A 72,089-nucleotide genomic window follows, 5' to 3' on the forward strand; every position below is an offset into this window, starting at 1 on the left:
AGCAACGATTCAGCTCCATTTTATTTTTACATCGTCATCTTCTTCCGCACCTTGCCGGAAAGTTTCCCGGCATGGATGAAGATCAACCGTCTCCCACTCGTAGGAAGGTATAAATTCGTAGTATAATTCGAATAATTAGTCCAATTTCTTGTTCTTTCAACAATTTTAATCAGATCTTGAATTTTCTTAACACTTAATTTGCAGGCAAAGTTCACCCCAAAAGCCCCTCCTCAAAGGAGGCTCAGACCTACTCTTCCCAAAACGTACCTTAACTCTCCCTCCTAATTTCTTCTTAAGTTTTTATTTTATTGATTTTTTTAATTAAGTTTTGAAAATTTCAGGTAATTTATTGACCTTTCCTTTGCTGTAAATGCAGTGAAGTTGCTAATAAAATTGAGGATGAAGAAGCTGAAGCACAGAAGCTCACACTCCTAATTCAATGTAAAATATTTTTCTTACGTTGTAAATTTCTCACAGTAAATTATTGAGATCAGAGAAGCCAGTTCGATAGGTAATTTATCGCTTTCTTCATCGGAATGTTAAATTAAATTGCATTTATTTTATGTTTCATTTCATCAGTAGTTGAAGACTGCTTTAATGTATATGAGGTATCCTCATCTAAATCTCTTGGTTGAAAGCCTTTCGCTTTCTCACTGAAATATTTAGTTTATTCATGGCTTTCTCATAATGAAAGCAATGAAGTAAGTCAAGTGAGGCTTATGCCTGTTCTCTTTCGTTTACTTGTGAGTCTGTACTCGGTTATTGCTTAACTTAAGACAATCTCATTCTTCTTTCTGGAACTTATTTTTGTATTCCAAGTGCAGTGGTTGGTAAATGCATAACTGGTTGCAGTGTGTAGTGGATAATTGCATTGTTTTATATCTGTGTCTTTAAGCAGATGCAGTGTAGTATAACAAAGGCTTTGTAAAAGCGGTGTCACTTTTTGAGATGCTTTGCTATGGTATATTTCATTCTATTTGCAGATGCTTTATTATGAGGCGGTGAAACCGATTTTAGTTTTTTTCTATAACAAAACTTAGTTTAGTGTTTTATAGTCTTAATTCTTTCCCGACAATATATATGTTTATGTGGAACATATCTAAGGTGGGCTTCTCCGCATTGATATTTGGAATTGCCTTATTGGCTTATCCGATGTCTAGATCAGATTAGATTGCAAAACACATGTTGATCTTTCAAATCAACAATGCAAGGAAAAGTAGGAATCTGTTCTTTTTCTGTCTGTCCTAAAATTATGGCTTTTTCACTGTGAATTTGAATTAGTAAACTTTTTAAAAGAGTCAGTTTAGAAACATAAGATAAGAGCATGTAGACATGTTACTATGTTATGGACAGACGAGAGTTTATTTTTCATTCATGAATATATGATATCTATTACTTCTTAAAGTTAATGATATAATTTCAGGAGACACCCGTGGAGTTTAATCCAATAAAGACTACTGCTAATATACCTGCAAGCAGAAATAGCATGCGCAATTCAACTTTGTTAAACTTAGTCAAAGTGAAGGCTGAACCATTGGATAGTAGTGAATTGCACAAGCCAGGCATGAGTGCTGCTGCTAACCTCTCATTGAACATAAAATCAGTGAAGAGTGAAGTGAATATCTCTGCTGAACTGAATATAGATGAGGTAGATGACATGCAATTGCAACAGCGGATGAAGCTACGGATACCAGAAAAAGATTCCAAATCAAATACTTCAGACAATTTTCAGTGCTCGGGGAAAGGTTTCCCTTCTGTTGAGAAAGGCCCTGCTGTTATGCAAGCTACAAACCCAATACGTATTAGTTGCCCACGGAAAAGGAAGAAGACTGCCACGTAATTATTTTTGTTGCCTTTTCTTTTTTATTTGCTCTTTTACATTCTTGCATACTTATTCTTGTTGAAATAAATCACAGGGATTCAATTGAAACAGCTCTAGAAGAAGATGCTCCCGGACTTCTGCAGGTGAAGGATGCCTGCTTTACCATTTCTCATGACATCCAGTTTTTTGAGGACGATCATTTTATTTGGCAGGTGTTGATTGAACAAGGGGTGTCAATTGATGAAATGAAGCTTTATGGAGAGACAGAAAATGATGAACCCATTGATGAATCATTCATTGAAGATGGCTTTGCAGATCTTGAAGCTGTTATATCAAAGGTTAATCAAACACATGTTCCTAACGTTATGATTTCTATCAAGTGATAGATTTTATCTATGAACCTCTTGCTGTGCTCTCTTCGTATGCTCATTTCCGTATGTTGTATACGTTCTCAAATATCGACTTGTTTTCCCTGACACAATTGCAGGATTACAACCACACATACTATCCGGCAACTCTTCCTTTGAGACGGCCTAACTCTGGTGACCTGGGTATGCTTCTGAATGAATAAGAACACTTGTATGTTTGTATTTGGAACATGCTTGAATTGCATCTATGATCTGAACTGTTAAATTATGTCTGGAAAGAAATATACAGTTTAGAATCTCCTCGGATTTGGTAGACATATATGTTCGGAGGCAGCATGAGACTGCTCTTTTGTTATTATTTATTAGTTTCTACATTTCTCTAATTGCTGAATGAAATTTGTTTGTTTTGGTTTAAGAACTTCTTGATGAGGCTGAGTTTGGGAAGGCTGCAAGGAAATGGAGTATGATGAGAACACTATCAATGCTGCTTCAGATCTTGGACTGTTGGTTGGTGTTGGATCAGTTATTCTTGAAACAATTTTGAAACTCGATTGATTTGAAATATACGACTGGTTGTAGTATGTAATTAATTACGCGATCTTTGACAGGAGGAATGTGACAAAGAAAGATTGATTTTCTTTCAACTTCCTGCCAAGCTACCCTTTGTCAAGCACCCAGCTAGTGCAAAGGGAAAAGAGAAAGCTAAAGGCTCAATTCCGTCACAGGACCAGAGTGCTACAAGGAAGGAAAGCGGTTTAGAAGAGTTATCAGGGGGATACATGGGCAAAATGCTGGTTTACAGGAGCGGAGTGGTGAAGCTGAAGCACGCCGGTCTGAATCGCTCAGATATTTACGGTTCTAATTTTACAAAATTTTGATAATGCAGATCTATTTTAAAAGTTATGCTTAATTCAGTTTCTTGTCTTTTTAGTAAATATTTTACAAGTTTACATGTAATCGGTTATTTTAGTATATTAAAGACTTATTCATTTATTATTTTATGTAATTTTTAATTTGATTTAGTTTTTTATTCATTAATTTTAGCAACAATTTACCGTATTCAATTGTTTTAGTATAGATACAAATGGAAATAATAAAATATAATAATATTTTTTGTGATAAAATTTATTAAAGAATTTTATCACCATACAAATTAAATTTGTCACCGTTGAAAAATTATAATGACAATTAATTTCGTCACATTATCATTAAATTACGTGTTGTGATAAATTAAATTTATCACAACTAACTAATTATAATGACAGTTAATTTCGTCACGTTATGTTAAATTACTTCTTGTGATAAATTAAATTTATCACAAATAACTAATTATAATGACAATTAATCTCGTCACATTATCTTAAATTACTTGTTGTGATAAATTAAATTTATCACAGCTAATTAATTATTATGGCAATTAATTTCGTCACTTTATGATAGATTACTTGTGATAAATTTTTTTTGTCACTTCACAATCTTTTTGTCACTAATAACTCGGCGTATGTAGTGACAAATGTATATTAATTGTGATAAATATGGTTTTGTCACCATATAATCTTTTTGTCACTAATAACTCGGTGTATGTAGTGACAAATTTATATGAATTGTGATAAACATTTCTTTGTCACGTTATTAGCGTTTTGTCACTAGAAGGCGATGTATATTACGACAAATTTTGACAACATTTGATTACTTGTGATATACATTTTCGTCACAATAAATATCAATGTGACAAAATATTTTTATCACAATAGAAAATTAATGGTGACAAACTATAAAATGGACTTATTGTGACTTGTTTGTTTTGACCAACGAAATTTGTCACAAAGTAGTCACAATAACGTTGTAGTGACAAATTTTGGGCTTAACGTGATAAATTTCATTCGTCCCAACAAGCCAAATTTTTTGTAGTGTGAGATGGAAACTAAATTATGGTTCATTAATAAAATAACGACTAAATTATGGAAAACAGTTTTTAAAATTTCTTTAATTATCCTTATACTATGTTTTATTACTTTTTATCATTTTACAGGGTCTAACACTATTACTATTAGTTCTGAAAAAAATTGTTCTTATTATTATTATTTTATTTTTGTTTATATATTTTCTAAAGAACACTCTATTATATCAAAAATATTAAAATATGAGTTAAATGCAAAGTATACACCATTCTGACAGCTACATCAGTGTTTTTTCAAGAGAGTAGACCGGCGTTACAATTTACCAAAAGTTTAATAGTTGACAAAATTGAGAAAAAAAATTACAATTGACCCTATCGATTCATTAGCAGTGAAAGAAGTGGAGTTTTGTTAATTTTGTTAGTCTTACTTAACTGTGTCATGCTCGAGCGATTGAAAGCGCGAGATTTGCTGTTCTTTGATGAATTCGAGCAATTGGATGCGTTCTTTGATTACCGCGTTGAGAAAATCTTCCTCTTTAGTATGAGAAGCCTTGGCTGTGGCATTCTTAGCGGCGGACATTGTGGCGGTAGGAAATGACAAGAGAAATCTTCGGCGAGCGCGAGAGAGATTAGAAATGAGGAGAGTTGGAAAAGAGAATTGTGAATAGCAGAGGAGTATACAGCATAACAAAAAGTTAACATTGAAAAAGAGGGTTCAAGGCTTTTTGACTCGTTACATGGAATGCTATGATTTTCTTCGTCTTCTTTAATTTGAGTCTATAATTTTAGGCTACTGCGACCCAAAATTTTTTTATTTGAGGAAAAGAAACAAATTACGTCCTAAATTTTAGTTATATTTTTACATATTCCGATCGGATACAACTACGATTTCAGTTAATAAACTTATTGCGACGAATCAAACTTCTTCCGCAAATATTCCGTACTTATAGCATCAATTTCTTACAGTGTTATTTACTGTTTTTAAAATTTATTTATTAAATAATTTATTGTTTATTAGAACTTAAATAAAGTTAAAAATATAATTTGGTATGAAGTGATAAAAGACAACAGTTTAAAAGTGTTGCTAAATTCAGTCAAACTGTTGCGTTTTCTTAAGCTAATGCAGCAATTTTCTATATCTGTTGCTTTATGTCATAAATTTCAAAAAAATATTAATTTCCTTGCAACGGTTTTTAACCGTAACCTTTCCGTTGCCTTATATGTACTATTGCAGCAGTATTGATAGTGTTGCTATGTTAGTGTTGCTGAAAATAACTAATGTGGTAGTGCGAAAACAAATTGAGGTTCATAAACGACTCCTAACGACCAAAAAGAGCCCTCGATCACCCTATCTCTAGCGAAAGACAACTTTGTTTTGAAGTCCAAGTCTATCCACCATCTAAAATCAATCATTCCAAATAAAATTATAATATCTTTCAATCTTACAAAACTAGTAAAACTATTTGATTCTAGCAGCGAAAAATCTATCTCAGATTTAAAATCAGTGCGATAAATATAAGATAACAATATTAGCATATTCATCAACTGTTTGCCAAGGTTGCTATAAGTAATTTATGCAGTGGCAAAAACATATATTGATTACCAAATTTTATTTTATTTACCTAAAAACTTGTCATGTATGCATAATTTAACCTAAATTTTTTGTATATTCAAAATGAAATTCCGCGACAAATTTTCATAAAAAAAAAAACAAACAAAAACTGACTGCCACTTGAAAAAATCCGGTTATCACATATATATTTTGACTCAAAAACTTGCTGAAATTGAATTACTTTTATGTACTCTTAAAACTAATTATCCGCATATTAAAACAAATTTGTTGAATTTACAAGTGTATTGATCTATAAATTTTTAGGTTTTAGTAGTATCCATAATTTTTTAGGTTTTAGAAGTGTATTCATCTGTAATCTGAATTTTGATTAATAATGGAATTGATTAATGATATTTGTGGTTTCGTTTTGTGCTAAAAATTTATTTGAGTGTACAATTTTATCCTTATCGTCACTGTTTTAATTAGATACTGATTTCACTGTCGGCAGTTCAAACAACTACAATTACTTGCTTCGATTCATAGTTCCTGCTCTTTATTTCAGGTATGTATTTATAATATCTGCTAATCATTGATTTGTTAATCTATATTTATTTATCATTTGCTTTGAGCTTTATCTATTAATTTTGAATGGATGTGTTCAAATTGGATTTTTCCTTTTTACTTCTACAGCAGTATTGGTGTGGCATAAATGCATATAAATAATGATGTCGGCTATACTTGTAATGCAGGGCCCAAAGAGTTTGCTGATTTATGTAGTTGTCTTGGTCAATGGTGTGTAAGTAGTCCCTTATATCGTTTTTGTTATATTGCCTTCAAGTAGAAATGATAGAGTTTCAGAGTTTTTGAAAAAAAGTAGAACAGAATAATTAATATGTAGAAATGGAAAATCCGCAGGCCGGTGCTTGATCGGAATATGTACTATGTGGGTATGCAGTATACATCAGCAACATTTGCATCTGCCTCACTCAATGTTCTTCCTGCCATAACCTTTATCATGGCAATAATTTCCAGGTAAAATTATACATAATCATTTAGTAAGCTGAAACAACTATGTTTGGCAAGTCATCCGTTATAAATTGAATTGAACTATATCACATCATTAATTGATATTGTTTAAATTTTTTATTATTATATGATAACATGGTGAAATTTAATTGAATTATGTATAGCTATAGTTGACGTGTTGAATTGATGGAGTCTATCCACAAATGAAAACTTATATCTAGTGCGACTTAGCAAGGGTCAGCATCTTTATATAACTTTAAAGAAGATGATCAGATTAAGGCCACTAAAACCCATAGCTCCGATCGCAGTCACCAACCTCGTAATAAAAGATTGAAGATCAAAGAATGATACATGGTAAATTACAGGAGCAATGGTGATGACAATGTACAAGGGTCCAGTCCTTGACATTATAAGGTCCCATGGAGCTACTCACAACCATGCCACTGAACCCGCTAATCAGCATTGGATTATGGGAATTCTTCTTCTTCTTGGCAGTTGCTGTGGCTGGGCTGGCTATTTTTATTTTGCAGGTAAGTCATATTCTATAGCTCACCCTCCGTTTTAAACTCCAAACTTTTTAGTTTTGCAGACTATCAAAAATTTATTAAAGATTTCGCATATCTGAGTCATATTTTTTTGCAACGAATATGTATCTATCTCTAAGTAATCCCAACGGATTAAATACGTCCTATATTTCGAAAAATTCTGATATCCAACTATCCAAGTATGATGATGGAAGTGGAAGAAAGATTGAACTCAACTTTGACAGCTTTGTTGAGTAAGTTATCTGATGCTATTTTTTGTTTCACATTGACTTCTATTAAAGGCATCTTAAATCTGATTATTTTTCTGTTTTTTTTCCTTCCGTTCGACATTCAGATGTGGCTTGATTTTAAAGATGAGACCATAATTACTCTCTTTTAGACTTGATTCACTTGATAAAATTTGGCACTAGGAGGAAATGGTGCCATATGATTTTGTATGCAGATACACTCTTCAGTCTTGGTACGTAGTCTTGAATCATTGTGTTATGCAAGAAAACACAAGGTGATGTTAAATTAATGTCAAAACTTCAATTTCTTGAGGAGAAACATTTTTTATATAGAATAATGAAGCTAAAATTGCTTTACTCTTTATCGTGAGAAATCAGTTTCCCCTTGATATGGGTTGGGGCTCTTCTCTTAAGGTAACTGTTTTATTCTCAATGTATTCACTTCAGTTCAGTTCCTGAGAAATCATGATTTCAGCTTAATAAAATAACAACAAGACTAAAGTACTTTTTTAAACCGCGGAATTACTTTATTTACTGTGTTAAATTCACAGAGTCATGGTTATGTCTTGCTGATATTCTTTATAAGCTTAAACTGAGAAGACTTTTGTTGTTCCAGGCATTTCCAGGATTCAAGTCTGACATCAATGACATGATACAAAGCGCTGAATTTCGAAGGGGATTCGAGTTACTGGATTTAGACGGAGGGATAGAACGGGACCTCTACATCAATGGCATGATACAAAGCGCGACAAAGAAAGTGCAAAAACAACATTGGCTCATCCTTATTTCGGTAGGGAAGGTCTGCTAGCTTTATCTTTCATGCAGAAGCCGAGGATGCAATACTTTCGAGCGACACAACAAGATCGAATTTTTAATTTTAGCGAACATTTTTTGTTTCTAATTTTAGCGAATATTTTCTGTTTTTTATTTTCTGTTTCTAATTTTAGCAAATATTAAATTGTTGTCTAGAAGGAATATTTAAATTATGTATAAGATATATTTGAATTTTTATACAAAATAAATTATATTGTTGCTTTTTCTATATAAATTGTTGTTGAAAGTTTCAGTCAAGTTATTGTATAATAGTATATATAGTGTTGCATAGAGAACAACACAAATTGTTGCTTCATAAAAAAAAACTGTTGCCTAAAGTGCAATATAAAACTGCTACAAAAGATGTTTGAAACTGTTGTTTAAAGTTTTAATCAAACCATTGCAAATAGTATATATAAGTGTTGCATAAAGTACTATATAAACCGTTGCTTTATAAAAAAAATTATTGCCTAAACTACGTTATTCAACTGTTGCAGAAGATGTTTAAAACCGCTGCCTTTAATATTAATTGCAACGGTTTTATTTCTATTACTATAGATTTAAAAACCTGTTGCAATAGTTATCAAAACCTATTGCAGCGGCCGCAAATGTAGCTGATTTAAAACCGTTGCAATAGACTTACGGCAACGGTTTTTGTACATTAAGCAATAGTTATCCACTGTTCCCAAAAGTGACTTATGTGGTAGTGAAAGGAAATATCATAATTAAAAATGATGAATTAATTACTGTGTGACGATGCCTATATCTTTGTGATGCAATTTTTGCATTATATTGAATTCCAACTTAGCCAGCTTTAATAAAGGTTCAATATGTGAGTGTTCTTGCTGGTAGAAAGAGATGTAATGCCACGACTCTTTTCTCGGCAATCCTTTCCGAACCGGCCACCGTAAAGCATGGCTAACTTGGTCAGCAAGAGGTTCACTCAACTGGGTTGCTTTAAGATGTGTTGTAGTAAATTCAAGAGCCTCATCTAGAATTTAACTAAAAAATTAAAATTTCAATTTTTAAAATTTATTTTTGACACAAGTATAAATTAAAATTATATTTTTATGAGATTCACAGACTTATTAAATCCTGTTTAAATGTTTTACTCCTTACATTTAATTGTTTTTAAATTTTTTCATTTTAAAACTATAAAATGAAAAACAAATGTTGAAAAACTAAATTGAAGTGATTAAGGCATTAAATTTTATAATAATATAATTTTTATTTATATTAAAAATATAAATTGATATATTAAATTAAACTTTAATTTTTTAAATAAATCTTTTGACTTATGGAAGGGCCATAACGTTAATGGAAATAAAAACAAACGATCATATCGTTTGATTTTTATATAAGAAAGTGAATTGTGAACTGAAGGTTGCTGAAAACAATTTTATTGGTAAGAAATTTTGTATGGTAATAAGATAAAATACAATTACCAACTGAAACGTTATAGCCTTGTTGCCTCAGTAACCGAAAACGAAGTGCGACGGTATGAAGTTCAAGTTCATTATCATCATTACAGTTATCACAAGTACGATGAACTCCATCTAACACTTGCTCGATTTCATCTTCGAAATTGTAGGCGAGCGGATGAAATTTTTTTAGTTACAGATATTAATGGGAACAGTTATTCCATATATTTGGATATTGAAAATCAAGTCGTTGGATTGCATCTATCAACTTCAGTTTTCCTGAAGGTTTTTCAGCATCACAAGTAAACATTCTTGCAACTTCTTCTTTTAGAACTTTTGCTTGTTCCGACCAAAGGCTCACGGCCTATGTAGATCCCATAAATAAAGTTATGTATATGCAAAAATATAACTTCTATTATACATATCAAATAGAAATGGAAATGACAAATACCTTATCATCCATTACAGTTTTGATGAAGTAGTCACCCCAAACAGATGGATGGAATTGCGCCGTTCGCCGGACTTGAGCTCTCTGTGGTGTAGCTTCAACATTAGCGGCCATGCTTTTGTTTGGAAGAAGGAGAAAATGAAGACGAAGAGCGAAGAATAAGTACAACAAGAGCTCTATTTTAGAGTTATTTATGGAGGTAATTACTTGAAATCCTTAAACATATTACACTAGCTGATTGCAGCTGTTTTAAAAATATATTTAAAATATTTTTAATTCAATAGTATAATTCTATACATTAAATTATTCTTCCATTAGATTATATATTCACGTTAGGTAGGAAAAACATTATTGTCATATGTCATAGTAATTGTTCTTTTTATTTGATCATAATTTACTACCACCTGTACTGTTTTTTCTTTTCAGCATCATCTAGATTTCTAAATTTGACATAATAAAAGAATCATAAATAGCAATGAGTATATCTTAATGATGTGTATTTGATATCTACTACTAACATATCATATAGCCAAAATAGTACATATCAACGTAGCGGATATTTTGTCCTAATTTATAAGAATAAATATAAATATAACCCTATTAATTAATAAATGTATTCTAAATTGATTTATAAAGTCATTTATTAAAAAGGGATATCTTTTAAAAAATAATACTAAAGTCATATTGAAATTTTAAATGGACAACTAACTAAAAACAAATATATTTTGTTAAATGGACAACCAAATAAAAACAGAGGGAGTAGAAAACAACCTTTCAGCGACAAATTTATTTATTGCTAAAAGGATGAAACTTGTCGCTAAACCAGTCTAGCGACGGATTGCCAACATATTGCATCCATCACTAAATGCCTTGTCGTTAAACGGTTAGCGACCGAAAAAATATATGTCGTTAAATTACCGATTACTGACATATTTATATCTGTCGCTAATTTAGCGACATGCAATATATTCATTTTTAGAAAGAATTCGATTATTTTGCAACGGATTACAAACGGATTACCGACGGAAGAAAGCGATGGATTAGCGACGAAATTTTTTTTTAACTTTAAAAAAAAAATATGAAAACTATTCATTTTAAATATTATTTAGTATCATTTTCAATGATTTCGTTTAACATTTTTGAGATTTTCGAAAACTTCTCAATAGGACACCCATTCTATCATTGCTTCCACTCAAGATTTTTTGACCATGAAGTTACCCCACAACTGAACTCCCATCTTAATTAACTAACTCAGATTCTTGTTATGTATTTACACTATTAGAAATCCTAAGTTTATCGATGGATTTTAGTGCTATTTTACCGACAAATTTACCGACGGATGGAGAATGCGTCGATCCGCCAACTCCCGCCAAATATTTGGCGGGACAAAATCCATGGAATTAGCTACGGATTTGCAATTCTCGTGGAGGCCGACAATGTAAAGGTCTCGATGATGAGGGAGACAAAGGCCGCAAGGTGGGCGACTGATAAGTTAATTCTATAAAGAAATAGGGTTAATTCCATATAAAATTACCACTTTTACAAAAAAAAATGACACCAAATATTATTTGGTGTCAATTTATTTTATTAAGTTCTTCATTAAATCATTAATTAAAGACTCAAATTATAAATTGACACCAACTATTTTTATTGATAACTTGTGGAATGGTGGCGACGTTCTGATCCGGTGGGAGCTCCACGATCGTACTTGAAAGACACAACACAACCGTAAGAAGGATGTCGGAAGGGGATTCCGGCAAACCATTCCGACGGTCTAGTCAGTCGATGTTCTAGTGAGAGAAAGAATAAGAAGTGAAAGAGAGTTAAGAGTTGAGAGAAAAAGAGAATTAACCTTTTCACCTACTTTTCTTTAGTCTTTTATACTATGCCTTTGTTTCTCTTTGTTTAGGCCGACAGGTCTTACCTCATTCTCTTTTTGTCTGTGCAGAAGTTGTCTAGAATGTCAGGGTACGTTCTGACAGATTTTTTCAGGGTGTTCAGAGTGGTTGTGCTCGGTGCATCCGAGATGTGACTAATTCGGTGAGTCCGATATAGTCCTTCACCCTGATCTTTATGTGATTTGGCTTACTTCGGATTTACCTTGACTGCTCGATTAGATGTGTCTCGTGAGTCCGATTTAGGCCTTCGTCCTGATCTTTATGTGATTTGGCTTGCTTCAGATTTACCTTGACTGCTCGATTAGATGTGTCTCGGTTTGGTATTTCTGTCGTGGTTCGGTTTTATTTGTGGACTGTCTCTTGTTGAGACTGGTCTATTTGTCTTGTTATCAATTATCTTTCAGTTTGAGTATGTAGGATTAGTAATTTTTAGACAGAAAAAATACACCAAATTTTTTTTTGATGATAGATTTGAAACAAAATAAAAGGTCGTTCTTTTAATGCCAACTTTTAAAAGTCGTGATTTTTTTTATAAAATTAACCCTAATCAATTAGTCTATAATTTAGCTACTAATTAATAGATTAATTGATTCTAATATATCCACATTCATAAATGTTTTAACAACAAGTAAGTAGTATAGGTTTTTTGTTTTTATTTAGTAGTTAAATTAGGATTTCATAAAAATTTAAACAATAAATTAACCTCGATTTTATTCCCACCGAATAAAATCATAAATTAGTTAGAAAGTTTCCATCCCGTGTGTTCAATCGCTTGAATGACATGGGATTGTACAATTTGTACAGTTCGTAAAACTGGTGCTTCCGTAATTCGATCACGAAAAACATATATGCGTAGTTGCGGTAGAAAAATATTTGGTTATTTTCTAATGTTTGTTCTCCGGGTGGCTATTTAGTATATGCTTTGTAACGCCTGTTCCTTATAAAATATATAATTAGCGTTACTCGGCATATATTATAAAGCACACTTAAGAAAAACGACGCTGGAAGACTACCAAATATTTTTCTCCAATCATACGCATATATCGTGGTCGAGTTACTGGGCGCCAGCTTTGCAAATGGGATAGGACCCTACCTTTAAAGAAATCAATTATATTGTATTTTCTATCGTCGAGTGAAAAAAATCCCCCTCCTTTAAACATATTTCTTATTCGGACTTATATGCTAAGTAATAATACGTTTTCTATTTGGACTCTATAAGGCATTTTTCCATACTTATTATTAAAGGACTTGAGGTATGCCTATGCACAAATTGAATTACAATTAATACTCTTAACCTCAATACTGACTTAAGCATTAAAATGCGCATCGAACAACTACCGTCTGATCATCAATCTAACATTATTTTGCATATCTGCATTCTTTGAGAAGACATACTCCATCATTTTGCATTATACAAGAAGCTTGGTTACAAAATATTCCTATCAATACTCTACACAACAACAATCGCATGTTTTTAAAACATCAGACCAAAAAAATTATGCGTCCCCACTGCCCACCACTAGTAAAGTAAACAATATCGCCAGTAAGTTAAACTTTATCATGATATTGCAGCTTACTACTAGGAGTTTAGTCTTAACATTGCCAATTTTTTATTATAAATGTAGAGAGTTTATTGATATCGAGAAAAGAAAACGGCGTAGACAATCTCGCCTAAATCCAAATGACTTGGAAATGTTGATGAATGAAAAGTTTCACGTTTGGTTTCAAAGCAAGGTTAGTACAATAATCTGATTGTGTTTGTAGTTTTAACATTTAGAGTTTACCCTTATTGTATTTTTATAATTTTATAGGTTATAGGTCTGGAACGTGACTCGACTATCTCTGCTGACATTGTGGCCCTAGGTAGGGGTCCTAACAAGGTAGCAAGAAGATTTTCTAGTTTCATTATCAATGGAATTAGATTTCATACCAAGACCCGTGAAGAGCAAAGATTGACCCAAAATAGCGGTGTAGTTAACAAATCTGAAGGAGGGGGTGTGGAATACTTTGGAAAACTAAGAGATATTGTTGAACTAAATTACTATGGGAGTTTCAAGGTTGTATTATTTAAATGTGATTGGATTGATGTGCACCATAGTGCTGGAATGAAAAAAGATGAATTTGGGTATACATTAGTTAACTTCTCTCGGTTAATTCATACGGGTGACAATGTAGCTGATGATCCATATATTTTCTCCTCTCAAGCTGATCAAGTGTTCTATGTGGAAGATCCAAGTGATCAAAATTGGCATGTGGCTATTAAAATTAAACCTAGAGATGCATTTGATATGGGTCACACGGAAGGAGATGATGATTCTTTTACTTCCTTTAGTAGGCAGATACTATGTGAACAAATGCAACCTGCTTGGGCTAGGGTTAATGTAAACAATGACGACGCTTAGCATTTTCTATGCTTTTATATTTTTATAGCTACCATTCTGTTTTTATGAGGTTAATTTGAAAATGGATGTCTGTTACTGAAAGCATTTTCTATGCTTTCATATTTTTATAGCTACTGCTGCTCTGTTTTTATGAGGTTATTTTCATGAGTTGTAATCTGTTTTTATGAGGTTATTTTCATGAGTTGTAATATGTTTTTATGAGGTTATTTTCATGAGTTGTAATCTGTTTTTTGCACATCGCAACAGGTAATTAGTCATTTTTGCACATTGTTCACTTTATTCTTAGTTAAAAGAAGCTTAATTATTTGTATGATTATAGTATTGCACTCAATTGATTGATGATCAGTATTTCTTGTAAAATGTAGGGTTACAAATGGCGTCAAAGTCTCGTAGCTTGCATAACTTAAGGATTGTAACAGATAGTTCATATTCTGAAGCCTCGATTCAACAAGTGAATAATTAAAATGGAAGCAATGCATCTTCGCAATCACAACCAGTTGAACCAGAGAGTTGTCAACCTATTGTTGATACTTGCACAGAAATGATAGGTAGTATGTAAATTCTTACGTACTTTTCAACTATATTTTATTACGTAGTACAAAGTAAGTTAATTAAATTACTTGCAGACAATGATGGAAGGAGATTTAAAAAGAGAGGGAGAACAACAATGTCTTCAGTATGGAATATGGAAAAGGATGAAAAGATATATGTAGAAGTAGATGAATTTGGAGTTCCATGTTCGAGAGAAGGTGCAACACTTGGATCCTTCTTAGGGACTATTGCAGTGAATGGGAAATACGCACCATTAGATATGCCTAGATGGGATAGCAAAGATTACAAATCATTTCGTGACGATATTTTAACTTTGGTGCAGGTATAGAAACTTTTACATTTTTAATTTGTATAATTATTTAACTTTAAACTACGTTCTAACTGAATATTATTTGATGTGATAGGAGAAATTTTTGATTCCTCCCGAGACAAAAAGATGGGTTCTTGAATCAGTGGGTAAAAAATGGAGGGATTACAAATCTGACCTAAAATTGCAACATTTCAGTCGCAATAAACCTAAAGATCAAGTCCTAACGAATGTTCCGAAAGGAGTTGAAGCAGCTCAATGGCGTATTTTGGTGAATGGATGGTACACTGAACAAAGTCAGGTTTGTATTTAGTTTATGTGATTGTTTATTCGACATGATAAATTGTATGATTAATTTTTGTTTTGTTTTTAGAAAGTAAGCCAAATAAATACTGCCAATGCCAACAAGAAGAAAAACAAACAAACTACTGGAAGGAAAAGTTATGTGAGGCTGAGGAAAGAAATGGTAATTATGTGATTAAACTGATTTTGTTTTAATTTAAACCTCTAACAAAATTTCATATTTTTAGGAAATACAAAATGGAAAGGTTCCTGATCGACTTACATTTTACGAAAAGACTCATAAGAAGAAGGACGGCACATATGTTGATGATAATAGTAAAGAGCTAATGGTACTTTTATCTCTTCTTTTAAAATTGTAACTGTTTAACAATTAGATGTTGAAGCATGATGGTAGGTCTTTTTATTTTCTATTTGGCTTTAGTTGAGAACTGGATTAGTGTATCGGCACTTTTGAAACATGCAAGTGTTGAAGTCATGTAGTAGGCTTCCATTGTTAAGCTTAAGATTAGGATCAACCTCTAATTAGCCGTTTGTGCATCCATAGTCGAAATCATCCTTTTACATGCATAGTCAAATTTTGAGTTGCAAAATTATGTTTAATCCAGTTTTGAAGTAAAAGATGTCACTCTTGTTTTATAGCTTTTCTTACAAAGAGGGCAGGCCGTGAATTAGTTAACTAAATGACCATCTTTTTGCAATTAACTTGTTAAGGTAAGCAATCAAGCTTAATTGCCGCTATTAGCTTCTAATTAATACTTTATCACCAAATAGTTGCGAATAAGTTCTGCTAGATTGTAATATCTTGTACATGTCCAATAGTGTTATTTTTCTAGTATAATTTGTTAATTGATAATACTAGCTAGTAACAGAATCACTAAATCAAACATCTAACTATGACTTGGTCAATTTTCATAATTGGATGCTTTTGCAATAGACATTTAATGAGATTTGAAAGAGAACCGGTAGAATGGTGACATTTGAATATTGTGCAGCCTGGAATATGACAGGTATGGGTAAGTATGAACGTTGTGAGAGACACATGAAGAGTAGCAGTTCAAAACCATTGACTATTAGTTGTTATTTTTGTTTCTAAGCAGCCACTGTATGATATTGATTGAATTGATACAAATTTGGTAATGCAATGACATTGGAATGGTCCAGATAATGAGTTTGTTAATTAGCAATTCATTGTCCTATATTACATGTTTTAGTTAGATTATGAAATTCTGTTTTGAATATTTTAGGATAAAGCTAAGCAGCTGCAGGCAGAACGCAGTGAAGGTTCTAGTACGAATTTAGCTAAAGTGAATGAAGAGATCTTTCAAGAGCTAATGGGTCCAGAGCATAATGGGAGAGTACGTGGTTTGGGTTCTGGAGTCACTCCTACAAGGTATTTTGGATCGACTAGGTATGATATTGGAGGAAGATGCCATAACACTACAAATGTATGTCAGTCAGAAGAGGTTAAAGATCTTAAGGAACAACTACATAGTATGTCTAAAACCGTGGATGCTTTAAAAGCGTTTATCAACAAGCAATTTCCAGGACAATGGACATCTACAGGAGTTGATAATCATCAGGTATTTTTTATATATTAATTGATTACATGTTAATGTTTGAGAGATTTAATGGATTCTGATTAGTATATTATTTTGTTTTAATATCTGTAGGATGGTCATTCTTCAAGTTAATCAGTTTGGAATTCAACTCAGTTTAGCAACATTCAGCAGGCACACCATTGTTTGCAGTGCGATTATCTAGGACAATTTTTGTTGATTATCTTAATACTTTGTTATTAGTTGTGTTATTCAGATATTGATTATAAACACTTTTATTAGAATCAATTTTGGGTCTAAATAGAAATATTTGCAAATGGTTATGATCAGTAAAGAAATTGTTTTGGTACTGCATTTTTATCAGGTTTTATTTCAATTACAATGCATTTAGTTTGTTTAGGGAAGCAAATGAGTAATCAGGTTCTTTATATATAAAAAATGTAACAGATAAGCAGATAAACTGTGGAGGCGGTTATGTAGGGGCGGTTATAACCCCCCCTACATAAATACATACACATATATGTAGGGGTGGTTGTAACCCCCCTTACAAAAGCACATATACATAGGGGCGGTTATAACCGCCCCTATACTTCGCCCCAAGTGTTCAACGTTACCCCGGCAGTCGTTAAAACCGGCCCTACACTGTAGTGGCGCCCGGGAAAACGGCGGTTTAAGGGCGGAATGGAAAACGCTGCTATTACCTATAGGGGCGGTTATAACCGCCCCTAGAAGAGCAAAAAACTGCCCCTAAAAGTCAGACTTCTTGTAGTGAAATGGTACAACTGAACCTCAAGGCAAAACAACTTTATTTAAAGCATGATAAACATTACAATATAAATATAATAAGAATCTTAATAAGTTTACAATCAAACTCATTTTCTTCAGAAAGAAGATGCCAATTTCTTCATGATATCACGAGCCTTGCACATAGCCTGCAAAGGCTCAGCTTTAGGCATGGAGAGACCAACTTTTTCAGACATGTCAATTTTTTCATCACCAACCTTTTTCCAATCAAAGCAGTGAATCATAGACCCCAAAGAAAACCCTAGAACACGGTTAGCAAGACCCATTCCAGGACAAGACCTTCGTCCCATTCCGAAAGGCATCAGCTTGTAAATTTGATCATTGCTTCCCGTAATCTCAAACCTCTCAGGTTTAAATTTAAGTGCATCTTCCCATATCTCCGGGTCTCTATGTATAGCCCATGCATTAACCATAAGCATTGTATTGGCTTCTACATGGTATCCTCCGACGTTACACGCTTGAGACGATACGTGCGGAAGAAGAAGTGGACCGGCGGGATATAATCTTAATGTCTCTGTTATGATATTCTGAAGATATGGTAATTTAGAGAGATCTGATTCATCCAGCAAGTTTTCTTGGCCAATCTGGTTGTTCAATTCTTGTTTAGCTTTGTCAAGTACTTCTGGATGATTAAGAAGACAAGACATTGCCCATTCTAATGTTATTGCTGTTGTCTCTGTACCGGCAAATATTATGTCCTGTGTTGTAAGAAAATGAGTTAGTTTTAATAATTATTTAAAAAAAAAACATTTTTTTCATATGAGGTTGCCTCTGCTAAGTACTATCACAAATATTCGTGAGAATTAAAGGCAAAAAGTATTTTATGTATTTTTATCTTTGATTAAAAATAATAAATAATATTCTTAAAAAAATTACGACAAGTTTACATGTCAATTTTATAATTTGGGATATATATATTTAATCCTCATTTTATACCATTTGAGATTTTTTTATAGTTAATGATTTTATTTTGATTTTATGAATAATTATTTTATACAATTGATAATTTATTTCAATTTGAAAAGGGTTTAGTGGCTCTAAAAGATGGTTATGTGTCTGAAAACAGATTTAAATAGAAAAATTGATATACTTATAGAAAAATTCAAAATTTGATGGACTACATTATCACAAAATACTTTTAAGGATATGTTAGTCATTTTGATAAAAGATAAGAATATAAAAAACTATTTTTCCTTATGAATACAAGAAAATGGTTAGTCATTAGATTTTCCTATGTTTGTCATTATTATTGCTCAACTCGACTACATGCAATGCAACGAAATAAACTATAGGGGCCGCAAATTGGCTGAAAAAAAAATTTAATGACTAAAGATTAAAAAAATAAAAGTATCACTAACCAGAATAAGACTTTTAATATTTTCATCTGAAAAACTTTGTGTTTCTGATTGTTGCAGAGAAAGAAGATGACTGATCATTGTGTTCCTTCTTCCAGAACTACCCTCATCATCATCTCGATGATCATCGATAAGACCTTGCAGTAACTTATCAGTTTGTTTTCCAATCCTTTCTATTCTCTTCAAAAATCCTCCGTAGTCAATCCACTGTAAAAAGGGCAAGAAATCTCCCAAATATGAGGCTCCACCATATTCAAAAAGCTCAGTCACCAGATCCCTAACTTCCTTTGCGTCTGTCTCATCCTTGCCCGTCAAATTTCTTTCGCCGTAGTACCTCTTCCCCGTGATCATCCTCATAACTATATTCAAATTCAGCTCCATCAGCATTTCTTTTAACTCCACCTTACCAAAACCCTCTCCTGAAGCTTGATAAATGGTCTTAAGGAAGCTCTTTATTTCGTCTCGTCAGATTCCTATGAACGTGTTTAGGCGATGCGATGAGAAAATTTCGACAGCGCTTATTCGGCGAAGGTTACGCCAATGGTCCCCGTATGGAGATGTTCCGAGAGTGGTGGAATTGTAACTGACGTAGGTGTTCATCGTGAAAGCAGGGCGGTTCGCGAAAATGACGTCGTTTTTTGTGAAGCATTCTTCGACTGCTGACGGTGATGATACGATGAGCACTGGGCGAGAACCGAATCGGGGGTAATTGATTCTAGGGGTCACTGTACTTTTCAAAAATTGCAAAATGGTGACCGAACTTCAAAACGTAACAAATTGGTTACTAAACTTTCAAATATGTGATTTTGGAAGGTTTTTTAGTGTTTTACGGTCAAATTATACATACGTAGTAATCAAATTTTGATTATTTATAACAAATAATATCTTATATTTCATATATACACACAATCAACAAAAAATCGACTTGAAATAATTTTCTTCGGTAACCAAAAATCCTTCTATCTTAACATAACCAAATAGTATAGTAACTAAAATGTTACGTTTTGAAGTTCGGTCACCATTTTGAAACTTTTTAAAAGTACAGTGACCTCCAAAATCAATTACCCCCGAATCGGAGAGAAACTATTGGGCCGTATTTTTTGGAAAGACTAAGGAAAGATCGATGGAGGGGCGGTTTGACGAGATGGAGATGACCTAGGATCGGAATTGCTCGTGGGCTTGGTGGAAGGTTTTTGATGTGTTGTGATCTTTTTCGTGCCCATGATTTTAAGAAAAGAAAGAGAATGGGAAGAGTTAAAGCCAAACAGTAGTATAGAAGTGTAAACTCCATTGATCTTGAATTGATCACTAATTATTTTGCTCAAATCTACGTAAAAGCTCTGTGTTATATACTAATTTAGGAATTGAAAAGTTTCTAAAAGTACCAATAATAAACACGTTTTAATTTTACTAGATGACATTAGCCACCAAGCAAGACTATATATTACTTGGCCTACACACAAAAGTCAAGAAAAAATTAGTTTCTTTAAGCTTCCCTTAAAACGGTCTTAATCAAACAGGTATATACTGATATTTCATTTAACTTTTTTGAATGAAAATATGTTAAAACAAAAAACAATCATATACAACTAAAGTTCTTGCTCAAAGCATAAAGCAAGATTAAACGTTAAAGAATAACAGAATTATGAATAGGATATTAAACTTCATCTTGTTACAAAAATGTCATTAAATTATACCTTTTATTATAAGAGAGTTCACTCATATAAAAATGAATAGTTTTCATGCTAAAACGCAGTGTTTTTGCTTATGTAGCAAGCCAAAATTAAAAAAAAAGTATATAGCACCAATGAGTTTTAGCTCAAATGGTATAAGCGCTAAGCAGAGAACTGCTAGGTTGTGGGTTCGGTTCCTGCCACAAGCGCTCTCCCCTTCTCAAATTATCAAAAAAAAAATATAGCTTATTAATTTTTTTATAATAGAAGGTATAATTCAATGGCCTTTTAATAATTTGAGAAGTTCTGTATCCTTTATATAACAATATAAAAGTTTTTATTATAACTCATTGACTTTTTACAGCAAATTTAATAGTCTTTCTGTAATAATAAATAAGTTAAGTGACTCATGATGTTTAATATCTGAAAATAACCAAATAAAGTCTATTTTGATAAATGATGACTATAATTAGCTCATCCAGGAAATAGTAGAAGGCAGAAAAAAAAACCTTTTTTTTATTAAGATTTACATAAAAACTTTTAAAGATGTCATTTTCAGAAAAAGAAAAACTCGGATTAATGGACTTGCAAATGCAATGATAAACCAAATAATCAATCTCCATGAATTCATACTGGAAACTTGTTCATTGTTTCATGATATAGCGAATAAAAGAGTTAAGTAGTTTATTTTTTTATCATTACCATAAGGAAAAAAAATAATACATAGGCCAAATGATTAAAAAAGGCCAAACCTTTTATAAAAGTGTAACAAAAGTTCAAATCTTTTAAGTTTATCCAATTTGTCCTTATTGGGTCCAACAGTAGCTCAAGAGGGGATGAATTTAGACTTAAAACTTTTTTGCTAAAAATATGATGAGCTATTGATTTAGCTTCAGCAGATAAAGTTCTAGTCTAGACAAGCTAATTAAATATGAAGGATTTGAGAGTTGTATAATATCAACTAATAAGAAATTGACTTAGCTTAACAAGTCAAGACAAGCTAATCAAATATTGAGGATTTGATAGCTGTATAATATCAATTGATAAGCTATCGACTTAGCTTCAGCTGATAAAGTTTAAGTCATGTCAAACTAATCAAATATGAGAGATTTGATAGCTTCCAAGAGATCAACTAAGGAGCTATAAAATAAGTTTAAGTTAATAAGTTTAAGCAGAGATAAGCTGTTCAAATATTGAGGATTTGACAGATAAGTAAGATCAACTTCTAAGCTATTAACTCAGCAAGAGCTGATGCAGATTAGTAAGGATAAGCTAATCAAATATGAATGATTTGCGAGTTTATCAATACAAGAGACAAAGCTAAGTAAAATGAAATCAGATTAGTTTGAGAAGTGCTATAAGAAAGTTCTTTAGAAGATCTCTTTTTGAAATCAATTTATTTACAAGATAGTCCTTCAATACTCTACATAATAGCAGCTTAAAATCGACCCAGCACTTGTGAAGTGAACAAATGTTACAACTGAATCTCAAGGCAAAACAACTTTATATCAAGCATGATAAACATTGCAATCGAAATATAATAAGTCTCTTAATAAGTTTACAATCAAATTCATTTTCTTCAAAAAGAAGATGCCAATTTCTTCATGATAGCACGAGCCTTGCACATAGCCTGTAAAGGCTCAGCTTTGGGCATGGAGAGACCAACTTTTTCAGACATGTCAATTTCTTTATCACCAACCTTTTTCCAATCATAGCAGTGAATCATAGACCCCAAAGCAAACCCTAAAACACGGTTAGCAAGACCCATTCCAGGACAAGACCTTCGTCCCATTCCGAAAGGCATCAGCTTGTAAATCTGATCATTGCTTCCCGTAATCTCGAATCTCTCAGGTTTAAATTCAAGTGCATCTTCCCATATCTCTGGGTCTCTATGTATAGCCCATGCATTAACCATAAGCATTGTGTTGGCTTCTACATGGTATCCTCCAACGTTACACGCTTGAGACGATACGTGCGGAAGAAGAAGTGGACCGGCTGGATATAATCTTAATGTCTCTGTTATGATATTCTGAAGATATGGTAATTTAGAGAGATCTGCTTCATCTAGCAAGTTTTCTTGCCCAATCTGACTGTCCAATTCTTGTTTAGCTTTGTCAAGAACTTCTGGATGATTAAGAAGACAAGACATTGCCCATTCTAATGTAACGGCTGTTGTCTCTGTACCAGCAAATATTATGTCCTGTGTTGTAAGAAAATGAGTTTTAGTCTTAGGTGATTTTTTTTAAAAGACAACTTTTTCATATGAAGTTGCCTCTACTAAGTACTATCACAAATATTTGTGAGAATTAAAAATAGGCAAAAAGTATTTTATATATTTTTATCTTTGATGAAAAATAATAAATAATATTCTTAAAAAATTTACGACAATTTTACACGTCAATTTTATAATTTAGTATATATATATATTTAATCCTCATTTTAACCTGTTTTTCAGATTTTTTGTAGTTAATGATTTAATTTTGATTTTATGAATAATTATTTTATACAATTGATCATTTATTTCAATTTAAAAAGGGTTCCGTGGCTCTAAAAGATGGTTATGTGTCTTAAAATAGATATAAATACTCCCTCCGTTCCAATAGAGTTATCCACTTTGCCTTTATCACACAGTTTAAGTAAAGCAATTATTGCTTATGGGTTTTCTAAAATTTTCCTTACTTTTCTTATCATATCCCTATTTAATATAGGGTTCACTTGCACACTTTATTTTCAATTTACTCATTAGTGGAATAAAGGAAAATTAAGTGTTAAAGTTAGTTACTTTTTGAAAGTGGACAAGAGTTTTGCGATAAAAATATTTTTCAAAGTGGACAATTTTATTGGGACGGAAGGAGTAGAAAATTTGATATACTTATTGAAAAAATTTAAAATTTTACGGACTAAATTATCACAAAATACTTTTAAGGATATGTTTGTCGTTTTGATAAAAGATAAGGATATAAAAAACTATTTTTCCTCATGAATACAAGAAAATGGTTAGTCATTAGATTTTCCTATGTTTGTCATTATTATTGCTCAACTCGACTACATGCAATGCAACTAAATAAACTATACGGGCGGCAAATTAAATTAATGAAAAGATTAATGAGCAAAGATTAAAAAAATAAAAGTATCACTAACCAGAATAAGACTTTTAATATTTTCATCTGAAAAACTTTGTGTTTCTGATTGTTGCAGAGAAAGAAGATGGCTGATCATTGTGTTCCTTCTCACAGAACTACCCTCATCATCATCTCGATGATCATCGATAAGACCTTGCAATAACTTGTCAGTTTGTTTTCCAATCCTTTCGAGTCGTTTCAAAAATCCTCCATAGTCAATCCACTGTAAAAAGGGCAAGAAATCTCCCATATATGAGGCTCCACCATATTCAAAAAGCTCAGTCACCAGATCCCTAACTTCTTTTGCGTCTGTCTCGTCCTTGCCCGTCAAATTTCTTTCGCCGTAGTACCTCTTCCCGGTGATCATCTTCATAACTATATTCAAATTCAGCTCCATCAGCATTTCTTTTAACTCCACCTTACCAAAACCCTCTCCTGAAGCTTGATAAATGGTCTTAAGGAAGCTCTTTATTTCGTCTCGTCGGATTCCTATGAACGTGTTTAGGCGATGCGATGAGAAAATTTCGACAGCGCTTATTCGGCGAAGGTTACGCCAATGGTCCCCGTATGGAGATGTTCCGAGAGTGGTGGAATTGTAACTGACGTAGGTGTTCATTGTGAAAGCAGGGCGGTTCGCGAAAATGACGTCGTTTTTTGTGAAGCATTCTTCGACTGCTGACGGTGATGATACGATGAGCACAGGGCGAGAACCGAATCGGAGAGAAACTATTGGACCGTATTTTTTGGAAAGACTAAGGAAAGATCGATGGAGGGGCGGTTTGACGAGATGGAGATGACCTAGGATCGGAATTGCTCGTGGGCTTGGTGGAAGGTTTTTGATGTGTTGTGATCTTTTTCGTGCCCATGATTTTAAGAAAAGAAAGAGAATGGGAAGAGTTAAAGCCAAACAGTAGTATAGAAGTGTAAACTCCATTGATCTTGAATTGATCACTAATTATTTTGCTCAAATCTACGTATAAAACCTCTGTGTTATATACTAATTTAGGACTTGAAAAGTTTCTAAAAGTACTACACGTTTTAATTTTACTACACATTAGCCACCAAGCAAGACTATATATTACTTGGCCTACACACAGAAGTCAAGAAGAAATTAGCTTCTTGAAGCTTCCCTTAAAACGGTCTTAATCAAACAGATATATACTGATATTTCATTTAACTTTTTTGAATGAAAATATGTTAAAATCACAAGGAGTCGTTAACAAAAAACAATCACATACAACTAAAGTTCTTGCTCAAAGCATAAAACAAGATTAAACATTAAAGAAAAACAGAGTTATAGAAAAATACTAAACTTAATTTTGTTATAAAAATGTGACTGAAGTATACATTTTATTATAACGGAGTTCACTCATGTAAAAATGCATTGTTTTCATGCTAATTAACGCAGAGTTTTTGCTTATATAGCAAGCCAAAAATAACAAAAAATTATATAGGTCATTAACTTTTTTGTAATAGAATATATAATTCAGGGAGCTTTTTGTAATTCACAAAAAGTTTAGTATCTTTTTGATTACAATATTAATTATTTTGTAATAACTCAATGATTTTTTTATAACAAAATAAAATTTTAATACCCTTCTGTAATAATAAATAAGTTCAGTAACCCATGATGTTTAATATCCGAAAATAACCAAATAAAGTATATTTTGATAATTGACTATAATTAGCTCATGAGGTGGAGGTCTTGGGTTTAAATCTGCACACTCACACCTTAAATCTCTTAAGGAACTTATCCAGCGCCCCATTGATAATGTGGTAGCATTAAATTTCTAATTACTAAAATCTGAAATTCTATTAGTCGATTTACATTTAAGGGAAAAAAAAGGAAATAGTAGAAGGCAAAAAAAAAACCTTATTAATTAAGATTTATATAAAAACTTTTATATTTTAACGATGTCATTTTCAGAAAAACAAAAAAGTCAGATTAATGGACTTGCAAATGCAATGATAAACCAAATAATCAATGTCCATGAATTCATACAGGAAAATTCTTTTATTTTCCTTTCCATAAATTTCAAATGAAAAAAATATCAAATAAGCTACCATAAGTTTCCATATACTGAAATGTTGTTCATTGTTTCATGATATAGTGAATAAAGGAGTTAAGTAATTTATTCTCTTATCATTATCATAAGAAAAAATTTAATATACACGCCAAATAATTAAAAAAGATCAAAAAAAATTATGAAAGTTTCACAAAAAACTAAATTTATCAAGTTTATTCAATTTGTCAAAAAACACATGCATGATTTCGTTTCAATTATGTTTCACTACATAATTTCGCTTATGTGGCGTTGATGTGTGGCAATGCCACAACAACGCCATGTAGGCGCCACATGAGCAAAATTATATAGTTAGACATTATTGAAACGAAATCATGTATTTCAGGATAAATTGGATAAAATTAAAAAGTTTGAACTTTTATAAAATTTTCATAAAAAGATTAGTTTTTTTTTTGTCATTTGACTTAATATATATATCTTTCATGAAAAATTTACCCTTTTTTTATCATTTGATTTGATATATATATGCAAACGTATGTATGTACGCATACGTATATGTATATATAAATACATACACATATATCACTTGTTTGAATGATAAATTTTTATATCTATAAGTGTATAACATCATGTCATAATTACTTCTAAACTGATCATGTGTAAATCTGGCTACACTTAGAATAAATAATAGTTGAAGTGGTAAAATTTTAAGATTATAATTTATATGACTATTGAGATAAAATTGTTCATAAATAATTTTATTGTCTACTGTGATATGAAAATTTGATTTTAAAACCTTCACAAATTTTTTGAAACTAATTTACTAATCATACTATTTTATGGTCGTGATATATTTTATACTTTAATCGATGAAATTAAAAAAAAAATGAATAGTTGTAACATAAAACAAATGACAAACTGAAGTAGGCAACTTTCATTTTTTTTTAGTCTTTAAAATGGAAGCTAATACTCTACTACAAATTATTTCAGTCAACTTCAGACGTGAGTTTTTCTCTAGACTCTCTTCCTAATATGTCATGGGAAAAATTGAAAACTATCTAATAAGAGAAAAATAATCTCATAAATACGGATGTCTCATATTAATTGGGGCCAACACTTAATTAAATCCCTAAAACTCTTTTAGCACTTATTTTCTTTATTATTTCTCAACAAACACGTACTTCTCATTCTTATCTATTTTGTTTTCTTACAATCTGTCCCCTTTCCTGCGTTTATCTCCCCTCTTCCGATCGTCTTCTTTGAATCGTCTAACAATATTTGCGGCGTTTTTGCAGCGACCGATCAAGAAGCAGAGGAGCGGGCAGATCAAAAAAGACATCCAAAAAATTATCAGATCGGAAAAAGAAGCACCCTATAACTTTCGTAACGCAATAAGTTATGGTACAATCGACAGCGGCGGCGATAATTTGACGGTGGTGGAGGAGCGGGGATACAAATGTGGCGGTTAGGAGGCGGAGAGTTATTTTGAGAGGGCTTTGAAGATAAAATGGGAGAAATGGGATTGTACGTGTGTCAAGATTTGACAGTGATTAACGGCAACATTGTAAGATTATGGGGCGACATCGTCAGAAGCGGAAATTACAGCTCAGGCTAAGTTGTTTGGCAATGGGTAGGTGAGATGGTTTAGAAATTATAAATTATAAAGAAAAAGCTTTGTTGTTAGCTTCTTAAAAGAGCTAATCAAATGTAAATACGATGTGTCAGAGAAAGCTTTTGAAAATCAAAATTATTGCATTTTTCATATTATTGTATAATTCATTATTGATACCATTTATGTCATCACCTGTATTTAAAAAAATAATAATTCTAATTGTAGATTAATTGAACTTAATTTTATAAAAAAATATATAATATTATAATGTAAGAGATTGAAGTTTATATATTTGATATTATAATTATTTACAATGATTGCGTTATGAAAATTATAGGGTGCTTTTTTTTTTCTTTATTTATACTTTATGTATTTTGTATATTCGTTTTAGTTTTTTAGTTTCTGGTTTTATTATGTTTGTCTACTTTATATATACGTTCTGTGTACAATTTGTACATTAGTAATATTCAGTTAATCTTTCATTTCATTTGTCCAATTAATAAAAAATATTAAATTAAAATATTTTCATTCTTAAAATTTATAATTAGTATACTAGGTGTATACTTTATGTATGTTAAATATATGCTTACATATATTTTATATATGTTTATCTATATAAATCACATTAAGTAAAAATATACAATTTATATATTAAAAATATACGGATTGTAGACCAAAAATACAAAAATTAAACTATTTTTGAAGAATTTTTGTGGTATTGTGATTGTATACTTTTCGTATATTATATGTAGGGGTGAGCAAAATTTTGAAAAAACCGACCAAACCGACCGAACCGATGAATTTCGGTCGGTTTGGTTCGGTGATAAATTTTCATTCGGTCGGTTCGGTTAAAAAAATATAAATTTTCGGTTATCGGTTAACAGTTCGGTTAAGAATTTAAAATTTATACTTTAACCGAACCGACCGAATACTTATAATTTTGAATGCTTATTATGAAAAGTAGGGTGATATCTTTTTTAAATTTAATTCTTGCTATGATATATTGTTTGGATTTGTGAAAAAATGCTTGATTTCTTTCTAATTTTCATAGAATTCAATTATTTGAATTTGTGAAAAAAATTAATTGATCTTTAAAGCATATGTAATTGAAAAAGCCAATAAAAGCCCATAAATAGCCCATTTAACCGAACCGACCGAACTGACCGAAAATATATTCGGTCGAAACAGATTCGGTTAATGTTTTTTGTTCGGTCGGTTCGGTCAAAAATATTACAACATTCGGTTTGATCGGTTTGGCCATTTTCGGATCGGTTTTGACCGAACCGACCGAATGCTCACCCCTAATTATATGTATACCAGCATAATTATATTAATGTGAAATTCATTAAATGCTTGTTCAAATAACATAGACTTTTGAATAATATCTAATTTTATATTTTTGATATAACTTATGTATACCTTTTATATGCTATTTTTACATAAAATTAGAATCTGTAAAACACACAAGTATATATTTTTTGTATTTTTTACTATACCAAATGAATACTTTATGTCTTTTTAGTATAACAAGTGTATTTTAATAATTCTAAATTTATGTATTTAGTATAACTTATGTATACCATATGTATATTTTTTGTATATCTTTAATATAAAAAGTTAAAATTTGTTTAAAACAAAAGTATAAATTTCATTATAAAATATAATGTGTTTTACATAAAAACAAGTAAATATTAAAAACATGACATAAACAAATATCCAGCAATGTAATAACCACAACAATCTTAGGAAACTAATAATCTAGATAACATTGTGAGTTTTAATAGTTTTTTTGCTTTAGAATATTTCTTCAAGTTAACCTTTTAATCACTTTTTCTTCGCTTTCTACTTTGTCAGCATATTTTATCATTCCATGTGAATAAAGCTGAAACGATATACGAAACTTGTAATCTTTGATAGAAAAGGTCTTTAGAGTTGCAAATTTTGTCATCAACAATTCAGCAAAAGCATACAAAAAGTACACATGTAGTATACATGATGCATACAATAAACTTAAAGAAATCATTTAAACAGTTTCTATCAAATTCAAAACCCAACATATGACATAAGCTAAAAATAATATGCACAGAATATAAAACATAGACAGAAAGTATACAATAAATATTAGAACTGAATTTGAAACAGCTAATTCTCAAAATTTAAACCAAACATAACATTTCAAAACCCAACATGACATAAGTTAACAAGTATAGAGAATAGACAGAAAATATACAATAAATATATTAATTATTTTCTAAAAAAATACACATGCCTTTTAGTTTTCTAATTTCTTGTTACAGTTTTTTTGTATACTTTCTGTATAAAATCTGTATACCAGATATACGCTTTATGTATGTTTTGTCTATCCTCTATGGATAATATATGTATACTTTATGTGTATTTTATGTATACTTTATGTATATAAAATGAGCACTTGTAAAAAAATACAAGAGCTAAAAACCCATAATAAAGAACAATATGTTTACATAAAAAAAATAGTGGAACATTTTTAAAAAAACGCAAACAAATATTCAGAACTAAATTAAATATATTATTCCCAACAAATAAATAATATATATTGTTTGTATGTTATTCGTATGTTATTAGTGTATTATTAGTACATAAAGTATATGTAGGGTATACAAAAAATATATCAAATCAATCTAATATACATGTTTTATATTAAAATATATAGATAATATATACAAATATACAGATAAATACAAAAGATTTGATTTTTTAAAATGACAAAATAAAATAAAATAATCTAGTTTATAATAACGTGGAAAACAGCTAAAAATCAGAATGTTGTATATCCGGTTCACCTAAATATAATTTATTTTGTATATACTTTTTGCTATATGTTTTTATTTATAGAATATAGTATTATATTCTTTTATATTTTAAAAAATAATTATTTTTATAGATTTTTGTATACTTCTTATATACCATATGTATATTTCTAATATATATATTACCTAAATGGTCACATGCATCAATAATCTAGCCAGACTTTTTTTAATGAAAACGTTTTAGGCAAATTTTATGTTGGATAACTAGTACATGTATTAATTTGAATCCCTTTTGACTAACCAATATTTGAAACCTTTTTGGCTGGCATCCTAAAATAACTGGAGCAAAATTTATCAAATTGGTTTCCAAGTTATAGCTGCACAAAGGAAGCAAAAAGAGAGAATAGGGGCCTAATTTCAGTAAAAAAAATAGCAGACAATAAAGAAACTAGAATTAAACAATAAAACATCTTAAAATCAACAAAAAATTACAAATCATTAACAAAAATCACAGCCAAACAATTGAAAATTCAGTTACAATCATCATAAGAAAATTTTCACATTGTCAAAACCCATAGCAAGAGAACCACCTGCAAAAGCAAGGTCGCTGAGACGGCCAAGAAATAGCATAGAAATCATGGAGTGAGAGTAGAGAACAAGAGCAGTGAGTATCCATAAGACTAGGGTAAAGAGTGCCACTAATGATACGCCCAAGTGGGTACCAACTCTCAAAATCAAACCAATTCCAAAACTCATAAAATCCTTTCTCTGTCAATAAAGGGGTAGTATGATTTAATTGAAGTAAGGATCGAAATCATGAATCATGGATTCATAACCAAGGACACTAAATAAAGGAGTAATGAAGGCCAAAACATAGACAAGACAGAGGATTGCGACACGAATCAAGAGCTGTTGTTGCTTGGTTTTGAGCTTGAATGACTTGAAAAATAATGTACTAAACAGATCTGATTTTGGATTTTTCAGTCTCATGGTTACTGCTGCTCTCATTTATTCGGAAATTGAATGGAGTGATGAAAATGGGAAGTAAGTGTAGAGAGAAAAAAATGGGCCATCAAGTGCTGGGTCAAAATAAAATGAACCCATTAAGTATAAAAATATGATTAAAACTTTGGATCAAAAAAAAAGAAAGAGTAAGTATTTTTGGGAATATTTTGCCAAAACAAGTGCTCCTTCTAATTTCCTCATATGTCATTAGTGATTCTGTTCTCTAAAGATGAGATATTTTTACTCTTATGGGCTGTAAGGATAACAAAGCTCCCGGGCTCAATAATTTCTTTTACAAAAAGCTTGGAAGATTCTTAAACCGGACTTTCTCTAATAAATCTATACTAAACTAATAATAAATTTATTTTTATAGTAACCGAAAGTAAATAGACAGTAAATTAATAATAAATTTATTTTTTTAGTAAATATAAAGTAAATCGATAGTACATTAATAGTAAACATATTAAAATTAATTTCGTATATAAAGAAAATACGGATAATAACTGAGCAAAATAGTTTACTATATCTTAATATTTTCGACTAGTAAACTACTCGTACACTTTTTTTTTAGTAAACTGAAAATAAATTGATAGTAAATTAATTATAAATTTATTTTTTCAATAAAACTAATAATATATTAGTCAAACTAACTTCGTAGATGTTTATAATACTAAGGGACAATTACAATTTTTTCCATGAGTTTAGGTGCAAAATAATACTACCGCCATGACGTTTAAAAGTAAATTGTTTATCCCCTGACTTTTGATCAAATTCATTATTCCTCCTTCAATCAGTTAATTTCGTTAATTGACTTTGTTAAAGAATCTTATTGTTAAAAATTAAGTTCAATATAACCCTTAATATTTATTTTTCTTCAAAAACTCCATAAAACATTAAAAATCCTGATACTAGAAAATATATTATTGTTTATTAATAGTTTTAAATTTTGTAAAATGATATTATGGATTTTTCAAAAGAAAAATAAATTTAGGGGTTAAATTGAATTTAACTTTTAACAATTAGACGTTTTGACCAAGTTAACCAAAGGAAGGGGCAATTATAGTAAATTTGATCAAAAAACTAATAATTTACTCTAACTTATAATTCAAAAAAGAAAAAACTAATTATAACTTTTTGTTTTCTCAAATAAACTAATAGTTAACTAATAATAAAAAAATTAAGTAAATCAACAGTAAAATAATAGTAAATTTATTTTTCTAATAAATTAAAAGTAAACAAACTGATATTAATTTTCATACATGTTTTATAATACTAAAAGTAAACTAAAAAATAATTTACTTCATCTTTATAATTTAAAAAATAAACTAATGGTAAATTTGTTTTTTTAATTAAACCGATAGTAAACTTTTTTGTTTGTAAACCGTTAGTAAAGCGATAATACGCTTAAATTAAAAAAAAATTGAAAACCATATTTTTGCAATCAAAAAGTCTAATTTTACTACTTTTAAGAGTCAAACCGTATTAATCAACTAAAGTTTGTCAACCCGTATTTTTCAAATATTTACACACCATATGAGTATTTGTCAAAAACACAGCTTATATAATTGGTTAAATGTTGGGTTCATTTAAAATTTAAATGTGTTATACCCGCAAATATTTAAATTTACACTAATATTTGTTTTCAGAAGGTTTATGTTGTAACATTGATACCGATGTTGAATCTTTGGTACCAATTGTCGTGACCGGTTCGTGACCGGATTGGTATGCGCAGCGGAATTGAAACCATTGGTAGGTATTTAATAATGGATTTGATCAACAAATAACAATATAGCAAAATAATAAATAACACAAGAGATTTACGTGGTTCTGCTTTAAAGCGTACATCCACGGGCGAAAGATTCGAGCCATCCACTAATCATCAAAAGGAGTACAAAATTGGTGGAGAATCACCAAATAGAGAACATCTCTAGTAAATATGCCCTTAGAAGAAAATCCACAAAGTGTTTCTCTCTCTACAAGAAGCAACCCGAAAGGGTAAGAATTAACTTATATTCCTCACATCACACACACCCCCTTTTCCCCTTATTCACATCAATGTCTACATTGTGTGTTCGGTTTTTGGTGTCTTCTAAAAGGTGAATAAGGTAGTGTATATATAGTGAATAAATAGTCTATATGGCATTAGGAATATTAATCCTAATTGGAACTATACTTCCTAGTTAGCCAATGATAACAAAGTTATCCTTCTGATCCCAAACACTTCATTAATAGAGTCCTAATACAAATAGGAATTAGAATTTTAAGCATATTCCAACAATTTATTAATAAATTTTCAAAAAAATGTAAAATCAAAAATAAATTATACAAAATTTCTTGTCTAAAAACAATTTAAGAATATTAACAATTTTTATTAATTATTTATATAATAAAACTATCAATTATCCTATGACATTTAGGAATTCTCATAATGATAAAAAATTGATTTCAAACTAATAAAATTAATATAATAAATATGTTATTGTCCATTTTAATTATCATTATTGCAAATAAAATTGATACAAAAAAAATATATTTTAAAAATTCGAATGAGCTTTTATAAAAGACAAAATTTAGAGCAAATTACATTGCCGTTCAACTTAAAATTTTAAAAAATTGCCAAATAATTATTCCTCTAAGTAGTATTCCGCCCCTCCTGAATTAAAGTTCTGGTTCTGTGTGAGTGTAGTTTATGAAGGTCCGCCGCATATAAGAATTTCTACCTACAGACACGATGGGTGAGCCTTTATGTCGCCATAGCTAACGCTAGGATTTATACAAGCAAATTCAAGTAACTCTTCATTTCTTTCAAACAAGTCCATATCTTCTTCACCCAAAGACATCCAAACTTCAATTCCTTTTCCATCCTTTGTATCGATCATCACTATATAATTCTTTAGCACCAAATTTGTGGCAATTGCCCATTTTGGATTTCCCCACCCAAAATCAATCTCATAAAATGGAAATCCACACAAACTTGTAAATGTATATAAATCTACATTATCTTTATTATGCATTTCTCCGAAATCCTTCGCAAATTTTAGTATTCCTCCGAAGTTCGTAGCTGTTTGACCTAAATTCGCGATATCTTCGGACACCCTGTCCAACCCTTGTCGTAAAAGAGAAACTAAATTTGATAGCTCTAAATCATTTCCGACCTTTGTTTTCGCCAGGAATTTCCCCGACAGGTTTCCGACGAAATTATGAGGCAAAGGCGTGACGAATCTTTTTCGAAGGTTAACAGCTTGTATAACAACAGATTCTCTTGCAAATAACTCGGATTGCTTTGATTTTGTTATGTTCATCAAACATTTCCATATAAATGCAGTCACAGCTTCAACACGGGTCGGGTTTTGCACATGTACGCTAGCAGCTTTCGCCTTCAGAGCAGAGACCTTCGACGCCATGAAAACAAATCTGTTTGTTTTACACTTTGGCATCCTTAGCGACGGTGGAGGTGGTAGGATTAGAGGATCTTTTAGCGACGGAATTATAGTATCAGCGACAAAATGTGGAATCAACGACGACGTGGAAGCCACGGAAAGAGATTTAGCGGCCCAATTCATGAGGAATATCACTAAAGAGGCAGCATCAGTAATCTTATGAGAAAGACTAACACCAATTGCTAATCCACCACATGAAAAAAAGTTTACTTGAATTATAGCGCCTGTTAATACAGAATTTAGCTCAACATGAATTAATTTCGAAAGCAAATCATGATCGGGTTGTTCGAATATTTCCGAAATGGTACAATCTATTTTCGCTTCCACATAATCAATACCGTAATCGTTACATTCTACGAAAGAATTGTTTACAACATGACCAGCTAATGGATAAAAAATATTAAGAGCTTCTGATAAGGATAATTTCAGCTTTTCAGACTGTTGTTTTTGAATATTAATTTTTTTGACATTTTTCAAAGATGGGTAGAAGAGAATTACAGGTGTGGACATGGCAAAATTTAACTGATCAAAGAGGGAGAGGTTAATAAGTCTATTGTGTTGAGGAGTTGGGGAAGATGGTTTGATTGTTTCTTTTGTGATAATATTTACTTTCACTGATTTTGCCATGTTAAATTGATAATTTAATTGGGTTTCATTTGCATATCTAGCTATTTATATTATAGAAATTTTGATCCTTATGACTGAAACTAAATTAATTTTGGTAACTCATCAATACGTTAATTAAGTGGAGCTAATTAATGGCAAACTGTTTAATTTCTCTATGTTTATTCTTTTTGGTAAGGTGATTTTTATCAGGATAAAAGGTGTGGTGCCTTTAAATTTTAAGCATTCACTGTTACATTAGTGTGGCAATGGTAACATCAAATTAACACCTGCAGTTTCAAAACTATAGAAGTATATATAATGAAATTAAATCATTAATTAAAATTGTCAGACATTGTAAAAATATAAAATAAAAGACAGTTTCATAAAATTTAAGAAAATTATTGCAGTCAAAGAACTGTTACAGCTGATATGAATATAATGGATTTAAAATCGTAGAAATGTATGCAGCCATTTAAAATTTAGTGTCAAATTTGTCTTCTGTAAGAGACCTACATGGTTCGAGAATTTAAATGTAAAATGCTTAAAGGTGTAATATCATAATTGGAACACGTTCAGAAAAATCTCATGAACGCTATCTAATAAATCTAGGCAAAATGAACTTATTTATCCACAACTATAGGAGTTTTGCCAAATATATCATGATATTTGAATTTTGCCAATTTCGTCCATTGTTTATTTGATCATTGCTAAATATACCCAAGGCTTGGATATATTTGGCAAAATTTAAATGAGCCTTGGATATATTAGCAAAAATCGAATAAATGATAAACTAAAATAGCAAAATTTAAAGATCATAGTATATTTGACAAAAAAATTATAGTTGTGGGTTGACAAGTTCATTTTGCCATAAATCTAAAATAACAATATTAGTATATTCACCAACAGTTAGCCAATGTTGTTATGAGAATATAAATTATATTTAGTTTATTTTAATATCTATTTGTGTATATATTTACTTATTTATTAGTTGGCTTAATGGTAAAAAAACCCAAATCTTTACGACTTGTTGCAATTATATCCAAACCTTTTAATTTTTAACAAACTTAACAGAATCCACCTCAGCAGCTTATAATAGGAACACAGTCAGCAGATTACTTACTCCACAAGTCTCAGCATTGGATTCCCAGTTTAGCTTTGGATTCTTTTTCTCTTTTGAGCATTTGTAAAACTCAGCATGAGTTTGTTGCTTAGTAACTGATTACTGCCAGCTAATGACAGCTCAGCTTGGCAGTTACTAGTTGCAGCTAGTATAAATCAGTAGCTTGTGTAATCTCTTTTCTTCTTAATGAGAAAAACACAATTCTCGTGTTATGGTATCAGAGCAATTCTCTGAACTTTTCTTTTCTCATCATCCAAACAGTCTATTCTCAAAATTTTCTTTTCAATTCTCTGTTGTTTAAACACAGATCAACAATGGCAAACACTGCCTTTTATACTCCTATGCAGGAGGAGCATCCTTCAAGCCCCTATTTTGTTCATCCAAGTGAAAGTCCTTCACTTCTACTTGTTACTAATCTTCTTTTTGGAGGAAATTATCATTCCTGGTGCAGGGCCATGAAAATGGCTTTGATTTCAAAGAACAAGCTCAAATTTGTTGATGGAACAATTCGAGCTCCAGATTTTACAGATCCTCTGTATTGTATTTGGGAGAGATGCAATAATATGGTGATTTCATGGATTCAAAGGGCTGTAAGTCCTTCTATTGCTCAAAGTCTTTCTTCTATTGATACAGCTTTAGATGTTTGGAATGATTTAAAAGAAAGGTTTTCTCAAGGAGATTCTCATAGGATCTCAGATTTACAAGAAGAAATTTATTGTTTCAAGCAAAACAATCTTTCTGTTACAGATTACTATACTCACATGAAAATATTTTGGGATGAATTGACAAGTTTAAGGCCTATTCCCAATTGTACCTGTAATCCTAGATGTTCTTACAATGCCTTTAGAATTATAAAGGATTACCAGTCCAATGACTTTGCTATAAGATTTGTGAAGGGATTGAATGATAGTTTTGGTGTTATCAAAACTCAGATAATGATGATTGAACCCTTGCCTGCCATTAATAAGGTTTTTTCAATGGTAGTGCAACATGAGAGACAGTTAGGACTTGGTGCAACTGTTTCTGAATCAAATACCTTTATGACAAAGGGAAGTACTAGTTCAGGATATGAGAGTGATACTCAATCTGTTAACAGCAGTTTTCCTTATGAATCTAATGTTTGTTATGGTAAAACTGGGAACAACTATGCCAAGCAAAAGAGATTCTCTTTTAATCAAGGAAAGAAACCTCTGTGCTCTCACTGTGGAATTGAGGGGCACACAGTTGACATATGTTATAGAAAAAATGGTTTTCCTCCTGGTTTTCCTTTCAAAAATAAGAAGAATGTCAATCAACATGTGAATCAAGTTGAAAGTGTTCATTATGCTGACAATGATAATGACACAGAAAGCTTTCACAATCAAGCTTTTCCTGGTGGACAAAATGCAGCACACTGCTTTGCTGATGGACATAATGTATCTACTGGTCAATTTTCTGGTGGTCAGAATGGATCTACTGGTCAATTTTCTAGTGGCCAGAATGGATTTTTTTGTCAAACTGCTCCTGGTGGACAGAATTCTGGTCAGTTTGTCTCTAATGGACAGAATTCTAATGGACAGAATGGTATCTCTTTTCCTTTTTCTCAGGAACAATACTCAAAGTTGCTGGCTTTGATTCAACCAAATGCTTCACACATCAACACCATTTCTGCTCATTTCAAACCAGATGAATCACCAGGTACTATATCTCATATTTGTTGCTTGTCCAGAACAAATGATTGCAGTAATTGGATCATAGATACAGGAGCTACAGATCACATTACATGCAATTCAAATTTATTAACTAAATGGAAAACAGTTAATAATATGGTTGTTAAGCTGCCAAATGGTCAACAAGTTCCTGTTACCAAAATTGGCAATATTCAACTGACAGAATCCATGCTGTTAATTGATGTGTTATTTGTGCCTTCTTTCAACTTCAATTTGATATCAGCAAGCAAGTTAACTAACTCAGTTAATCTGTGCATGCTTTTTTATCAAAATAAATGCTTCATCCAGGATCTTGTCAACTGGAAGATGATTGGCACAGCTGAAAAGCATAATGGACTTTATGAATTGAGTTTAGTTAATTCTTCTCAATGTAATTCTGTTGTTTCAAAAACAGATGTTCTAAAAGATGTTTGGCACTATCGTTTAGGGCATTTGTCTTTGCCTAGATTGAAATTGTTACAGAAAGTTGATTCTGCAATAAATTGTTCAAAAGAAATGGTATGTGACATATGCCATTTGGCAAAACAGAAAAGACTACAGTTTCCTATTAGTCAATCATCAACCACTAATCCTTTTGAATTAGTGCACATGGATATTTGGGGACCTCTCCATACTGTCTCTATGAATGGACACAGATTCTTTCTTACTATAGTTGATGATTGCAGCAGATTTACTTGGGTGTATCCATTGAAACACAAATCAGAAGTTAGACTCATTATACATAACTTCTTTTCATATGTTGAGACCCAATTTTCTTCAAAGATAAAAGTGGTCAGAACTGATAATGGAGCAGAGTTCAACATGCCAGTTTTCTTTGGCAATAAGGGTACTTTGCATCAGACTTCTTGTGTATACACACCTGAACAGAATAGTGTTGCATCAACACATTTTGAATATTGCAAGAGCTATAAAGTTTCAAGCTGGTTTGCCTATGTATCTATGGCATCATTGTATTCAACATGCCATTCATCTGATCAACAGAATCCCTTCACCTATCATCAATAACAAGTCTCCTTTTCAGATTCTACATGGAAAGCAACCTTGTTATAAAAACTTGAGAGTTTTTGGTTGTTTGTGCTTTGCTACAACAACACCTGTTAACAGACACAAATTTGATGCTAGAGCCATCAAATGCATCTTTTTGGGTTACACAGAAGGAACCAAAGGATATAAGCTTTACAATATTGAGACCAAACAGTGTTTTCTTTCCAGGAATGTTATATTTTATGAGAATATCTTCCCTTTACTCAAAAATCCATCATCAGACTCTCCTAAACTCATACAACCTACTTTCTCTTCCATAATTGATCCCACAGCAGATCAATTTCTTTCAACATCTTCTTCTCCCATACTTACTACACCTTCTACACCTTCTACACCTCCTGCTAGCCCTTGGCATTCACCATTGCCAGAATCTCACATTCCCATACCTCCTCCTCTTTTTACAGAAACTGACTTTCCTGTGTTAAGGAGAACCAGCAGAACAACTCACTTACCTTCTCATCTACATGACTTTCATTGTACATTACCTGCTTCTCTTATCAGCAAGAATGTCAATAATGTCACTTCCCCTCACTCTTTAAACAAAGTCCATTCTTATGCTAAACTTTCAACACCTCACAAAGCTTTCTCTTCTCAAATAGCCAAAACCTCAGACCCCACTACTTACAATCAAGCAATCAAGTTTGATCACTGGAAAGATGCTATGAAAACTGAATTCAAGGCCCTTACTGATAATAATACTTGGCAGATTACTTCTTTACCAACTGGTAAAACTCCCATTGGCTGTAAATGGGTATATAAAACCAAGTACAAGTCTGATGGCTCAGTAGAAAGGCACAAAGCCAGACTGGTTGCAAAAGGATTCACTCAGCAGCCTGGCTTAGACTTTATAGACACTTTTTCACCAGTGGCTAAAATGACTACAGTGAGAACTCTGTTAGCAGTTGCAGCAATCAAAGGGTGGCATTTGGAGCAGTTAGACATTAACAATGCCTTTCTACATGGTGATTTGAATGAGGAGGTTTACATGCACATTCCACCAGGTTTTTCAACTACTGAGTCAAATCAAGTATGCAGACTTCTCAAGTCTTTATATGGTCTCAAACAAGCCAGTAGACAGTGGCATACAAAATTGACTACTGCTCTCATAAGTCAAGGTTTTCACTCAGCTACATCAGATCCTTCTCTGTTCATCAAAAGGACTTCTGACTCCTTCATAGCATTATTAGTCTATGTAGATGAAGTGATTCTTGCTAGCAATTCACAATCAGCTATATCTACTGTCAAAGACTTTTTGCACACTGAGTTTAAAATCAAAGACCTTGGCCCTTTAAAGTATTTTTTAGGGCTGGAAGTTGCAAGGTCTAGTTCAGGCATCAACCTTTGTCAAAGAAAGTATGTTCTTGATCTGCTTTCTGATACAGGTTTTCTGCATGCTAAGCCAGTCCTTACTCCTATGGTTCCTGGTACAAGACTTTCTCAAAAGGATAGTTCACTCCTTGCAGACAACTCAGATTACAGAAGATTTGTTGGGAAATTGCTTTACTTATGCACTACAAGGCCTGATATATCCTTTGCAGTGCAGCAACTATCCCAATTCCTAGATCAACCTACTGAACATCATCTTAAAGCCATTCACAGAGTACTCAGATATCTCAAGGCTTCCCCAGGCAAAGGCATTTTCTTCTCAGCTTCATCTTCTTTTCAATTAAAGGGCTTTACAGACTCAGATTGGGGTGCTTGCTTGGATACTAGAAAATCAGTTTCAGGATACTGTGTTTTTCTAGGATCATCCCTCATATCTTGGAAGTCAAAGAAGCAAACTACCATTAGCAGGTCTTCTTCTGAAGCTGAATATAGAGCTCTAGCTCTTCTTACCTATGAACTTCAATGGTTGCTTTATTTGCTTCAAGATCTTTCTCAGCCTCATTCAGGACCAGCCTTGATATATTGTGATAGTCAGTCAGCCATTCACTTGGCTCACAACCCAGTATACCATGAACGCACCAAGCATATTGAGATTGACTGCCACTTGATAAGAGAAAAACTGTCTGCTGGAATTGTTCATCTTTTGCCTGTTGCATCTGCAAATCAATTGGCTGATTGTTTCACTAAGCCATTGCCTCCTACAAGTTTTCTACCTGCTATTTCTAAGCTGGGACTTCATAATATTTACGTTCCAGCATACGAGGGGGTAACAAACTTAACAGAATCCACCTCAGCAGCTTATAATAGGAACACAGTCAGCAGATTACTTACTCCACAAGTCTCAGCATTGGATTCCTAGTTTAGCTTTGGATTCTTTTTCTCTTTTGAGCATTTCTAGAACTCAGCATGAGTTTGTTGCTTAGTAATTGATTACTGCCAGCTAATGACAGCTCAGCTTGGCAGTTACTAGTTGCAGCTAGTATAAATCAGTAGCTTGTGTAATCTCTTTTCTTCTTAATGAGAAAAACACAATTCTCGTGTTAATTTTTGCAATAATATCCAAATTGCATTATTTTGTTGCAATAATATCCAAATTGCACTTTTTATGTGATTTTTTTTTTTTAGTTTTTTGCTATTTTTTGGAATTTTTACTATATTATTATACATCAAAATATAATAAAAGCCTAATATTTTAATTGAAAACAACAAGTTTAGCCATCAATTTGACTATTATTGCTACAAAAAATGCTATTTGGATATTATTACAACAAAAAAATGCAATTTGGATATTATTGCAAAAATTAAAAGGTTTGGATATAATTGCAACAAGTCGTAAAGGTTTGAATTTCTTTTACCATTTGGCCTTATTAGATCTTAGTTTTTAAACTCTATACGTGAAAATAGATAGTCATCTATTTCAAAAGCTGTAGAAATATAGTGATTTTTAATGTTACCATTTCACATTTCACATAGCTTGAAATGTGAAATATTGCATGTAATATGAAATTAAATGGTGAATCAAATTTTATGGGTATTAAACCCCATGGAAGAACTCATTCTGCAATACCACTAAAATAAAAATTGATTTTACATATTCTAAAGAAAATGAGATAAAATTTAATATCCATTAATTTTATGAGAAAATTAAAATTTAATAACCACCAAGAGTTTAATATTCCAGCTATGGAGAGTGAGTCCAAAGAGATTCAGAATATTGTCAACTGCTATTAACGCGACTCAGGTCAAGTTATAATATTTGATAAGACATCAATCTCATTCGGTCAAAATGTTATAATAATTGTTATTGCAAACCAATTGGGGGTAAAGATTGTAGTTCACCATGATTGATATTTGAACCTCCCTAATTTTGTTGGTAGATCTATGCAGGAAATATGTATTCAATATCTTTCTAGAGAATTGTAAGAGAAAATGCTTTCAAAGGAAGCTCAAGAAATTTTGCTCAAATTGGTGATTCAAGCTATGCCAGCATATACAATGGGGTCTTTTCGCTGCCTATGAATGTTTTCCAGGAATTTAAAAGTCTCATGGCCAAGTTATGGTGCCAAAAAAGATAGAACGAGAAAGGAATATATTCGGTTGGCTGGGAGAATATGTTTCGCTCCAAAACTTGTGGTGGACTAGCATCACTAGAAAACAACATTTTAACAACGGATTAAATTTCAATCGCTAATTTTTTATTTGTATTTGTCATTACATTCCCTACGGACCAGCGAAGGAATCTGTCGCTTATGCAAGCTAATTCAGTGATGGATCCTTAAACGTGTCGCTAAATTAGCGAGGGACTTCAGTTAACCCTACAAATTCTTTGCGCCACTCTTCTTTGAAATTTCTTCTTTCCCTCTCTTCTCTCCATTTCTTCTCTCCCTCTCTTCTCTCCCTCTCTTCTCTCCATTTCTTCTTTCTTTTCTTCTCCGGTGTCCGATGTCCGCCTCTATCTCCGGTGTTTGCTTATCTGCCTGCCGCTTGCCGCCTCTCTGCCGAACCATCTCTGCTGTCTCCTCCTCCAAGCCGTATGCCGCCGCTCTGCCGAACCATCCTCCGCCGCTGCTATCGTCTCCTATGAGCCACCCACCGTTGTCGATGCCTCTTTCTCTGGTAAGTAAATTTTATTATTAATTTAATTTAGTTGTTTGGGATTAATTTATTAGTAATGTTAGTTTTATTGAAGTGGAAATTCCACATTATTTGTGTGTGTGAATGGACATGTGTTTAAATATTGGTTGGGCACCTCCACATAATATCAATTGGTTTTAAGAAAGAGTCTAACATGATATCAGAGTCTTGTCCATTCACACAATTTGAATTTGTTCCGGCCCACGTGAGATGCGTGAGGGGAGATTGGTTGCTCGGCCCGGACACGCTATGTGGGCTAATAATCACCGACGGTTCTCGACCTTTGCTCTAAGCTTCCGTAAACCCCCCAACCTTTCAAAAGCTTCCCTAAACCCCCCAACCTTTATGGCGGCGCTCATTCACGGTCCTTATGGACGAAAATACCCCTAAGCGCCGTCTTTTTTTTGCGGCTACAATTCTAAAAAAAAAAAAAGAAGACGGCGCCACGTGTCATCTGACATGTGGCAAAATATCTAAAAAAAAATTGAAAAACCCAAAACACCCTTACAATTATTAAAATTTAATTAAAACAAAAATAAAAAATCAAAGCAAATCAACCCATTCAAACCACTGAATTATCGAAACCGAACCGCCACAACCGAACCCGCCTCCGGTCATCTTCTCAGGTGAGAAAACGACCAAGCTCGTCGTCTTCTCAGGGGAAGATGAGTTGCTGCTCATCTTCTCCGGTTGTGAGAAGACGAGCAGCTGCTCGTCTTCCCTAAGAAGACGAGCTGCTGCTCGTCTTCTCCGGTTGGGAAGACGAGCAGCAGCTCGTCTTCTCCGTTTTTGAGAAGACGAGCAGCAGCTCGTCTTCTCCGTTTTTGAGAAGACGAGCAGCAGCTCGTCTTCTCCGTTTTTCAGAAGACGAGCAGCAGCTGCTCGTCTTCTGCACATCTGTTCTTGGAGAACAGATGTGCATCTGTTCTCCAAGAACATATTTCAGATCTGTTCTTGGAGAACAGATTCAGATCTGCTCTCCAAGAGCAGATTCCGATGGGTCGGCGGCGGGCGGCGGGTGGTGGTCGGCGGCGGGTGCGGTGAGTGGTTCGGGTTGGCGGGCGGATTGACCGTGGGTTGGGTTTGATTAAGTAAATTTGATTTGGTTTAATTTTTTAGGGGGTATTTTGGGTGTTTCAATTTTGTTTTGACATTAAATGACGTGTCAATTAACATGTGGCGCCACTATTTGTTTTTTTCCAAAAAAAAGGACAGCCGCCAAAACCAAAAGGGTAGTTTCGTCTATAAGGGCCGTGAATGGCGCCGCCACAAAGGTTGGGGGGTTTAGGGAAGCTTTTGAAAGGTTGGGGGGTTTACGGAAGGTTAGGGTAAAAGTCGAGGACCGTCGGTGAATATTAGCCCGCTATGTGTGAGGGGCAGTGTTGAAGTGGGAATCCCACATTGGTTGTGTGTGTGAATGGACATGTGTTCAAATATTGGTTGGGCTCCTCCACTTAATACCAATTGGTTTTTAGATGCAATCTAACAAGTTTAATTTTGTTTGATCCTTCGGTGCCGCTTCCTCCGCTCCGTGCCGCTTCCTCCGCTGTCTATCCTCTCCTCCGCTATCAACTTTATTTCCGGTAATATGTTTTTTAATATTAGGTTAATTTTTAATTTAGTTTAATTAGTTAATTTAAAATTGATAGGTTAATTTATTTAGTTTAGGTTAATTTAGGTTATATTTAGGAGTAATGTTGTAAACAAATTCACCAACTTTGTACAATTTGTCATTTTAATCACGCCATTTAAAAATCGTTATTTCCATACATCAACTACCAATTTTTCTCAAATTCATACACTGTTTCAAAATCCGATGAAAATGGTTGACGTGTTGTTATCCGGGTGCCAACTCAGCAATTTTCAACGGATTTTTGAACAGTTTATGGATTTGCGAATAATTTGTAGTTCGTGGCATCATTAAAATGACAAAACGTGTAAATTTGGTGAATGTTAAGACATTAACTCTTATATTTATTTGATTATTTTAAGTTAATTAGTTTAGGTTAGTTTCATTTAATTAGTGTAGTTGTTAATTTATTAGTTTAATTGTGAACAAATATATATAGGTTAGTTTAATTAGGTTATTTAATTATGTTAGTTTAAATTAATTGTATAGTTTTAATTAGTGTGTAGGTTAGCTTAATTAGTTTGATTTTCAATTAATTTAGTTAGTTTAGGTTAATTAATTTAGGTTAGTTTAATTTTATTTAATTAATATAATTGTTAATTTATTAGTTTAATTGTGAATTAATTAGTTTAATTATGAATTAATTTAATTAGGTTAGTTTAATTAATTTATATTAAATTAATTAGGTAGTTTAAATTATTTTTTACTTTAATTTAATTATTTTAATTTCTTAACTAATTTAGTTGTTAATTAAATTTTATTAGTTAGTTTTATTTAATTTAATTTATTTATTGTAGTTAATAAATTAAATATTAGTTAGTTAATTTATTAAGGTTAGTTTATTTAGGTTAGCTTATTTATATGAAATTATTAAGTATTTTAATTTTTTAATTTAGTTAGATAATTAAAATTAATTTGTTTATTGGTTTTTTAATTAAATTAAATCATAGATATAAAATTAACAAACTAGTTTTAATTATTAACAATTGGAATTAATTTTTTAGTAATTAGTAAACGTAATTGTCAGTAAAATTAATATTAATTGTCTATTTTTTCGTAAAAATTGAGATAATTGGCATGAATTGGTGTTTTGTGTATGTCGATGTGTATTAATTTCAAGCAGGAATTTCCTGAAAAATGGGTGATGATCAAATTTTAAGAGAAATGCTGCCGAATTTTTATATGAAATATAATAAAACAACTGACAAAATAACTCTAACTAATTAAGTTGAAATGATTCTAGGTTTGTTTCCACTGGTAACCGCTAACATTGGTCTCCGCTAATAGTTGTTGATGTTGGTATCTTCGTCACCGATTATTCTGTATCTGATGCACTCTTCATTCTTGTTCGTCTTTTCAACAAGTAAGTTTTATAGTTTTTTGTTTTTATTTTAGTTACACAACTATTAATAAAAATTGAAAACATAAGTGCAAACTTTATTCAAATGGAATAAAATTTTCTTTTGCCTCATGGTTCGAACGATATGTAAGTATCGATATTTTTTTAGTTATTCGCGTCCTTTAGATGTAAAAGTGTTGAACGATACATTTTTATGTAGTACAGACGCAATGTCCAACAAATATTAGTACCAATCTATATATTTTGAGTCTCGCACAAGCTCGGGTTAGACAAGTCAAATCTTTCTAGGGATATTGTATAAACGGGTTTAAATTTCATACTCGAGCTTATGAGAATGATCAAGTTACAATGAATAGTGGAGTATGCTTAAAAGGATCACTCTATGCTCCGGGTCAAAATGACTTTTATGGAGTGTTGAATGACATTATTGAGTTACAGTACTCAGCTCTGCCAATAAAAAGTCTGTCTTATTTAAATGTAATTGGTTCGATCCAACGGTTAATGTCGGTATGTAAGTGCATGCTCGATATAATATGGTGGATGTTAATCATATAAGGAGACCCAACAAATACGTACCTTTCATTTTAGCTTAGCAGTACTGTCAAAGTCCATTACTGCACATACCCAAGCAAAAGACGGGATGTAGCCAATTGATGGACAGTATGAAAGATAAAGTCGCGATCTGAAATTTACATGCCCGAGATAATTACTCCAGCTTTCCAAGACGACGTTGCAGAACATCCTCTAAATATTATAACAAATGACGATCCGGTAAATTTGGTTGATCCGAATGGAGAAGCGGAAAAAGATGTATTTATCGTTCCAGTGGCCGTTGAGGAAAAGGATAAAATACCAATTGATAGGAGTAAAATACTCGTATATATATTAGTTGTTTTCGTATACTTTTACGTGTTTCACCATGCTTTTCGGTTACTTTGTATATCTTATTGCGTGTGTGTGTGTGTGTTGTCGGGAAAACGGAGCCAACTAGAGTTTTTTGGCCTAAAAGAGGGAAGATTCGACAAATCGGAGAAAGAGCGAAGTCTTGAAGCAAAAGAGACGTTGAAAATAGATTTGAGAATCTGACCCCGCTGCACTATTGGATAATCTTGAATTAGTTAGAGGCTTCTAACGAGTTTGTGTTCTTCATAAGAAATAAAATAGGCATCCTAAGCTTTTCAGGGGTTCAAGAACCAATGCATTTGGTGGTTTCTGCATCGAGTTATGAATTTTTGAAGTTAGTGATTGTGTAGTAGAAAATCAGCATGAGCTCGATCGAGCTCTCCCTTCAAAATAAGGGCTCGATCGAGCCCGAGGCATAAAAATGAGCATTTTGCTCTCGGCTAATGTGCTCGATCGAGCCTTTAATTTAATCAGAAGGGCTCGATCGAGCCCTAGTATAAAATATGGTTGAGTACGCAAATGTTATAAGATGGAGGCCCACTTCCACTTTTGACCAAACACAACTTGTACATGGTTGTTTTTATTTCTTCTTTTGTATTGTCTATAAAAGACAACTAATATTTTTAGGTTGAAACATATACTCTACAACAATTATTCTCTTAGTTTTAGTTGTCTTTTTTAGTTAGGAGTAGAATAATTTTACTGTTTTATGCCTCAATCCATTCCACCATTGTTGGTATTTATGAAGCTTTACTTATTGTAGAACAAGATTTATCTTTGAATGCAAGTGCTTAATTTGAATCTTATTCTTCTAAGTAAGTGTTTCTAATCTTTTATTTCTCTTTATTTAGTAGTTAATGTGGGGTTTAGCATGATTGGCTAAATCCCCATGTTTGGGGGTTGATATGAACTCTTAAATATTGCTTTGAATGGATTTGTATGTATAATTTGAATAACATGTTTTAATCATTATTCTTAATGCTTGTTTTAGATTGATCTACTAAAACATGATTAGTGTTTGTTTAATTCATTGAGAGATGCTTAAATAGATAAACATACGTGATTAAAAGCCTAAGTCATAACACCGTGAGAGCAGGTTAAGGATTAGGTAGCCGTTAAGTTGGATTAATCATTGCTTGTTGTTCAATTGATTATGTTAAGTATCACGAGAGTGAGTTAAGCTTTAATTGGTTGCTCGATAGGTGGTTTTGTTGTTCTTTGAGACTCGAGAGAGCGGGAACGATGCTTTAAGAACAACCCTGTTCTTGTTGAGTGTCATGATATTCATTTTCGTTTATTGCAATGTTGATTAGTTAGTATCAAAACTTAGACGCCTTTTATCTATTTGATTATCCATTTTATTGTTTATCGTTATTTTAGCGTTAGTGCTTAGTCGGTTACTATTGGTGTGTTTTTAGTTGTTTAATTGTTTACACAATTCCCTATTGTTGTGTGCTAGCCGAATGAAAGACTTAATCGAATTCATACTCGTCAAATGCCGTTGTCTCTATGGGTTCGACAACCCGGACTTTTAGTCCAATATTATTACAAGTTGGCATTAGCGCATGAGCGTTTTTGCCAACACCAATATCATCCTCAGACGATGAAGATATTGCCGAAGAAAATGATGATTAATAGTATCAAACTGTATGTTTATGTATTGTCAAACTCATTTGTTTATTCAATATTTACTGTTTCATTATTTTGTATACATTCTAATTTAGACTTTTTGATTTTTATTAACGGCTTTCGAAAATATTAGTTATATATGTTAATTATATTTGTTTATCGTTCTTTTTATATTGTTACATATATGAGAGGCCAAGGTGATTCAAGTGGTGTCTGGGCATCATCACATAACCCATCATCTTTTTCCGGTGCCGAGTTGCAGCTACCTGACCTTATCAACAGCAGGTTGATGTACAGCAGCCGGTAGAAGGAAGGAAGGGTCTTGTTATGTCTAACCCACAAGGTATGTATTTTTAATATGTATCGTAACTAATTTATTTATAATATATATAACTTATTTTATTTTATTTTTTCAGTACCAGACTGCTAGATTCTGAAAAAATCTCGAAAAAATTGCTGAAAATCTACCGATCGAGATGGTATCCGGAAGGTTCAGCATGAAGGACTCTAACTAACATAAGGCGGCAATTTTATTTTCAGGAATGCAAGGTAATAATTTCAAATAATTGTTTTTATATGGTTTATAAATAATTAATATTGATTTACTTTGTTAATATTTGCAGAAATATTTTACCAAAGATCGATGCTACAGGGAGGTGATTATTCAGGACGTCTACATGAAGCATGTCGGTCGTTATGCTGATTAGATTTCAGGGATGAAGATGTATGGTAAAAAAAAGACAGATCGCTTGTGGGTATGGGAAGCGTGGCAGGAGGTCTAGGGGACGGAAGCCGCCACGCGGAAATCGGAGATTGCTCGCTCAAATAGGTTAAGCAAGCCAACCGAACCTGGCACAGGACCATCAAAGAACATCGGAGGATCTAAGTCAGCGTTAGGACACAAGAAAGTTTTAGTATATATTCCTAACGTTTTTGGTATGACGATTAAATATAATGACGCTAGCCTTATTTCTCTAACTCAAAATTCACTTGGTGATTTTTCAGGTTACGGAGCTAAGTCGTGATCCTACTATGGTTGAGATGTTGGTTAAAATGCATACTGTCAAGAGTGATTGAACATTATTTGTTGACCCAAGATCAAAAGTAGCACATGTAAGTTAATTATTTACATAAAATGCCAATTAGATATTTAGTTTTATATCTATTTTAGACAGTGTTATTAAAATATGAGTTAATTTATGATAATTGAGAAAGTATAGTAATTTTTAGAAATTGGTGTGTTGTAACCATATGAATGTTGTTAGGGTTAGAATATGTTTTTTTATATTTGCAGGATTTCCCTGAAAAATGGGCGATCATATTATAGGAGAAATGTTGCCGAAATTTCATTAAAATTTTAAGTTAAAATAATTTTTTAAGCTTGTAATTATTTAGCAACTAATATATATAATCTGTATTTTTGCAGGATCAGTTTCTGGAGCTTCTTGACAAGACATCGCAGCCGACTGCGGATCTGTAGAATCTCCATCGATCAACTAGGACGAGATATATACTGCAATTGATGGGATAAAGAAGTACCGAATATATGGTGTCAAATCATATGCCTCGTCCTACATTATCAGTGGAAGTTCCAATCGAAGCATATAGATCAATAAATAGATTTGTATGTATAGCATAGATGGTACCGATGTACTCAAGTACAAGGGACCGGCAAAAAATTAGGTATATCCAGAATGGTTTAGTGTTTAGGGTTATTTTTAAAGCGTACCTGAAATTAAAAAAAAAAGTGGATGTGACACGCCTCCCCCACTGAACTCCTCGCCCGAAGGCCCATCGTTGAATTGACCAGGCAGCCGGAGAAAGTGAATGGAATCATAATAAAAAATGGATTGTGACACAGGTGCTGAACGATCTACCTTAGCCTAGTTAAATCATACTATGCGTATTTGCTCGTTTTTTATAGGCCCTTTCCCTTCTCTTTTTGAGGTGGTTTAGACGACGTGCAAACGTCAAGAAAGAGTTGGCTTCTGAAGTTTAGGAAAGTAGGGACTACTTTTTGTTTCAATATCAATATATAATAGAAAAAGTTCCGTATACTAAGTAACCTATGCCTTCCAAAAAAAGGCGCCAAGTTTGGCGCCTTATTTAGTGACGAATTCCGTCGCTAAGACGAAATCCATCGCTAATTTATCAACGGAAAATTTTGTCCCTAAATTTACCGCTAAATAAAATATTAGCGATAGACTCCAAAATCTGTTGCTAAAAACGATGCTTTCTTGTAGTGATTGTTCTTTTTGCTGTGTGCATGTATATGCGAAGGTGTTTGTAAATTGTTCTATTGCGAGAGCCTATTGGATCAGAAGATCTTGTTATCAGAGAGTTTGTTAGTGATGAGTTGTGCTCGGGGTCGGGTCCCATTTTGAAGCCGAGTCTTGGTATCTTGGTTTGATTCTCTTATCTTAATCTGATATTCGATGTCGTCGGTGTTTAAATGGTCACAAACATTTGTTGTGTATAGTAGTTATTTAATAGTGCAGAGCCGAGGTGGGTTGTTAGTTTTGGTTATTGATCTCGGTTTGTCGGAGATGTATGGGTCTCAGAATTGGGCCTTAAACCTTAGTTTTTGCAGATGTTCTATTTATATTTTGCAGATGTTCTATTTATATTGTTATCAATACTTTTACTTTAACAATTTATATCATATAATTATCCTTGTTGGCTTAAATACGAAGTGATCCTCGAGTCTAATATTTCAAACACATTTCTACTTTATTGTTCTCAGATCGAACACTGAAAATTCGCCTGAAGAACCATCAATCAATCCATCAACAAACTTAGTCACTCCTATTGAATCCGCCCGTCAATCTTTTTTTATCTTTACTAATTTAAACATCTAAGTAAATCTTAGGTATCAAATTTTAAATTTTATTTTTAAATTTTAATTTAATTTTATAAGAACCGGCTGGCTCACCAAAGAATCCATCAATAGTTACATTTATTGGCATAAATTTGCAGATATCACAATGGAAATGTCTAGCCAATGCTTTTGCTACACATCATTGTCGGCAAGCACCATTATACAATTAAAAAAATCTCATGAAAGAGTGATTAAAGGTGCAACTTTACAGCTGTATAGCAAAATGTGATTTCAGCCCTTGGATTTAGCCTCATATGATGGGTGCCGTACACATTATTTTGTCAAATTGCGGGATCCTACTTCAACTGTATATTGCAATTGTCCCACATGTCGTTTCTCAATTAGCTGTCTCTTTCTTATTTTTCTTTTTCTTTTTGTTACTTTGTGCTAAAATGTCTCCTCTCGATCAATCATATACGCTCCAGAAGTAAAATTCGAGAGAACTAATATGATACCGTATTTATATCATTTAAGCTATAACTTATTGTCGATATTTAATAATTCAAATTTTCCAACCATAGGGAAGAAAATTCGGTTAATGAATACTATTCATGGCAAATGGAAGACGTAAATTGATTTAAATTAATTTAGTATCTTTTTATCTACTTCATTTATACCGAACGGTATAAATTAGTAGAATTTTTCCTCTTATGTTCAACAAAATTTAAGATCCTATTCCAATTAAATAATACACAACATGGCATGAAATTATATGTATTTGGATTTTATGTAAATAGATTTAAACATAAACAAATCAACTTGTTTATATTACGATTAATCTAGTGTGGAAACGAGTTACACACAACTACTCGTTTCCATGCAACTAACTTGTTTAAATACGATTGAAAATTACTGATTTTAACTAATGATAATTTAGGTTGTATTAAAATAATTCTACTTTATTTAAATAATAAAATAAGCTTAAATATGTTATTTAAACATGTTCATGTATTAACACGTTTATTGAACGTATTTATACATATCGTTTCATGTAATCTGTATTGTGTTTGAGTTTTATATATCAAACACGACTATTAATCGTATCGTATTCGTGTTTAGATTATTATATTAGAGGTTTTTTGACAAATACTCATAAAATAGCAAAATATTCCTGAGAAAATACAGGTTGACCAAAAAAACTGCAAAAATACGGTTTGACCTAAAAAATATTGCAAAAATATGTTTTTATTTACAACAATACGGTTTTTGAAATCTCAAATGCTACCTTATAGGAGAGGTGAATAAGGTTAGTTAAGAAATAAAAAATTGATTAGTGTTTGGTTGAGAGTTTGAAAGATTGAAAAGAACACAAGAGAACTAAAATGGTTTGAATCACAAATCGATTCGACTTCACTACTCAATTACAGATTGAGATTTGTAATTAATCCACTAATGGGGGTGTTTTAAGCTTAACACCTAACTAATTACAAAGAGTGTTTTTCTAAAGTTAAACACAAACTCACCAAATGATTTTTTAAGGCTAATCACAAATCTACAAACACTAAATGATAAATTAAAGTATCGATTATCAGCAATAAAGAAAAACAATCGAATAATGGATGCACAATAAATGAAGTAAGAGTTTAATTGAATGTTTGTAGTTGTTGATCTCAGAGTGTCTAACGAAATAAATATGGTATATGGGGGGGTATTTGTAATCTCCAGCAACTCTCCTCTAAGTCAACAAGAAAGATGACAAAGTTGTGCTGAAAAGCACTAGGTCACGCCCGCAACTCCTTAGGGTCTCACCCTCGACCTATGTTGGCTTCTAAAAAGGCCAACGGTCATGTTCCACATGGCACCTCTTCATTGCGGCATGCAAAAATGACCGCTGAGGGTTTCAATAGATATGTTGGTCACGCCCGCGACCCATGAATAAAATCCAAGGGTTTCTCAAGCCTTTGAGTTGCGCCCGTGAAGACCTTTAGTAGCGCCCATGAAGGATGTGTCGGGCCCGCGACTGACTAAGGGTAGCGGGCGCGAAAAGCTACTAGAACTGTCAGAATTCCGATTTTTTTATTCTCACTAGAAAGCTTCGAATTGACCCATGATGGTTCTAATAGGTTCCTACACACTAATGAATAAATTAGAACCTTTTAATTGATTGTCAAAACAAAAATTAGAGAGATCAAAAGGACTTATTCCAACAGTTTTTATTTGCAACAATGCAATATTCATTTGCATAAAATCGGTTATACCAAAAAATACACAATTTAAGTTTATCAACGGTTTGCTAACTGTACACTAAAAATAATTTATTATAAGTCTACTAACGGTTTATTAATGGTTTACTAAACATAAATTTATTGGTAAACCATTAGTAAACCATTGCTCAAATCTGATGAGAATTGTCTCTTTTGGATCAAATGCTCAGTAAGCGATTGGTAAACCATTAATTTACACATAATCCATTCATAATCAACTAATAATAAAGCCCCGCCGTTGTTTGAAGAACTGTTGCCTTAGGAGTTGTGTGAGGAACCACCACCGGATCTAAAGAAGCAATTGTCGTGTTGATTCTTGGAGCAACGGTTGTCGGATCCAAAGAAGGAGATGCTAATGTAGGTTTCAAACTGGCAGAGTTGGGGAGTTCAGAGTTTGACATGGCCGGAGAAGTGGAAAGGTTGCCAGATCTGTTGTTGGAGGCCACCACCATCAATGAGCTTAGCTTGAAGCCAATATCCTTATAAGATTTGCAACTACGGCATCCGTGAATTTTAGGAGCCTAGTAGCAACGACCGCCGGTTGAAGGGAAGAAGCAGCTACCGCCTCCACCACCACAAACAGCAAATGGAAAGAAGAAACTGTGAATTTGAATAATAAAAATACAAAAGTTAAATAAAAAAATGTTGCACCGTAAATACGGAGGTAGCAACGTATTTTTGAGAATAAAACCTCATACTATAGTATTCTGGGTAATTTTTTTCATTATATTATGTGTTTACAAAGCCCAACCCGTTTTATTATGACCTACTAACACAAATTACCAAATATATGAATCAGTTATGCTCGAGAATTCCATAGTGCAAAATCTTTACAATATTTCGTTTTTATGTTTTGACAATTTTTAATAATTATTATTTTTGAATTAATATTTTTAAGAGGTACAGTTAAAAGATTATATTTATTGTATGTTTAAATTTTTTAATTAATTTCAGATTTTAATTTTTAAAAATATTTTCTTATATAACACAATTGTTCATTTAATTTAGAGGTATATATAACTGTTGAATTGGTCGCCGCGAGAAGTGTCATATTAGATAAAATATATTTAGGTATAATTTGTCTTCAGGTCTCTATATTTTTCAATTTTTATTTGCTTGATCTCTTATCTACTTTATTTCTTTTATCGCTGCTGAAATAAAGAATAAACCACCAAACCATCAAGCTCAAAAATATTGAATAAAGATTTACAAAAACTATAAACTGGAAGCTATTTTGGAAGATTGATATTCCACCCAATGTGAGATGCTTCTTGTGGAAAATTTTCAATAATGGTTTAGCTAGCAATGGGAATTTGAATTCTCGTATTCCAGCCTTATCGGACTTGTGTCCTCGTTGTAACGCTCCTGAATCGTTAAACCATCTCTTCCTTGCGTGCCCTTTTGCGGATGTTACTTGGAGGGGTGTGAATGTTTTGGAAGATTGGGACTCTTGGGGGTCTATCTGTAAATAATTTTTGGAATCAGTTGCTGTGCATTCAAAGCTTTGGGACCGAGCGTGAAAACAAGATTCGTAGAGTGGCGTGCATTTTCTGGGAGTTATGGGTTGCAAGAAATGGTTTAATTTTCAGACAGGACCAATCTGATCCTCAAGATGTTCTCCACGCAGCAGACTTCCTTTTCCAAGAATGGTGCAACCCTTTGCTTCGCTCTCATGATGCTAGAACAGCCGGTTTGGAGCAAACGGAGGCACAACTCTGGCAACCACCGATTTCAAATGCTTTTAAGGTAAACTTTGATGGAGCCTTTTTGGTGGGTTTGAGTAAAGGTGCAGGTGCTTGTGTGGTTAGGGACCGGCTAGGCAGAATTATTGCGACTGCTGCGCGTCAATTTCAGCACGTCACTTCGCCAACTGTGGTGGAAGCTCTTGCTCTTCGTGAGGCTATCCTTTTGGCCAGAAGACTTCGCCTCACTGATTTTGTTATCGAATGAGACGTTAAAGGAATCATCGATGCTATGAAGAATGGGTCAGACGTAGAGATGAACTGTGATGTTATTATCCAAGACTGCAGAAATTTATGCAGTAATTTGATGACTCGTTCTTTTAATTTTGTTAGGCGTTCCTGTAATTGGGCGGCACATGAAATTGCCAAAAAAGTCCTCCGAGATTATTCGTTCTGTTGTAATATACTAGCCCAAGTTATGTGGCTAGAAACGAGACTCTCGTAGTCGATCCTTTTCTTCAATGAAAATTATATCTTTGGCAAAAAAAAAAGTTTTACAAGAAAAAGAACAACTCTAATGCCCTGTTTTTCTAACCGTATGGAGCCACCTTCTTCACCTAGTTAGTTTTTATGTTTTTTATTTTTATTTATTTAGTTCATATATTTATGTTTTTATTTATCTAGTCTCTACATAAATAGAAAAAATATATTTATTTAGTCCTTTTCAAAGTTTATTTTTTGTTAAATTCGTCCCTAATTTACTTTTTAAGAAGTAGATCACTGTAAAATTTGATTGTAGATGGACCAAATAAATAAAAAGTAAAAAGTATAAATACTAACTAAAAAAATAAAGTAAATCTGAAATCAAATAAATAAAAAATGAAAAAAAATAGGACTTAAGCCATATATATAATTACATATGAATCATGTACTACTCATGGCAGCTGTGAAGTAACTGTATACAACTTTAAATTAATTTAAAATTTAAAATTCGGTTTGAAATTGCTAAAAGGTTAAGAGTTTCTAGATGTTGCTTTCAAAATAAAGTTTTGAACTTTTCAATTATCATATCTTTTTTTATATTTTAACATTTTCGCAGAAGTTGATAACTTCTTCATTTCAAAATTCTATCTTATAATTTTAAATTTCAATAATGTATTAAATATTTAAAAAAATTATATCAAAAAATAAATATTGCAAGTTCTTAATTTTTTTATTTTCAATAAGTCAAACTGTGTTATTTTATCAATATTGTTACGCTAATTTTTTATTATATATAATGTTTAAATAACCAACTCAACAAACAACTCGTACCACTCAAGATTCCCGCAATTAAACAATAACATAATAAATAATTGAACAAAGGATCAACATAGTTCCTAAATTTATACACCAAAATAAATTAGCTCACACTAAACTATTGTAATCAATTAAGGATAATATTCATCATTTTTAAATCAATTAAGAACAATCTTCTTTATTTTTATGTCAAGTAAGAATAAAATTGGATCATTCCGGTTATTAAACTTGCTTCTTTTAAACTATTCCATCCTTAATTGTCTTCATTTGATGAAAATGAAATAAAATATGAGTTAATTAAGTGACACACAAATTCAGGGACCAAAATCACCCATTGCACATTATTAATTTATATACCTAAAAAAATAAACAACTAAAACTAGTACAAAGAATGGAAAATTGAACTTGGAAATCTTCAAGTTTTGGTATGTTCGTCTTTACCAACTTACGGGAGATATAATTGGCAAATTTTAATGTCTACAATTGTATAATTATAGACAAATAAGTGATGAACAAAAATTGTGCAAAACATTAGGATATTCATATTCTTTGTCATATAGTACATGTTAAAAAGAAGAAGATTACAATATACAAAATTGTGACCCATCAAATTAATGATTGAATCTCATGTTATCTTCCATTTCAAAGACAAGCACTTGCTCAAACAAATTAATTTTCATTTCCCATTAATTACACAAAAAAAAGAAACATTAATTTTCTTTTTTCTCCTTTTATCTTGCCAATTTTCCTTCAAAACCAACTTAATTTACACCTTCCCGTGATCATATCCATAATAAGATAGATACCATTTAACAAATTTTTTCAACCCGGTTTGCAAGTCCGTCGTTGGTTTATACCCGAATTCTCTTCGAGCCGAACTTATATTCGCATGTGTAAACGGAACATCGCCGTTTCCGGGCATATCCACCATATTCCTCTTAGCTTTCATCTTCAAATGTTTCTCTAATATACTCACAAGTGTCGGTACGGTAACGGGAGATGTGTTACCCAAATTAAATATCCGATACGGTGCGGGTCCCCGTTTCTTCCCACCCGTACCCGTACTCTTGCCCGAAGAATCCAAAGACCCGAGACATCCTTTCACTATATCATCAATGTAGGTAAAATCCCGAGCCAAATCTACCCGGTTTTTGCCCCGATAAACAGTAATCGGTTTCCCTTGTAAAATATTTCTCGTAAACGAAAAATAAGCCATATCGGGTCTACCCCATGGACCGTAAACAGTAAAAAATCTTAACCCGGTGATTGACAGACCATAAATATGATTATAAGTATGGGTAATTTCCTCACCTGCCTTTTTCGTAGCCGCGTACAGACTCGCAGGCTGGTCCGTCCGATCCGATTCAGAAAACGGAACCTTATCGTTCAAACCGTAAACCGAACTCGACGAAGCCCAAACAATAGCCGGCTGCGGATTAGCCGATTTACAAACCTCTAAAAGAGTGACTAAGCCGGCTATATTCGAATGTACATAAGAGTGTGGATTCTCCATAGCATATCTAACTCCGGCTTGAGCCGCCAAATGCATAACATGAGTAAACCGAACCACATCAAACAGCTTGGCTAGAAGCCGCGCGTCGTTAATATCACCCTCGACTATAAAAATTCCACGGTCGTTTAAAAGAGACTTACGCGCTTTCTTTAAAGAAGGATCGTAATAATTATTAAAATTATCAATCCCAACGACGCCGTCTCCTCTCTTCTTCAAAGCTAAAGAAACATGAGTACCGACAAAACCGGCTGCGCCGGTCACAAGAACCACCTTACCACCACCCGTAGCGCGGTGGATCTCGGCGGATTTCCGGACTTGTCTTTCCCATTGAATGCCACCCCAAGAAGCGGAGAAATACTTGGTACCGGTATCAAAGAAACTCTGGAAACTTAAATACGACGCCGTTAAAGCAATCAAGAAAAGCGCCCACAAGAACATGGTACTCGTCGAGGTAAAGCAGCGGTAGAATTGCCTGTTCATGGTGTGGTGGTGGCCGGCGCGTTCGATCTTGAACTTGCCCGGCGTTGAAGGGAAGAGCTCCTCCTCTAAAGACGGCATTTTTGTTAAAATAATTTTAAAGATTTTATTGGGTTTGAAAAGATAAAGAAAAATTTGGTGATAAAAAGATGGATGCAGAGAAAATTGAGGAAAATATAATTTTGCTGCACCTGCCAATTAAAGGTAAAGGGGTGAAAATATATATAGTGGTAACCCACACAAAGAAGCGACAAAGCATACGCGTGAACGCGTTAAAGGACGGCCAGATTGGAAAAAGAAAATGAATAAACTAAATAAGAAAATTAGTTAAAATGTTTTTAGTTTTAGATTTTTTTTTTATATTTTAAGAGAGAGGGAAAGGGAGTGATTGTTGGAGAATTTGTTTTGTTATTATAATCTTCATTAGTTTTACTTTTTTAAATTTAAATTTTTTTATGGGTTGTTTTTAACTTTTACTTTATTGTTTCGAACCGGTTAAAACTTAAAACCCTTTTAAGTAAGTAGTTCAACTATATTTCATTTTGGATAAATTACTCCAAATGGTGTCCGTATTTTTCAAATATAAATTATTTGAGTGTTGAACTTTACTTTTTTTTTCTTTAGAAGAAATATTGCTTTTTATTAATGAATATCGGCCATTACAAGTTTGTTAACCGAAAAATAAATATTTTCGTCAAATAAACAATCTTTACCGAATAAAGCGCCTATTAAGTAAGAGAGTGATCTAGGAATAATTATTACTTATTCTATGAGTTTAGTTGCAAAATACAACTTATCCATAACATTTTAAAAGTCAACTATTTACTATTTTCCCCTTTCTTAATTAAATTCGTTAGTTGATTTGATTAAAACGTCTAATTGTTTAAAATAAATTCAATTTTAACCCCTAAAAGTTGTTTTTCTTAAAAAAAATCCATATAATCATTTTATAAAATTAAAAGATATTAATAAATAATAATATATTTATTATTATATATATAATACTATTACTATATATAGGACTTTTAATGATTTTATGGAGTTTTTTGAAAGAAAAATAAAAACTAAGGATTACATTAAACTTAACTTTTAACAATAAGTTTCTTTGACCAACTTAACTAACGGGATTAACTGACATAAGAAAAAAATGATGAATTTGATCAAACATCAAGAGGTAAATAGTTGACTTTTTAAACATCAAGAGGATAGTAAAAATTTACACTTAAACTCATGAGATAAATAGTAATTATCCATATGATTTACCAACATATTGAAAGTAAACATCTTTTCCCCCGCACCTTGACTAACAGTCCTCAACAATAAGCTGGATGTGATCAATCGCATTTTCAGGTTTTTCGCATCTTGTAAAAAACTGCTAGCACATTAGATTCGCTAAAGATCTTGATAGACAGGAGATGGACCGCCATCTACAAATCAAAATCCACCGCTCTTGCATTCAGAATACCATGCAGAATTGAAACTCAACATCGAAGAACACTACCAACGGCCTTGTTTAGATAACATAGCTAAGTGAACGCTCTCAAATTCCTGAAATCAAGGCCCACTTTTCTTAGACTTGCATATTGTATCCCAACTAATTCAAGGGATTTTTCATTTGTCCTCTAAACCACTCCATCAAAACTTAGATACTAAGCTTTGCAAATCATATCAAAAAGATATAAGTAATGCAAAACAGCTTATGATATATGTCGGTATCGATTGTGTGATGGATTTAATTAACACTAGTTTGCCTACTTTAGATAAGAATTTATCTTTCGACTGGAGAATTCTTCTATGTAATATGTCTAGCAGAGAAGCAAAGACATGTATTTTAGACCGCCCTACCATTGTGGATCATACACACAAATACTACTTAATCTGATTGACAACCCGGATCCTTAGAATGTTTTGGATTTTGGTTCGCTGCCTTGGCCACACCCTCCAAACTGAATTCCGACTCGGATTTGTCAAAGTTAACACTCTGACCTATAACATTCTCGTATTTCTTGATAATAGATTTGAGAGCCTGGAATTCCTGAGCATGGGCCTGGGCAAAGAGAATACTATCATCTGCAAAAATACTGATGGTTGATAAGCGGACCACCTTTACAAACCTTCCCACCCATAAGATCGTTAGACCAAACCCCTTTTCTGAGCAAAGCAGAAAATCCCTACGCACAGATAAAGAATAAATAAGGAGACGAATCACCATGTCTTAAACCTCGTTGTGGTTGCTGAAAACCATGAGGTAGGCCAATAATAAGGAAATGAAATTTTACCGAGGGCATGCAAAACACACAATGGGAGGAATGAAATGGTCAGGAAACACCATTTTCCTCAAATTCAGCTCAATAAAACTCCACTACACTCTATCGTAAGCCTTACTCATGTCAAGTTTAAGGACCATTGTGCTTCCTTTGCAGTCTCTTTGCCATATAATGAAACATTTTAAATACCAAAGTGTTAGCTTTTATAAGACAGTTGATACAAATACACTCTGTGACTCATAAACAAGGGACGGTAAAACGGGTTTAAATCTATTTGCTAACACTTTTCATATCAGTTTGCAAATGACATCATAGTACATATTTTTGTTAAATTGATGTTTTATTTTTTTTGAAAGTGTTCAAAAAAAATTTAGTTATTATCTGATTACCAAACTATTAACAAAATTGTAGAAATATTTTAAAATTTATTAATATGGTTTATATAATAATTTTTTATATTTTAATATATTATATATTCCGTACTCTATCATCATTTTTTTACTGTTATAGTTAATGGCGAGTTTATATATACGAGGATGGATCCATGGACTCCACCATTTAAAAAAAAAATATAATTTGTGATAAGAATAACTTTGTATATAAAAAAAACAACTCAATATAAAACCCTTTAAAGTTAGTTCTCTAATAAACTCTTTCTTTTCTCTTTAAAAACACAAAACTAAACTCATAGTTTTGATGAGGTGGTTTTGACCGGAAAATCACCTCCTCCATCCTCGCAATCTTTACTTCTTCTTTTTAATAGAACTCTACACAAAAGTCTCTCACTTTAGATAATTGAAGGATCTGTTGGACCCTTGTCCTTTCAAACTCCTTTATTTTGACTTTGACAATCAACTATGAGTGATCTAATCTTGCTTATTAGTGTATATGAACTCATAAGAACAATCAGAAGTCGATTCGGAGCCTTCTAGCGAGAATTGAGTTTTTCAATCTTAAGCTGTCTAGTAGCATATCACGGGCGAGATGCTCCTTTCATCACAGTCATGATTCATGCATATCAGGTGCGACACACTACATCACGGGCGCGACATTTATACCTGTAAAACCCTAGTCGACCGTTGAAGAGATCACGGGCGTGATAAACACATCACGGGCGCGACAAATCAGACCGTTGAAGATTCAACAGATATATTCTTGAACCCTCAATGGAGTGATGACATGTGGCACTAGCCGTTTGAAGTTCTTGTCTTCAAGCATATATCACGGGCATTATCGAGCTGTTTTCTGCAAAAGTTATTTTGTTTGTTTTTAGCTTTTGTGAGGATTGCTTTGGGTATAAATATAAACCCATTTGCAATGTTTCAAGGTTAATGATTTCCAAACCTTGAAACAACAAACACAAAACCTTAAATTACATTTGTTTTGTTGTAGTTTTGGAGTAAGCTTGTAAACTCCTAAATCATTGTGGGTTCATGATTAGCCTTAGAAAATCAAGTGTGAGTTAGAGTTTAGTTTTGAGAAAACTCAACCCTTGTAAGTTAGAGATTAGCTTTGGAAAATCTCATAGTTGGTGTTTAGCTATAAAGCACTAAGTTTGAAGTTAGCTTAGAAAACTTCTTGTGAATCTCATTTAGTGGATTCTAAATCTCAATCCTTGATTGAGTAGTGGAGTATGATCGATTTGTGATTCGAACCACTCTAAGTCTCTTGTGTCAATCCTCTAAACTCTTAACCTCTTTTCAATTCTTATTTCCGCTTTAAAGAATTTTTCATCCTTCGATTCACAACTCAAAATCCGGTTTGCCATACCCCATAGGGTCTTTCAATTGGTATCAAAGCAAGGTGCTCTTCTTTTTACTTAATTGCTAGAGTTTTTGATCAAAAATGGCAACCGAAATTTTTTTCATTACTCTCAAACATTTTCTTGATGGGTCAAATTACAAAATTTGGAAATATATGATGGAAAATTATCTTGATATGCAAGAGGTTGACTTATGGAGTGTATTCCTAAGGGGATGGACACCTCCATGTGACAAGAATAGAGTTCTTTTGAAGAGAGTAGAATTGTCTAAAGAGCAAGAGAAGGAAAATGGCATGAATAGAAAAGCCATCACTACTCTCCTCTCCTCAATTTCTAGAGAAGAACAAGGTATAATACAACACTTGAATTGTGCCAAGCAAATGTGGGAGACTCTAGATAGCTACTATGAAGGCACACATCAAGTTAAGGGTAAGAAGCTTGAATTTCTTCTTGGAGAGTATGAAGGTTCCAAAGGCTTGTCTAATGAAGATGTTTCTTCTATGACCTCAAGGCTTCATAAGATTGTCCAAAGTCTTGAGCAACTTGGAAAATCCTTCAAGCTAAATGAAATCAATGGTAAAATCCTAAGATCCCTTCTTATTCTTCTATGGCAACCTAAGACCACCGCCATCATTGAAACTCATGATTTGTTATTGGGAAGCTTCTTCTCCATGAGATGTCTTACATCAAGCTCATTGAAGCCGAAATGGCAAAGGAGAAGAACATTGCCTTCAAAGCTTCAACAATTGATCTTCAAGAAGAGAACAAGAAGGAAAGCAATGAGGAAGAAATCTTGAGACTCACAAAGAGAGTGAATGAGCTCAATATGAAAGGAAATGGCAATCATGGAAGATCCTCCTCTTCAAGGAAGAATTCAAAAGGGGGGTCCAAGGCTTCTTGGGATAATGATTCTCAATCCAAATGTGAAAGCCACCATGATGCCAACCTGTGCCTCATGTCTTTTGAGGAGGAACCAACACCAGAGGTAAACCCCCAATCTTTTATATCTTGAGATGGTATTGGTGTTGAATCACATGATGCATTCTTAAATGTTAAAAATGATATTGTTGATGTTGATGCTCATGATGATGATGATGATGTTGGTAGCATGCTTGATGAACTAGTAATTAAATGTGGTGATTATAAAGACAAGATGCTATCTTTTAAAAATGAAACTTCTAAAGCTAAAGATGAAATGATTGTTTTAACAAAAGAATTTCATGAGCTAAAATTGTCTAATGAAGCTCTTAAGTCATCTTTAGAATCTATCCCTAAGCAAGATTTGAATGTTGATAACTTGTTTAAGGAAAATGATCAACTAAACAATGAAATTCTTGAATTAAAAGTTTCACTTTCAAGATTTCAAAAAGGGAAGGCAACTTTGGATACAATTCTTGTATCTCAAAGATGCCCAACCATAAAATTTGGACTTGGCTATAATCAAAATGCTTCTAGTTCCAATGGGACTAAATTTGTGAAGTCCACTTTGCCTCAAACTTCTTTTATAGAAGTCCCTCCTAAATTGGTCAAACCAATTGAGGCAAAGAAGGTGCATGCTCAAACTCCTAGGCCTAAGCCATTCTTGGCTCAAAAGCCTAAGAGCAACAAAGGTACAAAACCCTTAAGACTTGGCTATGCTTCTAAATATAGTCATAAGTGGAACAATAAGACTAGAAATAATTCACATGTTCATGCATCTTCAAATGTCAATTCTTGTTCACATGCTTGTGTTTGTTCATATGAGACCTCTAGAGCCAAGCCACCTCAAATACAATCAAATGTGAGCCATAAAATTCAATGCTTTTATTGTATGAAATATGGTCACACTAATGTTCATTGCTATGTGAGAAAAGTTCAATTGAGGTTAATCTCTTTGAACTATTCAAGCATTAACTTTTAAGGACCCAAAGTTGTTTGGGTACCCAAGTGATTTGGTTTATAGTTACAATTGTTGTCCACTAAATCAATCTCAAATCTCAAGGTGGATGATCAATGAAAGCTTTTGGAAAATGGAAATATAGGTAAGATTTGTATCAATTTCTATGCCATATTTTCCAAAATTATTGTTTTGAAGAGGAGAATCAATTTTTCAAATCTTATTCTCCTAAAAGTTTTGACATGCTTTAAAACTTTTTAATGATTGAACTTGCCTTGGTATAATTCAATTGATGAATTATTGCCTATTTTTTATCATTAAAATCAAATTATTTCAATTAATTGAGTTTAAGGCTTGATATGGATATCAAATCAGTACCTTGCGCCTCAACTGAATGAGAAACTAAATTTTGTTTTCAAAATCTCCTTCAATTTGCTCCTTTGTCCATGTTTTAAACATGCTTTGATTCTTTTTGTACTTGACAAAAAGGGAGAAGTTTAAGTTTCCATACTCAAATTGCTAAGTATATTCAAAAATTTCTTGCTTATGCTTTACATATTGCTTTTATATTATATGCATAAAGTGAGGGGGAGCGAAAATTTGTCTCTTACTTAACTTAGCCATTTTAGCATGTTGATTGTCAAATTCAAAAAGGGGAAGATTGTTGGACCCTTGTCCTTTCAAACTCCTTTATTTTAACTTTGACAATCAACTATGAGTGATCTAATCTTTCTTATTAGTATATAGGAACTCATAGGAACAATCGGAAGTCGATTCGGAGCCTTCTAGCGAGAATTGAGTTTTTCAATCTCAAGCTGTCCAGTAGCATATCATGGCCGAGATGCTCCTTTCATCACGGGCGTGAATCATGCATCTCGGGCGCGACACACTACATCACGGGCGCAACATTCATACCTGTAAAACCCTAGTCGACCGTTGAAGGGATCACGGGCGTGATAAACACATCACGGGTGCGACAAATCAGACTGTTGAAGATTCAACAGATATATTCTTGAACCCCCAATGGAGTGATGACATGTGGCACTAGACGTTTGAATTTCTTGTCTTCAAGCATATATCACGGGCGCGATATATGCAGCACGGGCGCGATCGAGCTGTTTTCTGCAAAAGTCATTTTGTTTGTTTTTAGCTTTTGTGGGGATTGCTTTTGGAAAATCTCATAGTTGGTGTTTAGTTATAAAGCTCTAAGTTTGAAGTTAACTTAGAAAACTTCTTGTGAATCTCATTTAGTCGATTCTAAATCTCAATCCTTGATTGAGTAGTGGAGTAGGATCGATTTGTGATCCGAACCACTCTAAATCTCTTAATCCTCCAAACTCTTAACCTTTTTTAAATTCTTATTTCCGCTTTAAAGAATTTTTAATCCTTCGATTAACAACTCAAAATCCGGTTTGCCATACTCCATTGGGTCTTTCAGGATCCTATTTTAAAGTATGCCATTTTGATGGCCGAAAAACAACCCCTATATTTATATAGTGATTTTTTCCTCAAAATCTAACGAAGGAGTTTTATTTCTCATTTTCTTGTTTTTGTTTTAAGGATTTTCAATCCAGTTAAAAAATTTGAACTTTTTTAATTGGATTAAAATATCAAAATTAAAGATAAAAGTCTTTATTATTTTTTTAAAAAATTAAATTATTTTAATGATGTTTCTATGATAGTTGTTCTTGTCTTATTAGATAACTTTTGAATCTATATTGAATATGATTCTTGAAAAATGTGAAGTTTTAAAAATGGAGCGGTTTTGAAATTGTAATTTTAATATTTAAACCATATACTCCCTCTGTCCCGTTTAAGAAGGGACATATCTCAATTTTTTTTTGTCCCACTTAAGAAGGCCAATTCATGATTTTTGTGCCATTTTATAAGGAATTCTCTTTTATACCCTCATTTTCTCTTTTTATAGTTAAAGCTAATACTCTACACACAAATTATAAGATAATAATAATTAATAGGGGTAAAATAAGAAAAATTAAGAGTAATTATTATTTTCTTAATTTATGTGTATAAAGGCTATGTCCCTTTTTAAGTGGGACGGAGAGAGTATGTATTTGGGTAACCTTTTGATAGTTAGAAAAGCCCTATTCGATAACTGTATTTACAGCTCTCATCATTCTATTATAATAGTTCTTACAGCTTTTGACAAAAAAAAAACATTTAAAATACTTATTAAATTTATTAAGTTACTGTATTTTATCTAAATTTCAATTCCATAAATGTAAATCAAAAATACAAATTTTATATTAAAAATTAAAATTTCATTAAGACACACTTTTTTTGTTAATAATTATTATATTGTAAGAATATGTCTAGTTGAGTTTTATTTAATAATTTAATAATTTAAGTTTGAAACTAAGAATATATTATTTTGTTAATTATCTGATTGAACACATAAAAAAAACTTATGTTCACGAAGATTAGTTTAATAATAATAATATTAAAATACAAAATTTTCAACAAAATTAAAAAAGTTAACCTAAATCTCTTCCGGCTAATGATAGAAAATGACTGAAAATAAAAAATTATATTTAATTACATTGTTTAATAGCATATGAATAAAAAGATTATTTATTGTGTGATTAAATATATAATTATCAAATATTTTAAGGATATAAAAATTCGTACAAGATAATTATAATAAAACACTTATATTATTTTAACATTGTTTAGCTAAAAGTTTAGCTTATGTTTTTAATAATTAAAATTTAAATATATATATATGGACCTATCATAAAAAAAAACCTAGTAGATCTACCACAAAATATAATACAAACATATATTTAAGTGAAATGAAAAATTAATTTTTTTTCAGCACACCAGTGATTAGAAAACAATTAGAAATATCTGTTTGATATATTTTAACAATTAAAACGTAAGTATAAAAAATAAAAATTAAGAAAAAAAATTAGAACAATTTAGACATTAATAATATAAGTTTTATTTTTTATTTTTTTATTTTGTATGTTTTTGCACTAACTCAGCATGATGATTTTTTTATCATCTAGAACCCAGTATGATAAGTTTTTGCACAATCATGGGGTTACTATTTAGTGTTAATCACGCTTGATTTAATAATTTGCTTTTGTTATTGATGACAAACAAGTCATAATATATGGGGTGCTTAATAACTTAAAAAATCTGACTTTTTATTCCATTTTCAATTCTATCATGACGTTAAAATTCGGTCAATTTTATTTTATTTTATTTTATAATTTTTTTATTTCAATTGTACCCTAAAATATAAAATTATTTTTTATTTATTTGGCAAAAATTCAAAAAAAAAATTAAAAAAAGTTAATTTAATGCAAAATTGGTCAATTTGAAATTTTTTTAACTTTTGCCAAATAAAAAAAATCAATTTTATACTTCAGAATACTATTAAAATGAAAAAAATGCAAAATAGGATAAAATTGACTGATTTTCAACGTCAGGGTAAAATTAAAAAAGAGATAAAAGGTTAGATTTTTTAAAAACATTAGACATATATGGGGTGGGTTTAGGATTGTGTAAAAATCGACTGAAATTAAAAATTAAAAATTAAATTAACAAGTTTCGTTTGATTTGATATTGTAATTTATAATAAAATCCAAATATTCAGTCAGATTTGTCATAAAAGGTTTTTGAGAGGAAAGAACTTATAATGAATGAAAGGATGACCTAAAAAAACTAGTTTTTTTCTTTACAATTAAAAAAAAAACTAGTTTGATGAGAATTTACTTACTAACTCTTGGCTATTGTATTTTAGTTATCCCCTATTGTAATTCATTGATATTTATAAATTTTTTTAGTATTATATTTTTCTATAAATTAATAAAACATAATTTTAAAAATAACAATAAAAGCTCTCTTAACATTTTAAAATAACAAATATTATAAATTAATTTTTTTCTCCGAAACAACAAGTATTATTAATCGAAAGGAGTACCATAATTTCTTTTTAAAATGTAGCTTTACTATGGGCTAAGTTTATTTTGAAATTATTTTATAACATTGAGAGTTCCTTACTCTTGATTTTGTGGTGAAGCGTTCTATCATTCCGATAGAAAATTCTTTATGCTCTCTTTGTGCTAATGTTGAAACGCAGGACCGTCTTTTTATTCATTGCTCTTTTTTTTGGAGTATTTGGAATAATGTGCTAGTAAAATTGGATATTATTCGGGTTGCTCCTTCTTCGTTTCAGGATTTTTTACTTCAATGGAACAACATCATTTCTTTGAGTCGATATTTGTTCTTGGATATCTCATCATTTGGGATATTTGGAAGTGTAGTAACGGAAGGATTTTTCAAGATAAACCGACGACAAAGAAGGATGTAATCTTTAGATGTTTTTTGCAGGCAACTTTTCTTTTTAAATTTTGTGATAGGAGTTTCCCATATTCAGGGATGGATTTCTTTAGAAATCCACGTTGTATTTTGTTCTCGGATTTTTGATTGTTTTCGTATCTTTTGGCCTAAGCCTCTAGTGTGCTTCTTTGCAAGCCACTTCTTGTGCGAAAGCCTTGAGTTTCGGTTTTTTTGCTACTTCTTGTGGTCTTAATATACATATTATTCATAAAAAAAATATTGGGAGTTCCTTGACTAAAAAGTTTTCAATTTATTAATCAAATTTTGGTTGAATATGATAAGAGTTGTTGAATGTAATTTTCGTTAAGAGTTGACTATATTAAAAAAACATAATATGTTGAACCAATCTATAACTAAGGGGATAAAAAGTTAAATTGATTAGTCTTCGTATTTAAATTAGAAGATTCATAAGAAAAATTCAGATGACGAATATAAACAGAAATATTTATTGCTTCATATCCACATTCTAGAAACAATAAAAGTTGGGTAATTCTCTTTGCACCGCTGTAAATTTGCAAATTATGATTCACTTCTTACTGCTACATATCATAGGTTATGAGTTTTCAGTAACTTTATTAATATACTCCAGCTGGACGACGCGGTCATGGGCTCTCACAAGTTATTACCTTTTAATTTGACCCAGTTACCAGGTCGCAGCTGGCTTGTAAGTTGTATCTTAGAAATTTCCAAGAGTCACTTTTGTAGTAAAATAATAGGCAAAAGGCTCACTTTAGCCCCTGAGATCAAACCGAAATAATTAATAAACCCTAAGGTCGAAGGTAGCTCAATTTAGACCCTGAAGTTGTCCAAAATGGTTCACATCCCACCGAAAAATTTGACACCGTTAGTTTTCTGTCAAGTGATGACGTGGCACGTATGAAAAAAGTTCAAAAACATCCTTAACGTTTAAAATACTTACCAATTTTTTATTTATAACTTTTTTTAACCATTTTCACCCTCTTCTTCATTTAAATATCAATAATTAAATAATATTTAAAATTAAAATATTTATTAAAACAATCGAAACTCAATTAGAAACTTCGAAACCTAATTAAACAAATCGAAATTCAATTAAACAAATCAAAATTCAATTAAACCAATCAAAATTCAATTTAAAACTGATTAAATCAACTGAAATTAAAATTTCGTAAAACCCATCGAATATTTTTCGAATCTATTTAAAAAAAAATATCACCGCCTTCTATCGACCGCCGGATATTTTTTCCGGCGGTCTTCTCCGGTTCTCCCATGGGAGAACAGCCGGCTGTTCCCCCATGGGAGAACAGCCACTGCTCTTCCCAAGTGGGAAGAACAAAGGCTGTTCTTCCCAAGTGGGAAGAACAGATCTGTTCTCTGTTCTTCCCATGGGAAGAACAATAGGATGGAGAAGACCGCCGAAAATAAATTCTGGCAGTCGGTGGAAGAGGAAATTAAAAAATATTATTTTTTTATTAAATTTTTTTATTTTAATTTTTATTTGATTTTTGGTTGGAATTTTTTTTGCCGAAAATTATAGTGGTGCTGGTGTGTAGTAGCAGGGAGGTGAATTAGATTTAAATTGAATTTGATTGTTTTGATTGAATTTCGAAACGTTTAATTAGGTTTCAAAATGTTTGATTGAGTTTCGATTGTTTAACGATATATTTTAATTTTAAAAATTATTTAATTAGATATATTTAAATGAAAAAGAGGTTGAAAAGAGTTAAAAAAAATTATAAATATAGATTTGGTAAATTTTTTAAACATTAAGGATGTTTTTGAATTTTTTCCTAAAGGCCACGTCATCATTTAAACGGAATAAACTAACGGTGGAGCGATGTGAACCATTTTGGACAACTTTAGGGGCTAAAGTGAGCTACCTTCGACCTTAAGGTCTTATTAATTCTTTCGGTCTGACCTCAGAGGCTGAAGTGAACCTTTTGCCAAAATAATACTAACAATAGTATCTCAAAAATTCACAAACTTTATACATTTTTCAAGTTAATCACGTTTTTTAAAAAATTTCATAAAAATACATCAATTTTCATTATTTTTTTAAATTCATTCACGGTGCTGATGTGACATTCATTCATTAGTAAATTTGTTGAGGTATAAGTCATTTTTAATTAATAAATGAGTGTCACGTCATCACCGTGTATGAATTTGAAAAAAAATAATGGAAGTTGATATACTTTTATAAGAATTTTTAAAGAACGTGATTAAATTAAAAAAACGTATAAAATTGGTGAATTTTCGTAAAATAATACTTCATCCGGTTTATAATATTTGCGACATTTTCCTTTGACATAATGTTTATACCTGCTCAGAATAAGGAAGTTCATAAGATCAAATGAGCTTATCAGGGTACAAAGCCCATAGAAAGCCTTTAGCTTAGTGGTAGATTCTGAATAAAAACTTGAAAAACAATAAATTTTTGAGTGTTTATCCCATACAACCGTTGCGCCACGTCATTATTACATCAAGCCAATGAGCATTTGCGATAGGGAATCTTTTAATTATTACTTATTTTTTTTATCATTCAATTTTCCACATGGCTAACGCACAATTGGTTTGTTGCACGAATGACATGGCGCAACGGTTGTGTGCAATAATTTTTCTAAATTTTTTGTTTAGCATTGTATTTTTTTAATAAACTAATCGAGAACAAACTTGAAAAAAATAGCAATAAATACTCTTTTAATATTCTAAATTGACAGATACTCTGCACCAAAAAAATGTCTCAGATGCGACATACAATATAATAGACCAGAGGGAGTAGTCATTACAAAAAGACCAATTTGA

At 32.2% G+C, this 72,089-nt stretch overlaps 7 protein-coding genes, 1 long non-coding RNA gene and 1 pseudogene across 13 annotated transcripts in view; 4 read left to right on the forward strand and 5 right to left on the reverse strand.

The window, feature by feature from the left end:
- The window catches only part of LOC126670469 (uncharacterized), a 3,391-nt gene extending 179 nt beyond the window's left edge, over positions 1-3,212 (forward strand). The window contains exons 1-9 of one of the 3 annotated variants that reach the window (XM_050364208.1): positions 1-107; positions 205-263; positions 377-511; positions 1,424-1,836; positions 1,917-1,965; positions 2,035-2,160; positions 2,310-2,373; positions 2,607-2,712; positions 2,799-3,212. The exon at positions 1-107 is cut by the window's left edge and continues 179 nt beyond it. In XM_050364208.1, the coding sequence (XP_050220165.1) occupies positions 1,487-1,836; positions 1,917-1,965; positions 2,035-2,160; positions 2,310-2,373; positions 2,607-2,712; positions 2,799-2,823 (720 nt within the window). In that variant the 5' untranslated portion in view covers positions 1-107; positions 205-263; positions 377-511; positions 1,424-1,486 and the 3' untranslated portion in view covers positions 2,824-3,212. The remainder of the gene's footprint in view (positions 108-204; positions 264-376; positions 512-1,423; positions 1,837-1,916; positions 1,966-2,034; positions 2,161-2,309; positions 2,374-2,606; positions 2,713-2,798) is intronic. The other 2 variants (XM_050364211.1, XM_050364209.1) reach the window with 2 other exon arrangements.
- Positions 3,213-6,111: 2,899 nt separating this feature from the next.
- LOC126670471 (uncharacterized) lies at positions 6,112-8,457 on the forward strand. Of its 3 annotated transcripts, XR_007638739.2 has the most exons (6): positions 6,112-6,204; positions 6,392-6,434; positions 6,558-6,674; positions 7,034-7,446; positions 7,548-7,854; positions 8,057-8,457. It is a non-coding gene; the product is annotated as an uncharacterized LOC126670471 (long non-coding RNA). The 3 variants fall into 3 exon arrangements; XR_007638738.2 differs by having other exon boundaries at positions 6,392-6,438; positions 7,548-8,457; XR_007638737.2 differs by having other exon boundaries at positions 6,113-6,204; positions 7,548-8,457.
- A 1,287-nt stretch (positions 8,458-9,744) lies between these two features.
- Positions 9,745-10,339, reverse strand: LOC126670470 (probable terpene synthase 3). Its single transcript, XM_050364212.2, has 2 exons — positions 10,126-10,339; positions 9,745-10,038 (listed from the first exon to the last, which is right to left on the reverse strand). The coding sequence occupies exons 1-2, from the start codon at positions 10,234-10,236 to the stop codon at positions 9,877-9,879; spliced, it is 273 nt and encodes a 90-aa protein (XP_050220169.1). The 5' UTR covers positions 10,237-10,339; the 3' UTR covers positions 9,745-9,876.
- Positions 10,340-13,678: 3,339 nt separating this feature from the next.
- LOC126667354 (uncharacterized) lies at positions 13,679-17,450 on the forward strand. Of its 2 annotated transcripts, none has more exons than XM_050360308.2 (9): positions 13,679-13,754; positions 13,832-13,900; positions 14,788-14,970; positions 15,049-15,296; positions 15,379-15,582; positions 15,655-15,747; positions 15,812-15,913; positions 16,829-17,164; positions 17,255-17,450. In XM_050360308.2, exons 3-9 carry the CDS (start codon positions 14,964-14,966, stop codon positions 17,273-17,275), a joined length of 1,011 nt encoding a protein of 336 aa, XP_050216265.1. In that variant the 5' UTR covers positions 13,679-13,754; positions 13,832-13,900; positions 14,788-14,963; the 3' UTR covers positions 17,276-17,450. The 2 variants fall into 2 exon arrangements, with proteins under 2 accessions (XP_050216265.1, XP_055960476.1); XM_056104501.1 differs by having other exon boundaries at positions 13,832-13,883.
- A 473-nt stretch (positions 17,451-17,923) lies between these two features.
- Positions 17,924-20,657, reverse strand: LOC126670075 (cytochrome P450 81Q32-like; annotated as a pseudogene).
- A 1,847-nt stretch (positions 20,658-22,504) lies between these two features.
- LOC126670074 (cytochrome P450 81Q32-like) lies at positions 22,505-25,129 on the reverse strand. The gene is made up of 2 exons (XM_050363729.2): positions 24,114-25,129; positions 22,505-23,172 (listed from the first exon to the last, which is right to left on the reverse strand). The coding sequence occupies exons 1-2, from the start codon at positions 25,026-25,028 to the stop codon at positions 22,552-22,554; spliced, it is 1,536 nt and encodes a 511-aa protein (XP_050219686.1). The 5' UTR covers positions 25,029-25,129; the 3' UTR covers positions 22,505-22,551.
- A 9,034-nt stretch (positions 25,130-34,163) lies between these two features.
- On the reverse strand, positions 34,164-35,591 carry LOC126668642 (BAHD acyltransferase BIA1-like). The gene has a single exon (XM_050361829.1). It carries the CDS (start codon positions 35,589-35,591, stop codon positions 34,245-34,247), a length of 1,347 nt encoding a protein of 448 aa, XP_050217786.1. The 3' UTR covers positions 34,164-34,244.
- A 19,904-nt stretch (positions 35,592-55,495) lies between these two features.
- On the forward strand, positions 55,496-56,017 carry LOC126668643 (uncharacterized). Its single transcript, XM_050361830.1, has one exon. It carries the CDS (start codon positions 55,496-55,498, stop codon positions 56,015-56,017), a length of 522 nt encoding a protein of 173 aa, XP_050217787.1.
- Positions 56,018-57,567: 1,550 nt separating this feature from the next.
- LOC126669799 (UDP-glucuronate 4-epimerase 1) lies at positions 57,568-59,246 on the reverse strand. Its single transcript, XM_050363360.2, has one exon. It carries the CDS (start codon positions 59,117-59,119, stop codon positions 57,815-57,817), a length of 1,305 nt encoding a protein of 434 aa, XP_050219317.1. The 5' UTR covers positions 59,120-59,246; the 3' UTR covers positions 57,568-57,814.
- Between the last annotated feature and the right edge of the window lie 12,843 nt (positions 59,247-72,089).

Source organism: Mercurialis annua, linkage group LG2 (genome assembly GCF_937616625.2).
Source record: "Mercurialis annua linkage group LG2, ddMerAnnu1.2, whole genome shotgun sequence".
NCBI classification, from domain to species: Eukaryota; Viridiplantae; Streptophyta; class Magnoliopsida; order Malpighiales; family Euphorbiaceae; genus Mercurialis; species Mercurialis annua.

Bases quoted from the DNA above. Each gene is read 5' to 3' on its own strand.
- LOC126667354 (XM_050360308.2), top strand. The intron at 15,748-15,811 runs GTAATTATGTGA...TCATATTTTTAG, and splicing joins TGAGGCTGAGGAAAGAAATG to GAAATACAAAATGGAAAGGT. The intron at 15,914-16,828 runs GTACTTTTATCT...TGAATATTTTAG, and splicing joins ATAATAGTAAAGAGCTAATG to GATAAAGCTAAGCAGCTGCA.
- LOC126668642 (XM_050361829.1), bottom strand. From the start codon at position 35,591: ATGGCAAAATCAGTGAAAGTAAATATTATCACAAAAGAAACAATCAAA.
- LOC126670470 (XM_050364212.2), bottom strand. From the start codon at position 10,236: ATGGCCGCTAATGTTGAAGCTACACCACAGAGAGCTCAAGTCCGGCGA. The intron at 10,039-10,125 runs GTATTTGTCATT...GGATCTACATAG, and splicing joins AAACTGTAATGGATGATAAG to GCCGTGAGCCTTTGGTCGGA.
- LOC126669799 (XM_050363360.2), bottom strand. From the start codon at position 59,119: ATGCCGTCTTTAGAGGAGGAGCTCTTCCCTTCAACGCCGGGCAAGTTC.
- LOC126668643 (XM_050361830.1), top strand. From the start codon at position 55,496: ATGTTTTGGAAGATTGGGACTCTTGGGGGTCTATCTGTAAATAATTTT.
- LOC126670074 (XM_050363729.2), bottom strand. From the start codon at position 25,028: ATGGAGTTTACACTTCTATACTACTGTTTGGCTTTAACTCTTCCCATT. The intron at 23,173-24,113 runs GTTAGTGATACT...CTTACAACACAG, and splicing joins ATATTAAAAGTCTTATTCTG to GACATAATATTTGCTGGTAC.